Source organism: Oncorhynchus masou, chromosome 24, assembly GCF_036934945.1.
Source record: "Oncorhynchus masou masou isolate Uvic2021 chromosome 24, UVic_Omas_1.1, whole genome shotgun sequence".
NCBI lineage: Eukaryota > Metazoa > Chordata > Actinopteri > Salmoniformes > Salmonidae > Oncorhynchus > Oncorhynchus masou.
In genome coordinates, this window is record NC_088235.1 from 43,116,594 (window position 1) to 43,177,541 (window position 60,948).

At 42.8% G+C, this 60,948-nt stretch overlaps 3 protein-coding genes across 4 annotated transcripts; 2 read left to right on the top strand and 1 right to left on the bottom strand.

Moving 5' to 3' along the window:
* Positions 1-8,905: 8,905 nt before the first annotated feature.
* LOC135511611 (solute carrier family 22 member 7-like) lies at positions 8,906-20,432 on the top strand. Its single transcript, XM_064933096.1, has 10 exons — positions 8,906-9,306; positions 9,429-9,532; positions 11,844-11,998; positions 12,604-12,772; positions 13,025-13,148; positions 17,368-17,477; positions 18,192-18,406; positions 18,622-18,730; positions 19,062-19,268; positions 20,348-20,432. The coding sequence occupies exons 1-10, from the start codon at positions 8,929-8,931 to the stop codon at positions 20,430-20,432; spliced, it is 1,656 nt and encodes a 551-aa protein (XP_064789168.1). The 5' UTR covers positions 8,906-8,928.
* Positions 20,433-21,451: 1,019 nt separating this feature from the next.
* On the top strand, positions 21,452-30,860 carry LOC135512216 (solute carrier family 22 member 7-like). Its single transcript, XM_064933993.1, has 10 exons — positions 21,452-21,829; positions 22,128-22,231; positions 27,086-27,240; positions 27,401-27,569; positions 27,667-27,790; positions 28,968-29,077; positions 29,362-29,576; positions 29,966-30,074; positions 30,167-30,379; positions 30,686-30,860. Exons 1-10 carry the CDS (start codon positions 21,452-21,454, stop codon positions 30,765-30,767), a joined length of 1,659 nt encoding a protein of 552 aa, XP_064790065.1. The 3' UTR covers positions 30,768-30,860.
* Positions 30,861-30,920: 60 nt separating this feature from the next.
* Positions 30,921-60,281, bottom strand: LOC135512215 (cysteine-rich protein 2-like). Of its 2 annotated transcripts, none has more exons than XM_064933992.1 (7): positions 60,156-60,281; positions 58,531-58,625; positions 43,570-43,627; positions 40,206-40,331; positions 33,110-33,181; positions 32,683-32,777; positions 30,921-31,531 (listed from the first exon to the last, which is right to left on the bottom strand). In XM_064933992.1, exons 1-7 carry the CDS (start codon positions 60,196-60,198, stop codon positions 31,394-31,396), a joined length of 627 nt encoding a protein of 208 aa, XP_064790064.1. In that variant the 5' UTR covers positions 60,199-60,281; the 3' UTR covers positions 30,921-31,393. The 2 variants fall into 2 exon arrangements, with proteins under 2 accessions (XP_064790064.1, XP_064790063.1); XM_064933991.1 differs by having other exon boundaries at positions 33,110-33,184.
* Between the last annotated feature and the right edge of the window lie 667 nt (positions 60,282-60,948).

The following is a 60,948-nucleotide window of genomic DNA, read 5'->3' on the forward strand; positions in this document are numbered from 1 at the left end:
TCATTACAGTACAACGGTTTGATTTGTTTGATCGTAGCTAGCTAGCTACATAGCCGTCTTTGTATCTAAGACAATTGTGTAGTCTAGAGCGATTTTCTAGGTTAGCTAGCCAGCTATTGTCGTTCCTTTAACGTAACGTTACGTAATCAACACTGCTAGCTAGCCAGCTAGCCCCCGAATAGCAGCACTGTAGAAACTATTACACTCGACGGAACGACTTGATTAGTGTACTATCAACAACGCAGCCACTGCCAGCTAGCCTACTCCAGCAGTACTGTATCATTTCAATCATTTTAGTCAATAAGATTCTTGCTACGTAACCTTAACTTTCTGAACATTCGAGACGTGTAGTTCACTTGTCATTCCAATCTCCTTTGCATTAGCGTAGCCTCTTCTGTAGCCTGTCAACTATGTGTCTATCTATCCCTGTTCTCTCCTCTCTGCACAGACCATACAAACGCTCCACACCGTGTGGCCGCGGCCACCCTAATCTGGTGGTCCCAGCGCGCACGACCCACGTGGAGTTCCAGGTCTCCGGTAGCCTCTGGAACTGCCGATCTGCGGCCAACAAGGCAGAGTTCATCTCAGCCTATGCCTCCCTCCAGTCCCTCGACTTCTTGGCACTGACGGAAACATGGATCACCACAGATAACACTGCTACTCCTACTGCTCTCTCTTCGTCCGCCCACGTGTTCTCGCACACCCCGAGAGCTTCTGGTCAGCGGGGTGGTGGCACCGGGATCCTCATCTCTCCCAAGTGGTCATTCTCTCTTTCTCCCCTTACCCATCTGTCTATCGCCTCCTTTTAATTCCATGCTGTCACAGTTACCAGCCCTTTCAAGCTTAACATCCTTATCATTTATCGCCCTCCAGGTTCCCTCGGAGAGTTCATCAATGAGCTTGATGCCTTGATAAGCTCCTTTCCTGAGGACGGCTCACCTCTCACAGTCCTGGGCGACTTTAACCTCCCCACGTCTACCTTTGACTCATTCCTGTCTGCCTCCTTCTTTCCACTCCTCTCCTCTTTTGACCTCACCCTCTCACCTTCCCCCCCTACTCACAAGGCAGGCAATACGCTCAACCTCATCTTTACTAGATGCTGTTCTTCCACTAACCTCATTGCAACTCCCCTCCAAGTCTCCGACCACTACCTTGTATCCTTTTCCCTCTCGCTCTCATCCAACACTTCCCACACTGCCCCTACTCGGATGGTATCGAGCCGTCCCAACCTTCGCTCTCTCTCCCCCGCTACTCTCTCCTCTTCCATCCTATCATCTCTTCCCTCTGCTCATACCTTCTCCAACCTATCTCCTTATTCTGCCTCCTCAACCCTCCTCTCTTCCCTTTCTGCATCCTTTGACTCTCTATGTCCCCTATCCTCCAGGCCGGCTCGGTCCTCCCCTCCCGCTCCGTGGCTCGACGACTCACTGCGAGCTCACAGAACAGTGCTCCGGGCAGCCGAGCGGAAATGGAGGAAAACTCGCCTCCCTGCGGACCTGGCATCCTTTCACTCCCTCCTCTCTACATTTTCCTCCTCTGTCTCTGCTGCTAAAGCCACTTTCTACCACTCTAAATTCCAAGCATCTGCCTCTAACCCTAGGAAGCTCTTTGCCACCTTCTCCTCCCTCCTGAATCCTCCTCCCCCTCCCCCCTCCTCCCTCTCTGCAGATGACTTCGTCAACCATTTTGAAAAGAAGGTCGACGACATCCGATCCTCGTTTGCTAAGTCAAACGACACCGCTGGTTCTGCTCACACTGCCCTACCCTGTGCTCTGACCTCTTTCTCCCCTCTCTCTCCAGATGAAATCTCGCTTCTTGTGACGGCTGGCCGCCCAACAACCTGCCCGCTTGACCCTATCCCCTCCTCTCTTCTCCAGACCATTTCCGGAGACCTTCTCCCTTACCTCACCTCGCTCATCAACTCATCCCTGACTGCTGGCTACGTCCCTTCCGTCTTCAAGCGAGCGAGAGTTGCACCCCTTCTGAAAAAACCTACACTCGATCCCTCCGATGTCAACAACTACAGACCAGTATCCCTTCTTTCTTTTCTCTCCAAAACTCTTGAACGTGCCGTCCTTGGCCAGCTCTCCCGCTATCTCTCTCAGAATGACCTTCTTGATCCTAATCAGTCAGGTTTCAAGACTAGTCATTCAACTGAGACTGCTCTTCTCTGTATCACGGAGGCGCTCCGCACTGCTAAAGCTAACTCTCTCTCCTCTGCTCTCATCCTTCTAGACCTATCGGCTGCCTTCGATACTGTGAACCATCAGATCCTCCTCTCCACCCTCTCCGAGTTGGGCATCTCCGGCGCGGCCCACGCTTGGATTGCGTCCTACCTGACAGGTCGCTCCTACCAGGTGGCGTGGCGAGAATCTGTCTCCTCGCCACGCGCTCTCACCACTGGTGTCCCCCAGGGCTCTGTTCTAGGCCCTCTCCTATTCTCGCTATACACCAAGTCACTTGGCTCTGTCATAACCTCACATGGTCTCTCCTATCATTGCTATGCAGACGACACACAATTAATCTTCTCCTTTCCCCTTCTGATGACCAGGTGGCGAATCGCATCTCTGCATGTCTGGCAGACATATCAGTGTGGATGACGGATCACCACCTCAAGCTGAACCTCGGCAAGACGGAGCTGCTCTTCCTCCCGGGGAAGGACTGCCCGTTCCATGATCTCGCCATCACGGTTGACAACTCCATTGTGTCCTCCTCCCAGAGCGCTAAGAACCTTGGCGTGATCCTGGACAACACCCTGTCGTTCTCAACTAACATCAAGGCGGTGGCCCGTTCCTATAGGTTCATGCTCTACAACATCCGCAGAGTACGACCCTGCCTCACACAGGAAGCGGCGCAGGTCCTAATCCAGGCACTTGTCATCTCCCGTCTGGATTACTGCAACTCGCTGTTGGCTGGGCTCCCTGCCTGTGCCATTAAACCCCTACAACTCATCCAGAACGCCGCAGCCCGTCTGGTGTTCAACCTTCCCAAGTTCTCTCACGTCACCCCGCTCCTCCGCTCTCTCCACTGGCTTCCAGTTGAAGCTCGCATCCGCTACAAGACCATGGTGCTTGCCTACGGAGCTGTGAGGGGAACGGCACCGCAGTACCTCCAGGCTCTGATCAGGCCCTACACCCAAACAAGGGCACTGCGTTCATCCACCTCTGGCCTGCTCGCCTCCCTACCACTGAGGAAGTACAGTTCCCGCTCAGCCCAGTCAAAACTGTTCGCTGCTCTGGCCCCCAATGGTGGAACAAACTCCCTCACGACGCCAGGACAGCGGAGTCAATCACCACCTTCCGGAGACACCTGAAACCCCACCTCTTCAAGGAATACCTAGGATAGGATAAAGTAATCCTTCTCACCCCCCCCCTTAAATGATTTAGATGCACTATTGTAAAGTGGCTGTTCCACTGATGTCAGAAGGTGAATTCACCAATTTGTAAGTCGCTCTGGATAAGATAAGAGCGTCTGCTAAATGACTTAAATGTAAATGTAAATGTAATGTCCTTATTTAATTGAAAATAAAATAAGTGAAACTGACTATGTGCTTCAAACTCCTGATAGACAACGCCAATCTCGTGTGTGTCACATTAACATGTTGAAAGCATACCACACCCGACCCATCACACAGTTAGATAGTTCAAAAACAGAGGAAGGTACTGCTGTCTCCTCTGCTACTACTGCGATGATAGTGGACTGTCATATTGATGATGTTGATGGATTGGAGTTGCGCAATACCCAGCAGCAGTGTGTTAGATTGCCCAACTCAGAAATGCTGCTGTCTATCCAGTCAGGTCTGGTTCATTTAACGGATGGACAGGCCAAAGATATTGTGAACCTACTACACAGTTTTCCATGTCTCTTTAATGACGTTCCTACTCGCACAAACGTGTTGGAACATGACAATGTTGGAAATGCTACACCTATCAAGCAACACCCATATCGTATCAACGCTTCCAAGAGGAAGATAATGAGGGATGAGGTGAAATATTTGTTGAAGAATGACCTGGCTACGCCAAGTTCCAGCCCTTGGAGTTCTCCTTGCATTCTGGTTCCTAAACCTGATGGTACGTCCAGGTTATGTACGGATTATCGAAAGGTAAATTCTGTCACAATGCCAGATTCGTACCCGTTACCCAGACTGGATGACTGTATCGACACTATTGGTGCTGCTAAGTATGTAACTAAGTTGGACCTCTTAAAAGGTTACTGGCAGGTTCCGTTAACTTCACGTGCTTCTGAGATTTCTGCCTTTGTGACCCCAGACAACTTCCTACAGTACTCATTCATGGCTTTTGGGATGCGAAATGCACCAGCCACTTTCCAACGACTGGTTAACTCCGTATTAGCTGCCATTCCTAATTGTAGTGCAACCCTTGATGACCTAGTGATTTATTCGTCTGAGTGGTCAGATCATGTTGACTCTCTAAGGGTAGTATGTGAACGGTTGGCAGCTGCTTCTCTAACCCTGAACTTGGCAAAGTGCGAGTTTGGGAAGGCTACTGTTACCTATCTCGGTAAAGAGGTTGGCCATGGACAGGTGCGCTCTGTTGATGCCAAGGTCTTGGCAATAACTGCATTCCTTTCACCTACCACCAGACGAGAGCTACGCCGCTTTTTAGGGATGGTTGGCTACTACCTTTGCTTCTGTAAAAATTTCTCTGCAGTAGTTGCTCCATTGACCGATTTGCTCAGTCCGGCTAAATCATTTGTATGGTCCCCTGATTGTAAGAGAGCTTTTGAATCTGCGAAAGCACTCATGTAGTACCCCTGTACTTGCTGCTCCGGATTGTGAACAACCATTCAAACTTGAGGTAGATGCTAGTGCCAGAGGTGCTGGTGCTGTTCTACTGCAGCAGGACAAGAGTGGAGTTGATCATCCTGTTTGTTATTCTTCCTGTAAATTTAATAAATGTCAAACAAACTATGCAACAATAGAACAAGAAGCTCTTGCTTTGTTGTTGGCTCTGCAATACTTTGAAGTATATATTGGTTCCAGTGCCCTACCAGTGATTGTATATACTGACCATAACCCCTTAGTTTTTCTCCACCGGATGTACAACCAGAACCAGTGCCTTATGCGTTGGGCGCTGATTGTACAAAATTATAATTTGGAGATCCACCACAAAAAGGGGTCTGATAATGTATTGGCAGATGCTTTGTCTCGTGTGTAAAAAAAAGATTTTTGTATGTTTTGTAAGGTTGACTTTGTTGTTGATCTTGTGGGTTATTCATTGAAATCCTGTGTTCTTTTCTCTCCTTCTCCCCTCACAGGTGAAAATCATCACTCCCCAATCAGTCACCAATCCAATCATCAATCAGAAGACACACCTCCTCCTGTTTCCTACCCTATCACAGTTCCTTTCCCTTGGTTTAAAAACCCTGTCAGTTATTTGCTCTAGAGCTCAACTCTCTGTAAATGCCATGCATGTAGGTCTCTGTGTGTCACGCTCTCTTTGTGTATTAACCTCTCTTTTGTTTGAGCACCTCCATAGCATTTTGTCCTCACCTGTGAGTATTGTTTTTGGTTATGGTGTTTGTTTGCTGGTGGGAAAAGGGGAAACCAAGACAAGTCGCCCATGGGCATACACTACCCGTAGGTAGACTTTGTTAAATACACTAGTTAGAACTGGGAGGACCACCCACTGTATTTTTGGTTAGTTAGCTGTTGTTAAAGTAGCTAGTCTAGCTTAGGGGTGTTTTTGAATACTTATTGTTTCCCCCCCCCCCCCCATTACTGTGTGTTTTACAATAAACCCTGAGTTTGACGGTAGATTTCAGTTGTCCTGGTTATTTCGTTCACACTTTTACTTTGTCACTATTATAATTTGCCTGAGTTATGTTATGGGTCTCATTACCATCCCCCCTAGACTGTCGGGCCAAAAGGGATTCGTAACAGCTAGAATGTGGGGATTGACCTCGGGCCAACTCCGGTGTGAGTTATCTGGCCCAAGTGTATTACTTGGGGCTCAGGTCAATTGGGTTTACTCTCTGGCAGATGATTACACAGGCTGCTTTTTATAATTACCAATGTGTATTTTTTTCCATATTTTCCTCATTGTTTCTGTGATCAAAAAACACAGTTAACATTGAATTAAATTAAGTGTCCTGTGTAGGATTTTAGTATTTTGATACATTGTACAAGGCAATTGATAAGCATGAAAAACTGTGGCTGGAACCTCCTGAGTGGCCCGGTGGTCTGACACTGCATCACATCGCAAACTGCATTTCCACAGATGCTGGTTTGAGACCCATGTCGGCTGCAACTGGGAGACCCATGAGGCAACGCCCGAGTTAGGGAAAGGTTTGGCCAGCCGGGATGTCCTTGTTCTATCGCGCTGTAACGACTCTTGTGGTGGGCTAGGTACATGCACACTGACACAGTCACCAGGTGTATGGTTTTTCCTCTGACACAGACTGTTTTTTTGTGGATGGGTATAATTTGTATGTATAATAGTCATATTATAAATGACTAAATCGGGTAATTTTGTATACATCTATTTAAATTTGCATCGGGCCGCTTCTGGGGTGATTCTAGTAAGATGCCGGCTAAATTCCGGTAGACGGAAACGGCCGATGTACTTGGGCCGATTCTGGGCAGTCATTCAGTTTGAATCCATGCCGTCTGACACCCGTTTCAGGGCCGATTCAATATGTTCCGGCCTCCCGGAAGAAGGCCGCTTCTGGGCTGATTCCTCATTGCTAGCTGGGGTCTCTCTTTATGTAGTGTTTTGTCACTCTTGTTGTGATGTGTGTTTTGTCTATTTATATTGATTTAAAAAAATAATAATTTAATCTCTTCCCCCGTCTCCGCAAGAGGCCTTTCGCCTTTTGGTAGGCCGTCATTGATCGTAACTGACTTGCCTAGTTAAATAAAAAATATATTTAAAAACAAAAGGGGAAAAAAACTAACATTTTATTTTCGTCCTAATTCTCCCCTATATTAGATATGCGGTGAGAGCTTATGTGAACAGACTGTCTTAAAAGGTTTGACCACGTGGCAAGTGTGTGCATACGGAATAATATGTTGTGGAAGAGTCAGTGGATACCACAGGATGCTGCTTAGGGGAGGGCTCATACTAATGTCTGTTACTAATGGAATGGCATCTGGAGCGGAATAGTATGAAATAGATCCACCTACTCCGCTCCAGTCATTACCACGAGCCTGTTCTCATCAACTAAGGTGCCACCGGTGGTGGATAAACGGTGCTGCAATTGTGGTGGGAACCACATTCCATGAATGTACTGTAAGGGTGAAAGAGGTTGAATTAGCATGAATCCAGGCTGTCCATAAGGTCCCCTATGCAGTGGCAATTTTGTATGTAAATCCTGGTGGAGCAAGGCAAAGCCACTACACGCCGGCAAAGCCACTACACGCCGGCAAAGCCACTACACAGCACAACACTAAACAATACATTAGATGCACATCTTACCACTGCTACACCTGGCTATCAGCGGAGTCTTGTCTGGCAGTGAAACGGTTCATTCAGCCTTACTGCCTTTAAAAAATACATAGCTGATATGGCTGACTTGCATAAACACATGTGTTGGGGGTTAAACCACTGACTATAGCTAAATGTGGTTCATAACAAGCTAACTGTTTCTTAACAAAGCAATTTGTTTTCTCAGCTGTGGTCTTGGTTGTTCTTAGTTCTCAGAAATCCTGTCTGAAATCTGGCTACCTTGTCTTATCGTAGTTTGGTCTAGCTACCTGGCTAATCAAAACTAAAGCATATTTATTGTCTAGCTTCCTTTATTTGCCTGTTCGTTAGCTAGCTAGCTTCCAGATGACTGGTGTTTGATTTAACTATCTAGAGAGGCTAGCTGCTAGACTTTGTACACTGCTGCTACTCTCTGTTTACTATCCATGCATAGTCACTTTACCTATACCTACATTCATGTATTACCTCAATTACCTGGACTAACCGGTGCCCCCGCACATTGACTCTGTAATGGTACCCCCTGTATATAGCCTCCCTACTGTTATTTTATTGTTGCTCCTTACACTTTTCTTTACTTCAGTTTATTATAGTAAATACTTTCTTAAAACACTTTTTATTCTTTTTTTAACTGCATTGTTGATTAAGGACTTGTAAGTTAGCATTTCACTGTAAGGTCTACTGCACCTGTTGTATTCGGTGCATGTGACAAATAACATTTGATTTGATTTATTGATTAACCTCAGCTTGAATACCACCATATAGCTAGCTATATACAGGAGCCTAGGTTTGTTTCCATACACTTATGACTGGCAGCATGGTGCAAGCATCAGTGTTATTCGTATGTAAACACTTTTTACTTTTTTAAATATTCTAGAATAACACATTTTTGGAGAATACACACCAATACAGCACTATGTGAAGATTCAGAGCATGTCTGTATTGCAGTTCTATCAATTATTTATACAATTGGTAGATTTTTTACATGCAAAAAATGCAGTTATTTTGGTGTAATGTTATGTGTAATGTTCGAATAACATTTACAAACAATTTGATATAAATTGTACATTTTAAATCATCACTTGAGAGTATAAAAATCACTATGATGTACAGTGCTTTGCAACCAACAACTTACCGCTGGTTTGGTGCTTGTTCACTGGGACGATTCTAATGGAACATCCTGCCTCGTAAGCAAGCTACGCAAACCAGCCAATAAGATGCCATGTTGAGTAGGTGAAGGCAAGACAAAACTCAAACCAAAAACCCATTGGCTTAACAATAAAGTGGCAAGGGGAATCACCAATATAACCGTGTTACACTGGTAAATATGTCCTTATCCTACTTTCCAACCTTTATATAACACACAGAATGAATTACCAACTGTGAGAAGAGCAGAGGACTAGAGGATTGTCTCTGCAGACAGCATTAGAGGTGGTTGCTGCTACTTTATTGAGAGGAGTTCTGGCGACTCCAAAGTGCTTTCAAAATGAAATTTGACAATGTCCTCTCAGAAATCAATGGATTCGGAAAATTCCAAACAATGATCGTCCTGATTCAGAGCCTCTCTCGCATGACCCTGCCATGTCACTTCTTACTGAATAACTTCATAGCTGCTGTGCCCTCTCACCACTGTGACCTCAGCGCTCTGGATGATGAGGGTGTCTTTGGGAATCTGACCCAGGAGCAGAGACTGACTGTCAGTATTCCAGTACAGGAAGATGGGACTCCAAGCTCCTGCAAGATGTTCCCAGAACCCCAGTTCCACCTCCTGTCCAACTCCAATGACAGTGACCTAGCTACAGTCCCCTGTCAGAATGGATGGGTATATGACAACAGCACCTTCAAATCCACTCTGGCTACAGAGGTAAGTCTCTTCCTTTTCCAGCTATTTTGCTTTCTAGATGGAAAGCATTGAACATGTTGATCACTTTGTAACTGTTCTGTTGTACTCATGACACCAGGGTTATTGTTATGATCTCTTTTAAGTGGGACCTTGTATGCGATAGAAAAGGGATGAACAAAGCGACAGCCACCATTTTCTTCATTGGAGTAATGTGTGGGGCTCCTTTATTTGGTTTCCTCAGTGACAGGTATGTATGCACCATACAGAAAGGACCCTTACTACTTCACACAAACTTGCGTATACACACCAAGGTTATTATAGTAAATGAAAACTGAAAATAAATAAAAAAATTGAAAAATAATTTAGTAAACTGAAAAAAAATGTACAACGAAAAAAAACATTTGAAAAACGTAACTATACTGAAACTATCTATGATGCAGAAAATAACTCAAATAAAAAACATAAGTTATGTTTAGTTTTAGTTGTTTTCATCTAAACTTTGAGCAGAAATCAAATGTTGACGTTTCAAATAGGCCTAGCTTGTACGAGCTATCAGTAGCTAACAGGGAAGAAATTTGAGGGTGTGCATGGAGCATGAATGGGGCAAGCTAGAACAGCTTGTGAAGTTGCTGGAGCCGTTTTCAATCCACATCAACCAACTCCAAACTGACAGCCAGTGTAGTGTCTTCTTAACCTTGAGGCAGACTTGCAGTCAACTACGGTTTCAAAACAGTTGGCACAGGTCCTCCTGAAGTCACTGCGTGAGCGTTTTGCATGCATACTGAATCCTCTGGCACTTCGATCCAACCTCTGCAGCAGCTTGTCTGATGGGCCCAAGTGTGTCTGTGGCACTTCGCTCAATAGAGACAGAGACACTGAGGGAAGCAGTCTTTTTTTCCTTCATCAAATCAGAGAGTACAGCTGTGGAGCAGCAGGTCTGCAGGAAGATGCCAGCACAATGAGTCCAGCAAGCATGTCGACCTCAGTGCTTCATGTTTAATATTACATGAACACATGTTTAATATTACATACAAAATAACATGTCAAATGTGCCATGTCTTCATTCATCTGTTTTTTTCCTTTCTCTATCTGACAGATGAATGTAAAGGTACTTGATTATCCTTGCATCTACTACTAAAGTTAGAAAAGCATTGGATTGGTGGACACATGGGCAAGAAAGTTTCCTTCCACCTTATTTCTTGCACCAGTCTAGGCGCTTATCCTTTCGATCCAAGTCACATTCAGATTGATTTATAATTTAAACCTTACCTTACCAAACCTATCCAGGTCTATGGACCAGGCCCCTCACCTCATGTATTACTGCCCCCCAGTGGCAAGAAGTGACATGCCAAAGAAAACAAACTATAGGCCTACAACACATAAATGAAAATGCTCTGGATAAGAGTGTCTGCTAAATGACTAAACTGTAAATATTAAATCACAAAACTATAATAACCTTGATGCATACAAACAGACAATAACATATGCACTATACCTGCACATGGATTTTGTGTCGAAGATATGCGGTAGTAGAGTAGGGGCCTTGGCAGCAGCTAATGGGGATCCATAATAAATACAAATACAGAAACATTCTAAAACTACTGATGATACTTAAAAAAATGCTGCATAGTTAAAACTATTTGTATTTATTAAGGATCCCAATTCTCTACACCTCTGCTCTTCTTCATAATTAATTCTGTGTGTTATATAAAAGTTGGAAAGTAGGATAAGGACATATTTATCAGCATTGTGTTAACCATTCATTGATCCTAAGCAGAGATAGAGTACCAGCTGATAAAGCGAAAGCTTGATCCCAATAAATGGGATGTTTTCTTCACTTATTCTTAGGCAAGTACCATAAACTTTCACATTAGAGGTGCTGAAGTGATAAATCGGCAACACTTTATTTGGAAAATCCTAAATCGATGTTTGGTTTGTGATGTTCATTAACTCTCAACACCATTTTAACCAACTATCCACTAACACTAACCCTTACTTCAAGCCTATAAACCTTAAAATAATCAGGGGTCCAGCAGCATTAAGCATTAGTTTCTTCTTTTTATTCAGTTTAGTCAGATGATTTCTCAATTTGCATTACGTTTTCCAATCGGTTATGCAGCCAGACATATTTGCCATTCCTTTTGCCTCATCCCTCTCAACCATACAATTTTTCAATTCCTCATCAATCCACAGGGATTTAACTGTTTTCACAGTAAAAAAAATGTAACCGGGTCATGCTTATTAGTAACTAGATTAAGCAATTTCATAAATGTCAAGTGCAGTGTCTGGATCCTCATCACACCATAGACCAACAAATCTTTATTTCATACAACATAGGAATCATTACAAAACTTCTTGCATGACCTCTTATACACTATATTAGGTCCAGACTTTGGTGTTCAATTGAATCCTTTACAGAAATGAAATACTCTGATAGTGTTTAATACCATATTGTTGTGTTTCACTTAGCTGCATTGTGTATAGAAATATGGCAACACTACATTATGATATACTATACTGATAATTGCCTTTATAATATTTTATTTTTCTCTGAACAGATTCGGCCGGAGGGCAATGCTGATGGTGGCTTACCTCGCAACTATGGTGCTTGCTTTTACCAGTGCCTTCTCCACCTCCTATGTCATGTTTTGTATCCTGAGATTTTTCACCGGAGTGACACTATCTGGAATAAGCATAATCTCCATTGTACTCAGTGAGTTAGTCCCTGATTGCGCTTTGTATTGTATCGTGTTATACATATTAAAGTGTTATACAGGTAGCCTAGCAATTAAGAGCGTTGTGCCAGTAACTGAAAGGTCACTGGTTAAAATCCCAGAGCCGACTAAGTGAAAAATCTTGAGCAAGGCACTTAATCTTAATAGCTCCTGTAAATGCTCTTGACAAGAGTGTCTGGTAAAATGTATAATGCTATTATAATCTCCCTCTATAAAAGGTTTTAGACCTCAAGGGAATTGATCTTGGTTCAATTTTGGGTTAAATTCAATACACCGGGAATTCATAAATTATTCATATTAAAAGGTTGATGGTTGATTTAGTGATATATTGCATGACTGAATGATATTTTCTGTTCCTGCTGTAGCTTCTATGAATATTCAACTTGTTCAACATGAACTTTGACTGTAGAGGCACTCTGCAAATTATGTTGAGACAAATCTGAAAGTAAACACTAAAAAATGGTTGCTTGGTATCAACATCAGTTGCTTTACATTAGATGTAAGTATTAGCATAAAAATCGGTGTTTACTTTAACATTCAAATATAATTAATTCCCAACTCTCTTTATTTGACATATCTACAGGTGTGGAATGGTTTGACATTCAACACAGGACATTTGCTGGAGTGATAGTAAGCCTGGATTGGACAGGTGGAAACATGCTGCTAGCTAGCATTGCATACTTTGCGAACGACTGGAGGTGGCTGACCATAGCAGTTACCTCACCTCTTGTCTTGGCTGTCATTACCTGGTGGTACACAACCCATTTTACTTTGATGTTATGTGTTATACCTGGTTTGAGTTCAATGTTAGAACTTGTCCGGTGGTAAAACATGTAAAGGTAAAACTTGTTGAAATGTTTGTGGATGTAATGGTGAAGTCAGACCTTACTATTACTAAGGGTATATATATCTACTAAAGGGAAAGGTTTCTAACAACATAACATTATTATTAGAAACCATCTGGTGGCCTTGCCTGGTGTCAACAGGGATCTGTGCCATTGCAGGTGGCTTCCAGAGTCTGCTAGGTGGCTCTTAGCGAATGGAGAAAAAGAAAAAGCCCATTTCTACCTGGAGAAATGTGCCAAGATGAACAACAGATCCAAGTGTATGGCTGAGATCACACCACAGGTACATTTAATGCTCACATGTGGTATCATGTTAGGATAGCCTTAGTCTCAACAGGGTATCTTTCAATCACAAGTCCTGCTGAGACTGAGACTGTCTGTCACGACTTCCACCGAAGTCTGTTCCTCTCCTTGTTCAGGCAGCGTTCGGCGGTCGACGTCGCCGGTCTTCCAGCCATCGTCAATCCACTTTTCATTTTACATTTGTTTTGTCTTGTTTTCCTACACACCTGGTTTTCATTTCCCTCATTAATTGTTGTATATTTAACCCTCTGTTCCCCCCATGTCTTTGTGGGGAATTGTTTGTTGTAAGTGCTTGTGCACATGTTTACTGGTGAGCGATGGGTGTTGTGCCCATGTTTGTTATTCTTTATGCCGTTTGTTTTGCAGTTAAACTGCTCCTGCTATTACCTAGTTCTGCTCTCCTGCGTGTAACTTCCCTGCCACCAGTTACGCACGCCTTACAGAATTCCCCACCTTGAAAATGGAGTCAGCAGGAGCAGGTGCCCCTGGTATAGGCGTTGAGAAGTGCATCTAGGAGCAAGCAGCAATGATCCACCATCTCGGCACCGCCATGGACCAAGTCGTCCAAACCATGGATTGCTGGGAGAGACAGGGAGTTCATCCAGCGCCTCCACCAGCACAGCCAGGGCATCCACCACTCGTCTCCCCATCACCCGGTCCCAGTGGGATTCGTCTCGCCTGGTCCCAGTGGGATTCGTCTCGACCAGGGTTTCCTATTGCAGCTAGATCTCTACCTGGCAACCGCTCACCCGGCTCCTTCGGGCCGTGAGAGAGTATCCACACTCGTCTTGTGCCTCTCAGGGAAAGCCCTGGAGTGGGCCAATGCCGTGTGGGGAGAAGGAGATGTGGCGATGGACCATTTCGAGGATTTCACCCGCTGTTTCCAGGCAGTCTTCGACCACCCGCCCGAGGGTAGAGCGGCGGGGGAACATCTCTACCATCTGAGGCAGGGGACGAGGAGCGCTCAGGAATTCGCCATGGACCTTCGGACCCTGGCCACCGGCGCATGATGGAACGACAGGGCCCTGATCGACCACTATTGCTGTAATTTGCGCGAGGACGTTCGTCGGGAGATGGCCTGCAGGGACATCACCCTCACCTTCGACCAGCTGGTGGACCTGTCCATTCGGTTGGATAACCTGCTGGCTACCCACGGACGTCCAGAGCAGGGTCTGTCGGGTCCATGTAACTTTTTCTGAGTTTTCCCCGCATTTCCAGCATAAGGCGCTCTTCGATTCAGGCGCGGCTGGGAGTTTTATAGACAGATCGTTCGCCCATAGTTTAGGGAGCCCCATTGTTCCCGTGAATGTGCCCTTCCCCGTTCACACCATAGACAGTTGACCATTGGGGTCAGGGTTGATTAGGGAGGCCACCGCTCCCCTGGGCATGGTGACGCAGGGGGTTCACAAGGAGAGAATCAGTCTCTTCCTCATTGACTCTCCTGCGTTTCCCATGGTGCTAGGCCTACCCTGGTTAGCCTGTCATGACCCCACTGTTTCATGGAAACGGATGGCTCCTTCCTAGGTACTGCTTTTCCACCTCAGGGGTGGAGATGGGGAGTGACCACATTTCAGCCGTGCGTAATTGGCCAACTCCCACCAAGGTAAAGGAGGTGCAGCAGTTTCTAGGGTTTGCCAATTACTTGACTACCGGAGGTTTATCCGGGGGTTTGGTCAGGTAGCGGCTCCCATTACCTCACTACTGAAGGGGGGACTGGTACGTTTGCAGTGGTCGGCTGAGGCGGACAGGGCTTTTGGTCACCTGGGGGCTCCGTTTACCTCGGCTCCTGTGCTGGCTCATCCGGATCCCTCTTTGGCATTAATAGTGGAGGTGGACGCGTCCAAGGCTGGGATAGGAGCCGTGCTCTCTCCGCACTCGGGTACACCACCAAAACTCCGCCTTTGTGCCTTCTTCTCAGTCCGGCGGAGTGAAACTGACGTGGGGGACCGGGAGCTGTTGTCAAGGCTTTGAAGGCGTGGAGACATTGGCTTGAGGGGGCTAAACACCCTTTTCTCATCTGGACTGACCACCGCAATCTGGAGTACATCTGGGCGGTGAGGAGACTGAACCCTCGCCAGGCAAGGTGGGCCATGTTTTTCACCCGTTTTGTTTTCACCCTTTCTTACAGACCATGTTCCCAGAACATGAAGGCAGACACACTGTCCCAGTTATATGACACAGGAGGAGCTGCCCATGGATCCCACCCCATACTCCCGGCCACCTGCCTGGTGGCGCCGGTAGTGTGGGAGCTGGACCCAGACATTGAGCAGGCGCTACATGTAGAGCCCACTCCCCTCCAGTGTCCCGCTGGGTGTCTGTACGTTCCATCTGCTGTCTGTGACCGGCTGATCTATTGGGCCCACACGTCACCCTCCTCTGGTCATCCAGGCATTGGTCGGACGGTGCAATGTCTGAGTGGGAAGTACTGGTGGCTCACTTTGGCTAAGGACATGAGGGTTTATGTTTCCTCCTGCTCGGTGTGCGCCCAGTGTAAGGCTCCTAGGCACCTGTCCAGAGGTAAGCTACACCCCTTACCCGTTCCACAAGGGCCTTGGTCGCACCTGTCGGTGTATTTCCTTACTGATCTTCCTCCTTCACAGGGTAACACCATGATCCTGGTCATTGTGGACCATTTTTCTAAGTCATGCCGTCTCCTCCCTCTGCCCGGCCCTACAGACTGCGGAGGCCTTGTTTACACACGTCTTCCAACACTATGGGGTGCCTGAGGACATAGTGTCTGATCGGGGTCCCCAGTTCACTTTGAGGGTCTGGAGGGCGTTTATAGCATGTCGGGGGTCTCGATCAGCCTTACCTCGGGTTTTCACCCCGAGAGTAACGGGCAGGTGGAGAGAGTTAACCAGGATGTGGGTAGGTTTCTGAGGTCTTATTGCCAGGACCGGCCGGGGGAGTGGGCGGCGTTCGTGCCCTGGGCAGAGATGGCCCAGAACTCGCTCCGCCATTCCTCCACTTATCTCTCCCCCTTCCAGTGTGTTCTGGCTCCTTGGCCTCAGTCAGACCGAGGCTCCTGCGGTAGACAACTGGTTCCGGCGCGCGGAGGGGACATGAGACACCACTCATGTTCACCTTCAGCGCGCCATGCTGCGCTAGAAAGCCAGCGCAGACCGTCACCACAGTGCGGCCCCAGTGTTCGCACCGGGCGACCAGTTCATGCTCTCGACCCGAAAACTGCCTTGCCGGAAGCTTGGTCTACGGTTTGTGGGGGCATTTAAAGTCCTGAGGAGACTGAATGAAGTGAGTTACAGGTTACAGCTTCCCCCCGATTACCGTATTAACCCCTCGTTCAATGTGTCTCTCCTCAGGCCGGTGGTGGCTGGTCTGCTACAGGAGTCTGAGGTGCGGGAGTTTCCTCTGCCCTCTCTGGACATCGAGGGGGCCACGGCGTACTCTGTTCGATCCATACTGGATTCGAGGCGTCGAGTGAGGGGCCTTCAGTACCTCGTGGACTGGGAGGGGTACGGTCCGGAGGAGATGCTGGGTTCCGGGGAGGACGTGTTGGACCCTTCAATGCTGCGGGAGTTCCACCGTCTCCGTCCGGATCGCCCTGCACCTCGCCCTCCGGGTCGTCCCCGAGGCCGGTGTCGGCACGCTGCTGGAGCCGCGCGTCAAGGGGGGGGGGGGTACTGTCACGACTTCCACCGAAGTCGGTTTCTCTCCTTGTCCGGGCGGTGGTCGGCATCGCCGGTCTTCTAGCCATCGTCGATACACTTTTCATTTTCCATTTGTTTTGTCTTGTTTTCATACACACCTGGTTTTCATTTCCCTCATTCATTGTTGTGTATTCAACCCTCTGTTCCCCCCCATGTCTTTGTGGGGAATTGTTTGTAAGTGCACATGTTTACTGGTGTGCGATGGGTGTTGTACCCATGTTTGTTATTCTTTATGCTGTTGGTTTTGCAATTAACTGCTCCGGCTATTACCTAGTTCTGCTCTCGTGTGTGACTTCCCTGCCACCAGTTACGCACCCCTTACACTGTCCTAATATCGACATCATACTCAGAAAATGCTGCTCATTTTAGCATTGCGTGGCTTCATGACAATGGTGACACTAATACCTTATACCAACTAATACCAGGTGAAAACCTATTCTGAGCCATCTTGGTAAGCAAATAAGGTAAACCTAGAAATGCATTGTTGGACAAAGTTTTGCATACAAGCATGCCTTTTTTGGTTGCCCACAGACCCTTACGAATGCAGTAAGAGTTAAAGATGAGGAGAAGAAGTACGGTTTTGTGGACCTTGTGAGAACTCCAAATATAAGGAAACTTGCCATTTGCACAGGAATACTATGGTAAGTAGGGGAAAACACTTTTGGATCTCATCAAGGTCTGATGCCATATAACTAATCTTAAATGCCCTTAAAAGGGAAACTCCACTTAAAAACAATCTTTTAGTATTTTTTTCATTAGTCCACATCATTGGCCACATGCAAAACACATCATCACGGTAATGTGGCCAGTGACACTTTGCTTCTTGAAAGTCCAATATCTTGAAAACTTGACTGCTGACATACAAAACATTTTGGGACTGTGTCAACACTGGACTAATGAAAAATATATATTTTTTGAGTAGAGTTTCCCTTTAATGTTTTCTCTCCAACTTGTCTGGCTATCAAATTTAAAGGAGCAACATGTACTATTTTAGTCATTTCCATTTCTTCAAGGTTCTTAAAGGACACAGAAATAGAAATGCCTAAAATGGCTTAGTACTGCTTCTTACCTTATCATAATCCATTTGACCATCCATTGGGCCATCCACAGGAGGTTGGTGGCACCTTAATTGGGGTGAACGGGCTCGTGGTAATGACTGGAGCGGAATTAGTGGAATGGTATCAAATACATCTAACAAATGGGTTCAAGGTGTTTGATATCATAGGCTATTATTATGAGCCTTTCTCCTATCACCAGCCGCCACTGATTTGGCTCTCGTTGAAGGTGGAAATGTTACATGTATATCCTTTAGAAGTATGTTTGATCTTAAGTTTCTTATTTTCTTCAACCTGTAGGTATGGAGTTGCGTTTACATATTACGGCATCAGCTTGAACATCACTGGGTTTGGCATGAATGTCTACTTCACACAGTTTATATATGCTGCCATCGAGTTGCCTGGAAAGATTATGGTCTATTATTTCTTGAACAAGTTCGGCCGAAAACCTGGACAGGTTGGGACACTGCTTTTGACTGGAATCTGTGTCTTCATCAACATATTTGTTCCTCAAGGTATTTGTTGGTTCCTGAAAGATATTGTTAGCAAATAATAGGTTTTCACTTTACTTACGTTTTACTTACTTACCTCCTTACAATTTGAGTTGCTTGTGGAACGTATGCCATCGGCGCAGTTTGTTTTCTTTGTGCACTTGCGTTTTGAGCCGTGGGGGTATTTTTGAGATGTTAGCCTTAGATTCAGTCATCCATGTTTTCATATTTTCACCTAGGTTTGTGGGTGTTTCGTACCATCGTGGGTCTTTTTGGGAAAGGCCTGTCCGAAGCATCCTTCACAATAATGTTCCTTTATACCACTGAGCTCTACCCAACAGTAGTTCGGTGAGTGACCAATAAACTACTATATCACATAGTGTTCACTTAATGTAATCACCTGTAGTCTTGGTGTGCATTCAGTGAGCTGAAATGTCTTTCACAATGTTGCAGATAGCTCTATTTGTTACATTTCTAACACAACTCCTACTTGACAGACAATCAACTCTGTTCTACACAAAAAATGATATCTAAACGTTCTGTAGTGTTGTTGCCTCCTTATAACACACATTGTTGAAGTGAAGTTTCCCATTTAATTATACTGCCAGATTATCATAATTTTTTTGCAGAGATCTGTCCTCTTTTGAACTCTAAATTACTTTTTTGCTTGGTCCCTCAGGCAGAACGGCGTTGGCTACACCTCTTTTGTGGGTCGGCTCGGCGTGTCCATCGCTCCCCTCATCGCCCTATTGGACGTTGTGTGGGAGCTCCTCCCTGCTGTGATATATGCCTTGGTGGCTGTTGGTACCGGACTAGTGGCTTTGCTCCTCCCAGAAACACTCAATGTTCGCCTGCCAGAGTTCATTGAGGACATAGAAAAACCAAGGTAGAGCAGGAATTGTATTTGGTAATACTGTGTCTAAAGCATCTGTATATGATTGATTGATTATTTATTTAATTTCAGTTTCAGACACCATTTAGTGCCCAGCCCATATGGGCCTATAATATACAATCAAGTGCTTGTGAAGAAAAGGGGAAACAAATACAGTTTATAAAAATAATGCAGTTATATAATGCATTGTAAGACTGGCCATGGGCCTGATTATAAGACATTATAAAGGCTCACACATGCTCATAACAAGTTATAAAGCATTATAAACTGGGTGGTTCGAGCCCTGAATGCTGATTGGCTGAAAAGCCGTGGTATATCAGACCGTCTACCACGGGTATAACAAAAATGTATTTTTACTGCTCTAATTATGTTGGTAACCAGTTTATAATAGCAATAAGGCACCTCGGGGGTTTGTGGTATATTGCCAATATACCATGGTTAAGGGCTGTATCCAGGCACTCCGCATTGCGTCATGCTTAAGAACAGCCCTTTAGCCATGGTATATTGGCAATATACCACACCCCCGTGGGGCCTTATTGCATAACTCTAAACCAGTTAGTTTGAGTCCTGGATGCTGATTGGCTGAACAGCATTTCAGCTATGTGTATATCAGACAATATACCACGGGTATGACAAAGAAATACTTGTTTACTGTTTTATTTACGTTGGTAACCAGTTTATAATAGCAATAAGGCATCTTGTGGGTTTGTGGTATATGCCCAATATACCACGGCTAAGGGTTGTATCCAGGCACTCCACTTCGCGTTGTGCATAAGAACAGCCCTTTGCCATGGTGTTACTGGCCAATATACAACACCCCTTGAACTTTTTTGCTTAATTATACCCATGCCAATGCATAAACTGAATTTTTATGAAGGCTCATGCATGCTTATAACAAGTTATAATGCATTATACCTATGCCAAAGCTTAAACCGATTCTTTACAATGGCTCATAACAAGTCATACTGCATTATACGTATACGCTTTAAGTAAAGGTTACCCATTATTTAATCAGTATTCAGAATTGGACAAATGGCCATGTAATATCTAATTGCACCTTTCACGCTTTGCAGAGCGGAACTGGATGGAGAGAGTGGCAATCCACTGAAGCAAGCTGATGAAAACAAGAATGGAGATGGAACAGTTGAGGTTACATGAATCCACGCAGAGATCCTATTAGATTATAAAAGGATTAGTTATATGTGAATCCATGTCACTCAGAGACAGTAGTTTTCAAGCAAGTGCATGATAGATGGACAGAGCAGAATATCTACCTAGAAGAAATATAATGGATGGACCAAAATGGAAGGATGGACTATTACTTACCTGTTTATTACTTGGTGAAAGATAGATGAATTGTAGCCCATTTTTTTCTTACATGGTCATTATTGAATCTACTGTTTTGTTCTTCATAAATACTGGTGTTTGTGTGTCTTACTATGTGGCTTTGCAATAAATCTGTGTTCTATACATACGTTTCCTGTACTGAGTTATCCTAACTGGGTTAGAACTGGGTTCCTTAAACTCCTGTCACGAGCTGTAACTTGTATTTTGGATAATTCTGACTGTATTGATTTTATTTCCATGCAGTTAAATACCTTTATTGTGGTGGCACGTTCAATAGAACAAAACATTTAAAAAATGGTGATGTGTTTCAGCATATCTAGCCTTCGTCTCATTTCCCGTTGGTCTAAAAACTTGGGTGGGAACAAGCCTGAGTCCCAGCCTGTTGGTGCCATCATGCTGTCAAGTACTTGTCACTCATTGCTATTGGTATGTTTGGCTTGACAATGAGCAATGGAGTTTGAAAAGCACAGACCTCATGTTCCATTCTCTTTTTGAACTGTTCACATATTATTGAATTCCTGAAACTTTGAAATGGTGAAATATTCTTTAGTTGCTCAAGCAACTACTTGCTGTTAATGCATCACCAATTCATGTATATGAAGGCATTCTTTAACAAGCAGAAGTGGTTTATTTAATTTATTTTGCACAGTAAAAGATTGATCTGTTTCGCAAGGTTTAACTAACAATGAGACAGTTGGACCAACAGACAGACAACCTTTAGACTTGGTAAAAGATTATGAAATATTTTCTTGGTTCCAAAGTACGAATATGAATGAGTTTGATTGCTGTGCTTTCAGTATTACAATAAGTCTGTCTGGACCAAGTGGAAGATGAAGTTTGAGCACCTACTCTCGGATATCAATGGATTTGGACAGTTCCAGATTATGATCATTATTATCAGCTTCGTTGCTCGATTCACCCTGCCTTGTCACTTTATGCTGGGTAACTTTATAGCGGTCGTGCCCTCTCACCGCTGTGACCTCAGCACTCTGGATGATGAGGGTGTCTTTGGGAATCTGACCCAGGAGCAGAGACTGACTGTCAGTATTCCAGTACAGGAAGATGGGACTCCAAGCTCCTGCAAGATGTTCCCAGAACCCCAGTTCCACCTCCTGTCCAACTCCAATGACAGTGACCTAGCTACAGTCCCCTGTCAGAATGGATGGGTATATGACAACAGCACCTTCAAATCCACTCTGGCTACAGAGGTAAGCTTTTCTGTCTTTTTGTCACTAGACTATAGGTAATAATGTAGTCAATGAATGTCTCATTGAATAAAAGGCCATGTTGTACTCATTGAATGTCATTCTTCGACCACTACACATGGTTGCATAGAAATGAAGTATTATTTGTTAGTACAAATCTCTACAAATCTCATTGAATATTGTTGCAGTGCTAGCTACTCAATTAAATTATTTCACAAAATGGAAGTAGAGAGGCTGTTCTCTTTTATACGGTACCTTGAATGTGTTGTCTGTTTATTCTTATTTCTACCTCTTACATCAGTGGGACTTGGTGTGTGACCAGAAAGGGCAAAATAAGGCGATAGCCACCATCTTCTTCTTGGGAGTGATGTTCGGAGCAATGACCTTTGGTAGTCTGAGTGACAGGTAAGTTAACAATCATTTATAAATTCATAGACAGTGGATTTTAGAGTCACCTTAAAACAAATCTCTTGTGTACAGACGCACGTAACATATCTGGTATGGTAGTGTCTGTTAACAGAATGTGCGGATGCAATGACTAATGAGGAACCGTCAATGCATCACTGTCAGCATCTTTTGGCTAATAGACCCGCCGGTAACTTGGAAAGAGAGGAGAGTGGAGCTGCCGCGCTGCTTCCCCTCCTCATTCTAGTACATTTCCTAACATGTCTTTCCCCAGATCATATTGGAGCATCTGATGCAATTACTTGAGATTTTAGTTCTGGATTTCCAAGATGACCTAAAACCATGAAGTAGACTGTCTCTGAATGGAAACAAAAAAGTTGTTAAAGGCCCAGTGCAGTCAAAATTAATTTTTTCCTGTTCTTTGCCGCTGATTAAACTAACACCGTAAAAGTGTTAAAAAAAAGGTATTTGTGTTTTTTCCCGGATATACTACATGACCAAAAGTATTTGGGCACCTGCTTGTCTAACATTTTATTCGAAAATCATGGGCATTAATATAGAGTTGGTCCACTCTTTGCTACCATAACAGCCTCCACTCTTCTGGGAAGCCTTTCCACTAGATGTTGGAACATTGCTGCTGGGACTTGCTTCCTTTCAGCCACAAGAGTATTAGTGAGGTTGGGCACTGATGTTTGGTGATTAGGTCTGGCTCGCAATCAGCGTTTCAATTAATCCCAAAGCTGTTCAATGGGGTTGAGCTCAGAACTTTGTCCAGGCCAGTCAAGTTCTTCCACACCAATCTCGACAAACCATTTCTGTATGGACCTCGCTTTGTGCACGGGGGCATTGTCATACTGAAACAGAAAAGGGTCTTCTCCAAACTGTTGCCACAAAGTTGGGAGCACAGAATCATCTAGAATGTCATTGTATGCTGGAGCGTTAAGATTTCCCTTCACTGGAACTAAGGGGTCTAGCGCAAACATTTACATTTACATTTAAGTCATTTAGCAGACGCTCTTATCCAGAGCGACTTACAAATTGGTGAATTCACCTTCTGCAAACCATGTAAAACAGCCCCGTACCATTATTCCTCATCCACCAAACTTTGCAGTTGGCACTATGCATTGGGGCAGGTAACCTACCACTTTGTGGCTGAGCCGCTCGTGCTCCTAGACAGCTGAACGGGGCAGCTCTAGCAGGGCAGAAATTTTACCAATAATTTGTTGGAAAGGTGTCATCCTATGACGGTGCCATGATGAAAGTTAATGAGCTCTTCAGTAAGGCCATTCTACTGCCAATGTTTGTCTGTGGCGACAGCATGGCTGTGTGCTTGATTTTAGACTCCTGTCAGCAACAATTGTGGCTGAAATAGCCGAATCCACTAATTTGAATGGGTGTCCACATACTTTTTTATATATAGTGTAGTTGCTGGTTGAAAATACAACATACACAGGACCTTCTAATCAGCAGGTTTTGCATGGGTGGAGTTGTGGCTTGCGTGGTGACATCACCAGGTGGCAAATTTGTTAATTTACCAATAACAAATATAATTCCAAACCTATAAAAGTTTTCCCCTCAAAATTATTGTTTGAGAAATAATTATATTTCTAAAAAGCATTATTTTCTATATATTTTTTTACTTTAATAGAAAACTGTTTTATGGTACCTAATTGTATTAGGTTTAGTATTTAGAATTTATTTTTTTAGGATCCCCATTCATAGCCATGGGAGTTCTGAGGGTGCTGCAGCACCTTGAAAAATGAGAATATTTATTTATTATTTGTAAAAAAAAGAATACTTGGCCTTTACAAATCTTCCGTCATTTTTTTTTTACAAAAGTAGTGCACTGGACCTTTATTACACCTGTATTCAGGGCTGGTCCTGGCAATTCTGCCACCCTAGGTGAGACAAACATATTGCCCCCTGCAAAACTAGAATACTCAGAGTAAGCAAAATTATGTTGAAAAGACGTCTAAAATCCGTATTTTCCAGACGTTGAAGTTAGGTTCAATTTAGGTTCTGAATGAAAAGTGAAAAGACGATATATATTTTCCAGAAATCAAGGCCGGTTGTGACCACACCAAATCCGAACCAAACATGGGCGTCTATAGTTGAACAAAATCAAGGCTGGTCTAGACTGGACCAAAAACTAACGTCTGTGGGTGTGGAAATCAAGACCGGTCTAGACTGCACCAAACAAAAAGATTGCTGGTCCAGACAGGACCAAAAAAAGACACCCAAAAGTCATTGGTGTCGGTCTGTGCTTACTGGGGTATATCCTAAAGTATATGCCTGCAATGTAATTTTATGAATGCTCATCCATGTCTTAGTCCCACTGTTTCTAAAACAAGATTTTCCATTGGCCTTATTAGTCCTGAGTCCTGTGACTAATCCATATTACATTTCCACCACACTAAACAATTTGGCTGTTTAAGCAATGAATATCATCTACCCAACTTTATCAGGAGTTATCCTGAGCCTATTTGCAATGTGTTTACACAGTGGGAAATGCATAATTATTTTATTTTTCGCTATGGATACAAACTTGAAACCAATGATCATGACAATTTAACCCAAGGGGTGAAACTTCTGGACAGCAGTTTTGAGTAGCCTGATTATCCATTCCATATTGTCCATTTTACTCTACTGTTTTTAGTATATGTGGTTTGTTAACATGTCAGCACATTTTATTTATATGATTAGGCGCCTTATAGGTTATTGTATTTTATCAGAGAAACCTGCATGATGTAAAAAGTGTCTGTCCCATTACTAATACATTTTATCTCCAGCCTGTAAGCTACAGAAAAAGCCACATACTCTTTCTAGTGGGCACTACTTATTACAGGCATCAGCGCTCACCTAAAAAGTCCACATGCCACTGTTGAGAGAAATTGTAATTGTTTTTGGGCAGAATTATGTGAGGTTTTATGTGTTGCTGGAGGTGTGTCTTTGTCAGTTTAGTTCAGAAAATGCCGGCCTCTTCAATCTGCCGGCATAGACGGCAGCGGTCTGGCCTTTCCCGTATTAGCGGACGGATATAGGAAAGGGGGATACTTAGTCAGTTGTACAACTGAATGCCTTTAAGTGAAATGTGTCTTCTGCATTTAGCCCTCTGCAGCTCGGGAGACATTTTTTCTCTCACAAAAGTATTGTATTGAGCCTTTACTACTCCTGTATTATCAGACCGATACAGCCGTATGCAAAAAGAATTGCAGAACCCCCACCAGCAAACATCTTCTCTTGGCTATGTCCCCATTTTTTTATATATTTTTTATTTCACCTTTATTTAACCAGGTAGGCTAGTTAAGATCAAGTTCTCATTTGCAACTGCGACCTGGCCAAGATAAAGTATAGCAATTCGACACATACAACAGCACAGAGTTACACATGGAATAAACAAAACATACAGTCAATAATACAGTAGAAAAAAAGAAAACAAAAAGCCTATATACAGTGTGTGCAAATGAGGTAAGATAAGGGAGTTAAGGCAATAAATAGGCCATGATGGCGAAGTAATTACAATATAGCAATTAAACACTGGAATGGTAGATGTGCAGAAGATGACTGTGCAAGTAGAGATACTGGGGTGCAAAGGAGCAATATAAATAAATAAATACAGTATGGGGATGAGGTAGATAGATGGGCTGTTTACAGATGGGCTTTGTACAGGTGCAGTGATCTGTGAGCTGCTCTGACAGCTGGTGCTTAAAGCTAGTGAGGGAGATATGAGTCTCCAGTTTCAGTGATTTTTGCAGTTCGTTCCAGTCATTGGCAGCAGAGAACTGGAAGGAAAGGCGACCAAAGGAGGAATTGGCTTTAGGGGTGACCAGTGAGATATACCTGCTGGAGCGCGTGCTACGAGTGGGTGCTGCTATGGTGACCAGTGAGGCGGGGCTTCACCGAGCAGAGACTTGTAGATAACCTGTAGCCAGTGGGTTTGGCGACATTAGCTATTGCTGAACCAGCAGCTACACTTCCTGGGGTCCACATGAAACATAAAACATGACATATTACAGAACATCAATAAACACGAACAGCTCAAGGACTGAACTACACACATTTCAAATAATAACAATAGGACCTAGAAAGGTCCTACTAACACAACACTGAGAGAAACAGAGAGACCCATTACTCTATGCCTACATCCTAATACATTCATATATTACATTTTCTTGTTCATATAGTACATTTACATTCAGTAACATCTAGCAGTTACACGCATACATACATCAGTACACATATGCCTATGAGTTATTAGGGTAAGATGGGGGGATTGGAAATTATGAAGACAATTACATTGAGGGAAGCTACAATCTATCTGCAATATTAAAGCTGATCTACCTCCTAAAAAAAGAAAAGAAAGAGCAGAGGCATTGTGCTGTTTTTATTTATTTATTAAAGTACATTTTGCTGTTTGCTTGAGTAATTTGAAATGGGAGTTCCTTGAATTCATTCTGGATTTGGGGCTGTGTAGAGACCCAAACCCCATGTCTGGTGGGGTAAGTTTGTCTGTCAGAGCTATTTCAACACATTAATATTTCTCACATTAACATTTATCTTTCCTCTACTTTGATCCAAGAGAGACTGACAATTTGACATTGATATAAAAACAGCTACATTTGGTCTTTAATATTTTTTAAATCGATCAAATTAAGGGGACATTTGTATTTGTATTCTCTTTACATAAGCTTATCTTATTATATTTCTAATTGAAAGAGGGGAGTTGCCTCACATTACAGAGACAGGAAATAGGCCCCTGCCCTATGGGCCATTCTAGCTCGGAGAAAGTTACTTCATGTAATTAGATATTTTTCTGTTCACTTTATCTTCACATGTTGTCTTTTTTTTCTCTAGGTTTGGTAGGAAGACCATGCTCCTGGTGTCCTATATCTCTGGCATGCTGTTTGGTGTTGCCAGTGCTTTCTCCACCTCCTTCATAATGTTTGCTGTGCTCAGGTTCTTCACTGGGTTCGGCATCACTGGCATCGTCATCATCTCATCAGTACTCAGTGATTATACCCACACACACGCACACAACCACACACACACACACACACACACACACACACACACACGAAGCCCACCCACCACTAGATGAATACAGACAACCCACGTGGTGTCTCAGAGACTATCCTTGACTCATCTGGTGTTGCGTTGTGCCATCCTCAGGTGTGGAATGGGTGGACATTGAGCACAGAAAATTAGTGGGAGTGATTGACAGCCTGTCCTGGACGTTTGGTAACTCCATGATTCCAGCCATAGCCTATTGTGTGAACGACTGGAGACAGCTGACCATAGTGGTCACCTCACCTCTCGTCCTGGCCATACTCACATGGAGGTCAGAGGGAGGGAGGGACTAACGAACAAATTAATGGACAGTTAACAGTTAACAGTTGCTGTGTTATTGTGAATAACATCTTTACCTCCTCCAATAGGTGGATTCCTGAGTCAGCCAGGTGGCTCATAGCCAATGGGAAGTTTGAGAAAGCAAACTTTTATTTGCAACAATGTGCCCAGATTAACCAGAAGCAGGAGTTTGCATCCAAAATTACACCAGAGGTAAGCAATTGCCAGGATAGGATAAGTTTAAGCAATATGGTTATTTAAATTCCTTCACTCTTCCTTCTAGCCTGGTTCCAGATCTGTTTGTGCACAAATCTAATCAAATTGTATTTGCCACATGCGTTAAGTACACCAGGTGTAGATTGTGAAATACTTACTTAACGGAAATGACCAAATAAAAAGGAAATATTAACACAAAATAGTAACACAATAAAATAATAGCAAGGCTACAGTATATACAAGGATGCCGAGTCAATGTGCTTGGGGTACGAGGTAATTGAGGTAACATTTACATGTAGGCAGGGGTAAAAGTGACTAGGCAATCAGGATAGATAATAAACAGAGTAGCAGCAGCATGTGAAGAGTATAAAAGAGTGTGAAAGTGTACGTGTGTGTGGAGTCAATATGGATGTTTGTGTTTTGTATGTGTGAGCATATGTAGTATGTGTTTGTGTATATGTTAGTGTTGGAGTGTCAGTGTAGTATGAGTGGGTAGAGTCCAGTGATTGTGCATAGAGCCAGTGCAAGAGTGTCAGTGGGCCCTGTGTTGAGGGACAGCTTGACGGATGTGTTGTTGCCTACCCTCGCCACCAGGGGGCAGCCCGTCAGGAAGTTGAGGATCCAGTTGCAGAGGGAGATGTTTAGTCCCAGGGTCCTTAGCTTAGTAATGAGCTTGGAGGGTACTATGGTGTTGAACACTGAGCTGTAGTCAACGAACAGAATTCTAACGTTGGTGTTCCTTTTGTCCAGGTGGGAAAGGGCAGTGTGGAGCGCAATAGAGATTGTGTCATATGTGGATCTGTTTGGGTGTTATGCGAATTGGAGTGGGTCTAGGGTGTCTGGGATGATGGTGTTGATGTGAGCCATAACCTTCCTTTCAAAGCATTTCATGGCTGCAGATGTGAGTGCTATGGAGCGATAGTTATTTAGACAGGTTACTTTGGCCTTCTTGTGCACAGGGACTGTCTTGCTAACTCCTATGGTCAGAGTTGGCAAGACAGCACAAATAGATCTAGGACCTGTTTACTTTCCCTCTTAAAGCCTGGGTGGGATTTTTTCCATATTGCTTATGTATATCCAATCTTTTCATATCTATAGGAGCGTCGAGGAGATAAAGTCTAGGGGTTGATTTGAGATTCAGCAACTGATCCGCCTCTGTTCTTCTCGCCACCAGACTCTGTCCAGTATCATTGTGACAGAAAGAAAAGACAGAACCTACTCCTACCTGGACTTGGTCAGGACCCCAAAGATGAGGAGACTGGCTCTACTCACAGGCATAGTGTGGTGAATATCCCCGGTCTCATGATATCTGATACAAGTTGCTTTAGTAAACGCATGTTCATCATGTCTGGCTACACACAATAATGTAGGAATGTATTGATGCTATCAAGTTGGGTAAGATTTCATTTGACCGTTTTGATCTAATATCCACATAAGAGAATATCCTGAAATGTAAATTCAACTTTAAATTAGACTTTTAGCTCACCTCAAACTGTGTCAAAACACATGACATAGCTCTACAATGTTTGACAACACCAACAATGCCAACCTGATTTCTCATCCCAAAGGTACGGTGTGGCTTCAACATATTATGGCATTAGCTTCAACATCACTGGATTTGGGCTCAACATATATCTAACCCAGTTTGTGTATGGTGCCATAGAACTCCCAGTCACACTATCAGTGTACTACCTTCTGGATAAGGTGGGCAGGAGAAACACAGAAGTAGGATCTCTGCTAGGAGCTGGAATCTGTCTCGCTATTAATATTTTCCTACCCAGAGGTGAGTGCTTTTTTTGTGGGGGATCAGGGAGGCGGTCAATTCAAGTCCAGGAGACATCTTATAATGTATTGGAGCTGTCAACTAATACTGCCCTTCCTCTAGTGCAGCACTGACATACTACCTGATTCAACTATAGTTTTCTAAATTGAAGACCATGCTTAGATGAATCAGGTGTGTTAGAGCTGGATTAGAACAGACCCTGGCAGTATCACATCTCTACACGAGTTATCACATCTCTAAAGGAGTTATCACAACTCTACACAAGTTATCATCGAGTTCTGCTGGGGTGTGTTCCAGTCTTTTTCCGTTATTCATGAACTCATCCTAAATATTTAAATATGGTGGGAAACTTAAAGGAAAGGTCATGTCATTCCTCTCCTCCACTTCAGACATGTTTGTTTTAAGGACGGTGGTGGCGATGCTGGGGAAGGGTTGCTCGGCAGCATCCTTCACAACTGTCGTGTTATACAGTTCTGAGCTGTTCCCTACTGTGGTCAGGTAAATCACACGTGTCTCTGATTTAAAGTGTAACTAAAGACAGACAGGTCAAAAATGTGTGTTCTGTATATTTCTCTCTCTCTGTCCTTCAGGCAGAATGGCATGGGCTACAACTCGTCCATGGGTCGCCTGGGGGTTTCTCTGGCCCCTCTCATCCTGCTGCTTGACGAGGTGTGGAGGGACCTTCCGCAGGTCCTCCTCTGCTCCATAGCCCTGCTGACTAGCCTGGTGGCCAGGATGCTGCCTGAGACACGTGACCGCTGTCTACCAGAGACCATTCAGGACATTGAGGACGGGCAGACAGGGTATGATATAGGCTCTGAGATATAGACACTTAGGTTGAGATTCAATCCAAGGTGCGTTAAAGAGCAGCGCACTAGACAGATCACAATGCATCTATTAAAGGCTAAATATGCAGAAATCGCTCCGCCATTGCCTAGTTGCTACAATTCTAAAATACTAGCCTAAACCTAGCAAACCACAATTTCTCAAGCAAGCATTTTGCCAGGGTACAATCTGTAAATTCTTTGCAAATATGGTTATTGATGATTATGAATATCATAGTGTTTTATCAATGACTATGTGTTTATTGTTTTTATGTACAATTCTAGGAAAAGTTTGGCTGGATCCCAAGTTGTGGAAACAACAGAAATCCCTCTAAAATCAAAGGCCAATGATGAGGGGGAAAATTGACACTAAGATATTATTTTTGTAAATATTTTTTATATGCCCAAATGTGCACCAACAACAATTTTCAAACACCTTTTCAAGTAATCACATTGTGTTTGTTCCACATCAAAAACAACATTCAAACCTAGCACTGATTTAATAAAACAAGACACAAGAGAAGCATAATTCATTTTATTCCTCCTATACAAATTCTAATTTTCCACTCAATTGCAATACTGCATTGTCTTATTTAGTAAAGACTCCTTTCTGTTTCATATGAATGAGGAACAAAATATTATCTTTGATAACGTATCATAACTCTTTATGCATTCTTCCTCACCATAACCATTGGCAAATGTATGCAATCAATCTTTACTATAGGATATGAACCTGTTGTTAAATACGTATTTTATAAATCTGTGTGCTTAGCAGGTTGCAAAAGTGATTTAAATATTCGGAAACATTATTACGTTATACAAACAATATGTAAAAATACACACAAAAATACCTCATGTTTATCAGCAAGCGTGTGGTCGGTTCCATTGCAATACCTGTCAATTCAGTCAGTGAATCACTTCAGTCACTCAATTCAGTCACTGAAATTACCCTAATCAAACAGAAACCCCATTCATCTCACTTTTAGTGTGTGGTTAGGACTGGCTGGGTATTTCAGTTTGCTCCATGTCTTCCTTCTCATAGATGTAACAGCCCACCTTGCCGATGTTCACACCTTTTGGTCCATACAGGATGCCGTAGCAAGGGACGTGGCAATAAGGTATCCCTTCATGCTGTAACAAGGGAAACACTTTTTTTTTTTCATTTACATTTTTTAAACTTATTTTGTACATAATGTTTCTGCAACGGTATCTTACGGCAAAAAAGTTATTCTGGATATCAGTTATACTTTTCGTGGCTGTTTATTTACCACAACAGAGAGATGCTGGCACTATGACCGCACTCGGTCAGCTGTATAAGGAAATAAGCAAACAGGAAACCACTCACCCAGAGGCAGTGCTCCTAGTGGCCAGAGATGTTAATGCAGGAAAACTTAAATCAGTTCTACAAAATTTCTATCAACATGTGTGCAACCAGAGGTAAAACAATTGGCGATCACCTGTACTCCACACACACACACGTGTACAAAGCTCTCCCTCGCCCTCCATTTGGTAAATCCAACGACAACTCTATCCTCCTGATTCCTGCTTAAAAGCTCAAATTAAAGCAGGAAGCACCAGTGACTCGGTCTATAAAAAAAGTAGTCAGATGAAGCAGATGCTAAACTACAGGACTGTTTTGTTATCACAGACTGGAATATGTTCCAGGATTCTTCCGATGGCATTGAGGAGTATACCACCTCAGTCACTGGCTTTATCAATAAGTGCATCGAGGACATCGTCCCCACAGTGACTGTACGTACATACCCTAACCAGAAGTCATGGATTACAAGCAACATTCGCACTAAGCTAAAGGATAGAGCTGCCGCTTTCAAGGTCCGGGACTCTAATCCGGAAGTTTACAAGAAATCCTGCTATGCCCTGCAACGAACCATCAAACAGGCAAAGTGTCAATACAGGGCTAAGATTGAATCATACTACTGTACCTTGGCTCCGACGCTCGTCAGATGTGGCAGGGCTTGCAAACGATTACAGACTACAAAGGGAAGCACAGCCGCAAGCTGCCCAGTGACACAAGCCTACCAGACGAGCTAAATCACTTCTATGTATGATTTAATTGACCAACATCAATGCATCTTCAGATTGTCTTATAAGTCCATGTGGGCTAGGCATCCTGAAAATGCAAGACACTTTAATAATAAAATCAATCAAATCAACCTTTACTTGTGAATTTCAACACAGAAACACTGATGCTGATCTTAAAAGCAGCCCTCGCTTCAGGTCATCAGTAACTGTATTAGACAGTAATAATGTAGATGTAATACCTCAGCATGTCCACCAGAGGTCAGTGTCTTCTTACACCTCTCACAGCGCAGGCAGGGTCGGTGCCAGTTCCTACCCAGGGACATCACCTTCTCTGCTGCAGAGACAGACAAACACCTCACTATGATTACCTCATTCAACTGGCATGTCAGGATCATTAAGAAAATGTGCACAAGGTACTGTGTGGGTCAGTTGGTAAAAACGTGGTGATTGCCACACTGAGGTCTTGGGTTCAATTCCCACAGTGATCACATACCAAAAATGTATGCACTCACTGTAGTTCACTTTGAAAATTTAAGAGTCTGCTAAGTGACCACTTGAACTATCAGTCCAACATAGAAAAATAAATATAAGAAAGCACATAATGCATAGTTGAGTGGTCAATGTTTATATCATAAATCAATCATGAACAGTCTGACCAAAACTTACCAAAATAGACCACCTTTTCACAGCCAGGACAGAGTGACGTCTCTCCAGCAAACATCCTGGTCTGAGGGGGAACTACTGGCAAAACAACAATAGCTAGAGGTTATTCACCCGACAGAAACAAATAAATCAGCCTCAATTAAACTCATAAATTAACCCTACATAAACTCACATTTGATTTTCTGAAAATTACCAGACAGCAAACATAAGGACAAACCAGTGCAAAAGACACAAACTCAACATACCAGTGATCAAGTCCAGCTGATTAAATAAATGTCATCTCCTACTTGACATAATTAATCAAAATATAAAAAAATTCTATTCAGGTTAACACATAAACTCTGTTTTCAGATTAAACAGTGGCATGATACATAACAGAAAGTTTGGGTTTACAACGTTTTACAAAAGGCAAAATTCAACAGATTATAAATCATTATAAATTTAACATCTTGCGATCAGCAACTACCCCACCCATTCCTTCAAAATAATTTTAATCTCGAAAGGAAACGTTAAACCCAACAAGTTTGTTTGTTAAAAAGATCTGTTGAAAGTTCTAACATGAGTCAATCTTGAATCTTGTAATCAGAGATAGTTGTTTGAAGACGCATGGCTCTATTTTTGGCTGGTTTAAGGCGGCGCTAGAGTCAAACGCACGTTCGTTTTGGAATTGCGTCAAGTAAAAACTGGCGTAGTAGCATTTTCTAGTGCTAAAACCAGGTTCGGCAATTTACATGTTTTATAACAGCTCACTTGCGCTCAGATGAGCGGGTGTATTTTAGTCATGTCCTTAAAAACTTGACCCAAATTGCTCATTTCAGGCAGCGCTGATAGGGACATTTAACACCAACCAAAAGCTGGTTATATAACACCAACCAAAAGCTGATTATAGAGGTAACGCAGTTGGTAATGGCTTGAATTTTGACTTCGGAAACGCAGCCTATCCAGCTGTGATAAACACTGCTCATATGTGCATGGAACAAGAGTAGAGTAATGTGCTTTTGGTGCCATTATACTCCCTATTTAGAGACATAAACTAATTTCTTGCCCATTTCGTTTTATTTGATTAAAAACCAAGCATAGCCTACCCCCCTCCATGATGTATACTGCATGGTCATGCCCATCATGAAACGAGAGATGAGAACCTCGGTGAATACTGCAGTGATGCCAATTTAGCAATTTTGTTGCTAGATATAGCAACTTTGTAGACTACCCTGGCAACTGTTTTTCAAACAGCACCTAACAACAAATTTAGCTACTTTAAAACATTTAACTTTTAGCAACTTTTGAAAAGTGACTCAAATGTTAAAATGCACACGCAGTCACAAAACATGTGCCTTTAAAAAATGTTTTCTATAAACAACAAATCAATACAGAGAGTACATGAGGGAACACAAGTATTTATAAATTATATATAATGGACAATTGAGGTTGGGGGTACAATATCACCTTACACAAGGACCTTAAGGGACATACAAACACTTATAATTCTAACAGCTTTTTTTGTAAGTAGAGTATTTAATTGTCTTAAAACGTAGTTCAATTTCTTTTTGTAGGGTAAGAGCGCGTTTTTTTGTTTGTAAATTTACATTTGTGAATATCAAATTTGGCCAAAAGAATAATGAAATTAATTACATACCACCTTTTCAGCTTATTCCAATCGTAGGTAAAGAATCCAAGCAGTACATCCCTCCACAATAGTGTAAGATCTTCATAAACGTGTTCAATTATAAATCTACTGATATCTTGCCACAGTTTTCTTACATGAATAGAATGCTAAAAAATATGCAACACTGTTTCTGCGTGGTCATTACAAAAGGAGCAATTTGAGTTGATGTTTTCCTTAAACTTCTGCATAAATTGTTTGGCAGGATATTATTTATGAATAATTTTAAAGGAAACTTCCTTAATTTTGTTAACAAGTAGGTATGTGTGTGGCAGCATCCAAACTTCTTTCCAACAGATATGATCAACAAATTCATTCCAATAAGGCATGACATAAGGTATAGATACAACATCCTGCTGAAACAAGGATCGTATCGCTCTGTTGTTGAATGGACCAAAAGAGAAACAAATCTTTCCTACTGATGAGTCAACAGGGTCAAGAGAAGCTAGGCTCTGAGGGTCAGGTCTTGACATGTTCCTGAATAATAAAGCAATACCTGAGGGAATGGCATCTAAAACAATTGCAAAATCTTTAGGTGTTACAGGGACCTTGTAAAGTGATAAGAATTCTTTATAACTGAGTAAAAGACCCTCTGCATTTATCAGTTGGCTCACCAATAGGATATTATTTCAGAACCAATATTCTAAAAACAAAGAAGTAGTTTTATACAATATATCCCGATTATTTCATATATAATATCTGTGTGGAGAAAAATTGTTTTTATAAATTAAGGACCATGACAAGAAAACCTGCTGATGAAAAGCAGAAAGTTTCACTGGAACTTTGTCAATATTATAATTGCAAAACAACATTAAGTTAAGGCCACCAAAAGTAGAGAAGACATGATGAGGAATAAAATTCCAGATAGAAGTGTGTCTTCTTCGGAATTGTTTTATCCAATTGATCTTAAAAGTATTATTTAAGGTAGTAAAGTCCAGAAAATTCAGCCCACCATACTCATAAGTGTTCATTACAACAGTTTTCCTAATGTAATGGGTAAGTTTCTCCACAGAAAGTTGAAAAGCATCTGGTCTATCTCCTTGCTTATTTTACGGTCAAGATATAAAGATAGAGTGCCATATGTTAGTCTAGAGATACCTTCAGCCTTGGTTATTAGGACTCTACCTTTTAAAGATAAGTCCTTCTGTAGCTATTGATTTAGCTTCTTCTGTGGTTTTTTAACAAGAGGGTTCAAATTTAGTAAGCCTCTAGACTTCTGATCCTTTGTAATGGTTATGCCTAAATATGTAAGTTCTTCTTTTACTGGAATACCATAATATGAAGGTGTCACGCAATCTTTGACAGCCATGAGTTCACATTTATTAATGTTAAGATATAGACCAGACACTTTGGAAAAGTATTGTATCACATTGATCGAAATGGGATTTGGTTAGTGTCTTTCAGAAAAAGTGTAGTATCTTTCTTCCATTTGCAAATAATCGCACCAACTGTTGTCACCTTCTCACCAAGCTGCTTGGCGATGGTCTTGTAGCCCATTCCAGCCTTGTGTAGCTCTTCAATCTTGTCCTTGACATCCTTGCAGAGCTCTTTGGTCTTGGCCATGGTGGAGAGTTTGGAATCTGATTGATTGATTGCTTCTGTGGACAGGTGTCTTTTATACAGGTAACAAACTGAGATTAGGAGCACGCCCTTTAAGAGTGTGCTCCTAATCTCAGCTCATTACCTGTATAAAAGACACTTCGGAGCCAGAAATCTTTCTGATTGAGAGGGGGTCAAATACTTATTTCCCTCATTAAAATGCAAATCAATTTATAACATTTTTGACATGCGTTTTTCTTTTTTTTCTTTTTATTCTGTCTCTCACTGTTCAAATAAACCTACCATTAAAATTATAGACTGATCATTTCTTTGTCAGTGGGCAAACGTACAAAATCAGCAGGGGATTAAATACTTTTTTCCCTCACTGTATACCCATGTGGAAAAATTATGCGGCCTGTAAGTGTGACATAGCCAATTTAAAACAAGTTGATATTTTGTTTCGAATTTGATTGCAATTATCTGTTCTCTTTTTAGGCCTGATCAATAGTGAATTTAATCTTGCTTATTGACAATGTTTGGCATGTCCATACTCGGCCATAATGCAATTTACAGTATGCCTAAACCCATATATCAGTGTGAATGCTATTGAAGCCATGCAATCACTTAGAGCAATGTGGACTGGAAATGGGTTCACGTTAACATATTTAGCAAAGATCGGCCTACATTTTGTTATTTCATTTCTGTAAGCCACTTCACAAACTTTATACAATGGGTGGTTCTAATCCTGAATGCTGATTGGTTAAAACCGCATTCCAGCCAGTGTCTATTCCACAAGTTACCACCTTAAAATACATAATTACTCTGTTCCATCTGACTGTCAAACCACTGTCAGCCCAGCCAAGCAATTTATAAACTTGATCGGCACTATAAAAACCTTTTAGATATTATCTCACATTTCTTTTAGACTAACATTTTGTTTTCAACAGCAGAGATTTGTATAAACCTTGCTGTCTGTCTCTCCGACATTTGCAACATTGTTTCAATATTCAAATTAGATCTCCAGCTCTCCCATAGTAATGAATGTGTTAGGAGGAGACAGACAGGTAGGCAGCATTTCTCAGCCAGTCAAAATCATGAATCAGCTGGCATCATTTTTATGGATATATACAAAGAAATGTAAATTGAAAAAAGGTACAATGAAATGAACTGCAGCTAGTTAGCAGTCTTTCCAGCTTCAGTTTGAAGTGGTTTTGTTAGCTGTTGGCTAGCTCCTCTGAACAACAGTGTCCTGATGAGTGAGCACATTTTCTATACAAGGTGAAATCGTGCCTCATTAGCTCATTGTTATGGATGTATCCAAATAAATGTCACTAGAAAACAACTTAAACAAATGCAGCTGCTGTTGTTATTCTGTCTGTACTGTTTGACGTGACTGTAAGTTAGCCGTAGTTGGCTAGCTAGCAAGCAAGGGATAAGAACGTTGCCAGCCAGTATGGCAATGCAACATTTAGAACGAACGACTTGGTCACATCCATAGATACAGAACAAAAAGACTGAACGACTGAGTCGCGTCTCTAGCAACCGAACCGATAGAACAAACGACTAGCTGGCTTGGGTAGCAACCCTAGATTTGTGTCAAGACTATATCTTGTGGAAGGATGAAATAGTATAAATACATGAATTAAAATACAGTTTTTAATGAAAATATGTCAAAGATTATTTGAATATGTTGGTAACTTCATTTTGGGCCTCACAACACCCGTGCTCCAAACACCGGCTTCTCGGGCATTATCTCTTAAATGACAGACTAACATTGGATTTGGAGTTGATTCCAAGGAAATACATAAAAAACTGTAAATACACAACTTGAAGCAACCACATATTTGGCCATGGAGTACGTTCTGATTGGCCAGTGAGGGGGCAAGCCTCGACTCACCCATAACTTGTTTATTCATCAAAACCCAACGCCAGCAAGTGCACCAATTTGTGACAGTGAAATTAGCAAAAATATTTCTGACACGTGTGAATCTATTGCGCTACCACCTGCACTTAGATTTACCATTGCGTTAGGTTAGTTAAAATAGAGTCCATTGTCAAAGTTAGACATACACTGAGTATACAAACATTAGGAACACCTTCTTAATATTGAGTTGCACCCCCATTTGCCCTCAGAACAGGCTCGATTTGTCTGGGCATGGACTACCATAACCTGTTCAAAGGCACTTAAATATTTTGTCTTGCCCATTTACCCTCTGAATGGCACACATACACAATCCATGTTTCAATTGTCTAAAGGCTTAAAAATCCTTCTTTAACCTGTCTCTTCGCTTTCATCGACACTGATTGAAGTGGTATCAATAAGGAATCATAGCTTTCACCTGGATTCACCTGGTCAGTCTATGTTATGAAAAGAGCATGTTTTGTACACTCAGTGAATGTTGTACTGCAAATTACTTGAAAGTTCATCGTTGGTCATGTTTTAGGGGGTTATATGTATCTTAAAAGATCAGATACATGTCAACCTTTTTATATAACTCAAAGTATTGTGTCCATGTTAGAACACTAAGTCCCTTGTCAAATGTGAAGTGTCACTATACAAAAATTCCTCATTCCTCCCCAGTGATGAACAGAGATAGGATCATTACAAGTGTGTCTGTGTGTGTGTGTAACCCTCTCTCTACTGCTTTATGTTGCTATAATTAACCCTTCAAGGTCATACTTGGAGCACTTGGTAAGGCCAGTTAATCTGAGCAGCCCTGATAAAAAGGACTCGTTCCTGTGTGTGTATGTGTCTATACACTACATAGCCAAAAGCATGTGGTCAACTGTTCGTCAAACATCTCATTCCAAAATCATGAGCATTAATATGGAGTTGGTCCCCTTTGCTGCTATAATTGCCTCCACTCTTATGGCAAGGGTTTCCACTAGATGTTGGAACATTGCTGCGGGGACTTCCATTCAGCCGCAAAAACATTGGTGAGGTCGGAGCACTGATTTTGAGCGATTTAAGGCCTGGCTCACAGTTGGCTTTTCAATTCATCCCAAAGGTGTTCAATGGGGTTGAGCTCGGGGCTCTGTGCAGGCCAGTCAAGTTCTTCCACACCGATCTCGACAAACCATTTCTGAATGGACCTCGCTTTGTGCACTGGGGATTGTCATGCTGAAACAGGAAAGGGCTTTCCCAGAACTGTTGCCACAAAGTTGAAAGCACAGAATCGTCTAGAATGTCATTGTATGCTGTAGTGTTAAGATGTCCCTTCACTGGAACTAAGGGGCCTAGCCCGAACCATGAAAAACAGCCCCAGACCATTATTCCTCATCCACCAAACTTTACAGTTAGCACTACACATTGTGGCAGGTAGCATTCTCCTGTCGTCCGCTAAAACCCATATTCATCCGTCGGACTACCATGTGGTGAAGTGTGATTCATCACTCCAGAGAACGTGTTTCCACTGCTCCAGAGTCCACTGGCGGCAGGCTTTACACCACTTCAGCTGACGCTTGGCATTGTGCATGGTGATCTTGTTGGAAAGGTGGCATCCTATGACAATGCCAAGTTGAAAGTCAGTACGAGCCATTCTACTGCCGGTGTTTGTCTATGGAGATCGCATGGCGGTTGGCTCGATTTTACACACCTGTCAGCAACGGGTATGGCTGATATAGCCGAATAGACTAATAGCTGTCCACATCGTTTTGGCCATGTAGTGTATGTACTGTATGTGTGTGGGAGGTGGCGAGAGCTAAGGAGGAATTTTGTTTTTAAATAAGACTATGTTAACTCTAAACTCCCTTAATAATACTATTACTACCACTATTACTACCCCTGGCCCCAGATCTGTTTGCGTGGTCTTCCTATGGTATTGATTGCAATGACAATGACCCTATGAGATAGCAAAACAGCGCAAACAGATCTGGGATCAGGCTACCGTCCCTTACCTTTGGGTTGGTTCCGGGTGACCTGCATGGTGGTCCATGGTGTGGTGGGAGATCCTTCTGATGGGCTGTCAAAGGCAGGTTGAGGAGTGTCGTAGATGTAGGAGCCTGCCCCTCCAATGTTCACACCTGGAGGAGAGGTTATTAGGCAGCCATTGTATTATGTGGTATTATGAGGCGCTAGAGTTTGAACTTAGCCAAAGTACCAGTGTCTTACAACTAGTGCCATGGAACCATTGGTTACTCTTCTGCTGTACCGAAATTTGGTTGTCAGTGTGTTATATTAAAAAAGGAAATGCTTTAAGCCCCAGTAGAGGTCCTACTGCATAACTCCCACCTTAGACGATAGGCAGAATTGCAGAGGAGGGAGAAGCCAAGGGGAAATGCCTGCTGTTTTTCAGTTGGGTTTGAGGTTCCTTTATCCAAACAACCAGAATCAAACCCCACCCACATCCTACCCAAACCACCAGAGACACACACATTCCAGACAAATTCCTTGTTTCTGTATGTATGTACTGGGTCAACTCATCTGAAATGCACATGATTAGAGGGTAATCTCATTCTTTCTAGATCATCTATAAAGATAGTAAAAATCATTTTCATAGATATGAGCTGAAGTTTGTCAGATGAGTAACCGTCATTACTTTACATTAAGCTTCCCCAGTCTAATGACTCTCACCTATGTATTGGCCCCCAAACTGATAGAACCCAGGTGCCATCTAGGAAATTAGATGTTGCCACCTATATTTACCATCCATGTTTTGTGACACCCCCACAGCAATCATATGATAAGCAGGCATAATACTATAAGGTGATAATTCTTGCCATTTTTTCGAAAGTGACTTAGACCTTTGGTTCGAAACATTACACTCAATAAACTGCGGGAGCTTTCAACAGTTAGCAGATACGGTGCGTAGTGAAAGTCTACACACCCTTTGCACAGTCTATACATTTTGCTGCCTTAGAAAAAATTCTGAAAAGCGATTCAATTTGATATTTTTCCTAGCAATTTTACACAACCTACTCCCCATTTTTAAAGTGAAAATATTAGTTTTAAATGAAGATGCCTTGATTGCATATGTCTTCACACCCCAGAGTAAATACTTGGTGGAAGCAGCTTTGGCAGCCATTACATCTGTGAATAATTGAAAATAACTTTATACCAAATTAGGTTAGGAAACATACACTGTATATCTATTGTTTTTGTCAAAATTGCTCAAGCTCAGTACATTTGGTTGGGAATCATTGATGGACAGCAATATTCAAACTTTGTCCCAAGCAAATTGAAGTCAGGACTGAGACTGGGCGTCTCAGGAACACGCACCTCTTTAAAACCATTCTGGTGGGTCTTTTGCATTAACATATATGTAATTGTCCTTCTGGAAAGTAAGACTTTATCCCAGGGTTAGGTTTTCAGAAGACTGAAGTGGGTTTTCCTCAAACGTTTTACCTGGGGTTTGCTTCTTTCATGTGTATTTTGATCTTGACAAACTCCCCAGTCCATACTGGTGACAAGCACACTCATAAATGATGCTGCCATCACAATACTGGAAAATACAGAGGGTTGATCCTGTATTGTGTTGGATTTGATGCAAACCTGTCATTTTCTATGTTGTCTTGCAGGATTACTTAACAGGCCTATTGCAAACATAATTGATTATTTGCAGATTATTTTTTTAACACGAGCTTCCTTCTTTGAATATTGCTGCCATTAATGATTCCCAACAACTTGACTGAGCTCGAGCAATTTTGACAAAAACAATGACCATAAATTGCCCCTAGAATCTTATTTAAAAAATTTCACAGCTCTAATTGCTGCCAAAGGTGCTTCCATTGAGTACTAACTTGGGTGTGAAAGCATACCTAATGAAGACATGTTCATTTATTTTTTAGGAAAATGTTCTATAATCTTTCTTTCACTTTGACAATGTGAAGTAGGTTGTGTAGATTGGTAGGAACAAAATCAAATACAATTATTTTTTAGATTGAATGTTAAGGCAGTAAAACGGGAAGACTGTGCAAAGGGTGTGTAGACTTTCACTGGCGACTATATCTATCTTTCCTCCAGTTATTAAATCTGTCCCTGGGTTCATACACTACTAAACCACCATTCCAGTCATCTTGGGAACGATTAAAGCATCACATTTGGGTAATAATCCAAGTCTTAGTAGTGAAAGGACCCATAGGGCTTTGGGCAAAAGTTGTGCACTATATTTATTTGATTTATTTTACTAGGCAAGTCAGTTAACAACAAATTCTTATTTTCAATGACGGCCTAGGAACAGTGGGTCAACTGCCTGTTCAGGGGCAGAACGACAGATTTGTACCTTGTCAGCTCGGGGATTTCCAACGCTCTAACCACTAGGCTACCCTGCCACCCCAAATATAAGGAATAGGGTGCCATTTGGGATACAGAGCATGTCATAATTACCCAGAATAATACCCAAATGTCTGAATGCACCCCCGTCAGACAAAAATGTTATAAGCTTATATGACCTTTTTTTAATTTTATTTTCACTTTTAAAAGGGAAGCACCTCAGATTATATCAGAGTTTATTCATGCACTCACAAACCCAAATGTGTATGTATTTCTTCCAGGTGAAACTCGTGAATACTCAAAATCCATAATTACTAAGTGTGTAAGCCTATGTGACGTGTACACCAAAATTCTGAATCTACTTTTTTAATGGCACACACAAATCATAGGATTTTGGTGTGCTTCAAAATGTTGTCACAGATTTAAGCAACTTTGAGACGAGGCCTACTTTTTATGCAACTTTCAAACTTTTCTATTGAAGCAACTTTAGGAAATGAGAATCCACTGGCCAGGCTGTATAACACCAGGGCAGGAGGTCATTATAGATATATAAATATCCATCTGGTCCCCACACAGCACACTGAGGATGTCTTGCACTTTGATTCATGGGAAAGGAAATGCCTTGTGTGACCGTATAGCATCCGGTATAGTATAGGGGTGATGAAATGTTATAATGTTTTTAACATTGTTGTCTTTATCAATCAAGTACTTTTATGGCTGTTTGTGTGAGTGAGGAAATTAGTACATTTGTGCTACTGAATATGTGTGTGTGTGTGTGTGTGTGTGTGTGTGTGTGTGTGTGTGTGTGGAGTGTGTAAAGTATAGATGTAGGATCTAAATTTGAACAAGTTTGCTACAGCAGGAAAATAAAAATGTGAATTATATATTAGGTGGATTATAATTAATGGACATTTTCGTATGGGTTGATACATTTTCCGTAAGTGAAAAAAAGCCAATTAAGTTTATCCTATCTATTATTGGTCTTATTGAATTCAAGCTATAGCGATTATTCCGCACACCTGAGATGTTTTTTTAACAGTGACCTCTTACCTTTGGGTCCGAAGAGAGTTCCGTAGCATGGTTTGTGACAGTAGGGCAACCCATCATGCTGGAAGACAGACCATGTCTAATATTAATAAATAATCTATTATCATAATAAATAGCTGAATATTGGTAATTAAGAAAAACTAAAAACAGAGGAAGTCTCCTCCAAACAATCTGCAGGTTTAGTGCAACTTCCGTTAAAACTATTTACTGAAACAGTTCTACTTATTACTGAAATAAACTGTTTACTGAAACTGAAACTACTGAAACATTTCACAATTCACTGAAATGGAACATTACAGTCAGTCAGTGTCAGTATAAAGCATTAGGGTTTAAACCAATCAGACAGAGGTTATATTTCAGGAGTGTGACTGCTGACTGGTCACTGGCTTCATCACAAATGGCACCATTTACCCTCTAAATGGCACACATACACAATCCATGTCTCATGGAGTAAAAATCATTATTTAAACCGTCTCCTCCCCTTCACCTACGCTGATTGAAGTGGATGTAACAAGTGACATCAATAAGGGATCATAGCTTTCCCTGGATTCAGATGATCAGTCTACAGTGCATTCGGAAAGTATTCAGACAGCTTCCTTTTTCCACATTTTGTTACGTTACAGCTTTATACTAAAACGGATGCAATTATTTTTTTGTATTTTTTGTATGTATAAATGTATAATGTATAAAAAAATATATATGTGCATAACTATTCAGACCTTTTACTATGAGGCTCGAAATTAAGCCCAGGTGCATCCTGTTTCCATTGATCTTCCTTGAGATGTTTCTACAACTTGATTGGAGTCCACCTGTGATACATTCAATTGATTGGACATGCTTTGGAAAGGCAAACACCTGTCTATATAATGTCCCACAGTTGACAGCACATGTCAGAGCAAAAACCAAGCCATGATGTCGAAGGAATTGCCGTAAAGCTCAGAGACAGGATTGTGTCGAGGCACAGATCTGGGGAAGGGTAACAAAACATTTCTGCAGCATTGAAGGTCCCCAAGAACACAGTGGCCTCCATCATTCTTAAATGGAAGAAGTTTGGAACCACCAAGACTCTTCTTAGACCTGGATGCCCAGCCAAACTGGGCAATCGGGGGAGAATGGCCTTGGTCAAGGAGGTGACCAAGAACTCCACCAATTTTTTATATTTTTATTTAACCTTTATTTAACCAGGTAGGCTAGTTGAGAACAAGTTCTCATTTACAACTGCAACCTGTCCAAGATAAAGCATAGCAGTGTGAACAGACAGCAACACAGAGTTATACATGGAGTAAACAGTAAACAAGTCAATAACACAGTAGAAAGAAAAAAAAAGAAAAGTGTATCTATATACATTGTGTGCCAAAGGCATGAGGAGGGAGGCGAATAATTACAATTTAGCAGATTAACACTGGAGTGATAAATTATCAGATGGTCATGTGCAGGTAGAGATACTGGTGTGCAAAAGAGCAGAAAAGTAAATAAATAAAAACAGTATGGGGATGAGGTAGGTAAATTGGATGGGCTATTTACCAATGGACTATGTACAGCTGTAGTGATCGGTTAGCTGCTCAGATAGCAGATGTTTGAAGTTGGTGAGGGAGATAAAAGTCTCCAACTTCAATCAGGCCTTATGGTAGAGTGGCCAGACGGAAGCCACTCCTCAGTAAAAGGCACATGACAGCCTGCTTGGAGTTTGCCAAAAGGCACCTAAAGGACTCTCAGGCCGTGAAAAACAAGATTCTCTGGTCTGATGAAATCAAAATCAAACTCTTTAGAATGAATGGCAAGTGTGACTTCTGGAGGAAACTTGGCACCATCCCTACGGTGAAACATGGTGAAGGCAGCATCATGCTGTAGGGATAGTTTTTAACTGCATGGACTGGGAGACTAGTCAGGATCGAGGGAAAGATGAACGGAGCAATGTAAAGAGAGATCCTTGATGAAAACCTGCTCCAGAGGGCTCAGGACCTCAGACTGTGTTAATGCCACATTTCAGATTTGTATTTTTAATACATTTGCAAAAATGTTTAAAAAAAATCTGTTTTACCTTTGTCATTATGGGTTATTCTGTGTAGATTGATGAGGAAAATAAACAATTTAATCAATATTAAAATATGGTTGTAAGTTAACAAAACGTGGACAAAGTCAAGGGTCTGAATTCACTGTATGTCATGGAAAGAGATCTTAATATTTTGTATACTCAGTTTGTGTGTGTGTGCGTGTGTGTGTTCACGTCTGTGTGTGTGAGTGTGCGCATGCATGTTTGCGAGAGCCAAGGATGGTATTTGTTTTTTAATCAGGATAATATGCTACCTCAAGCTCCCCTAATAATAATCCTGTTACTACCCTTCCATTGCTTAAGGCATAGGTAGAAACTTTATAATCATTTTTTGGGGACTGCAATTTGCACCACTTCGTTGAATCACCCATATAGGAATCAGGGTGCCATTTGGGAGCCATTATCTTTCAAATTTAAATGAATGCCTTATCCTCCTGACCGCTTCAAGTTAATTATGGAGGAGCTCTATCTGTCAGTCTTAAAATGGACCGAGCAGAACAGACAGAGAGAGCAGAGAGATCCTTTCGACCCAAATTCCTATCAAACATCTCCCCAATTCAGACTTTATTTTTAGCAAACTGCTTCCATATGCTCTAGCTAGCTCCTTCACATTCCAGTGCATAAACTGGGAATAAAACAATATTTAGACAACTAACACCCGTCTGAGAGGAGGATAGAAGAGATTTAGGATGCTGTGACCTCAGCAAGCTCTTAAAGCTCTTAAAGCTATTCATTCTAAATGGTTGCATTTGTAACCGACCTCAGAGAGTTGGGCTGCATCCCAAGGGCCAGGCCCATAGGGCTCTGGTCAAAAGTAGTGCACTATGTAGTGAATAGGGTGCCTTTTAGGAATCACCTTTAGAGACATGCAACGTATATGTGACACACCTCTTTTCGGACCAACACTGGGTTATTATATGTGGGACACAGCGAAACCAGTTCCTAAATGAATGAATGCACACACACACTCTGTTGCACAAAGCTCACTCTGACCAAACAGGAGTGTTCTGTGTCTCCTCAAGCACAAGAGTATTTTATATATCTACAAACTGCCCTCCTCACTCACACTACAAGAACAACAATGTAGGACATACCTAAGCTCCGGAGAAGATTCTCCAAAAACACTAAAGTCACTCTAATAAAATACTATTTGGGACCAAAGTTCTTCACAGCAAAATAAAAAGTACAACATTAGATCAGAAACATTGCTATTACAGTATAGGCACATACAGTACTTGGCATTTACAGTGCAACTGTTTGCGGGTCAATTGCATTGAAATGAACAGTGACTTGTGAAAGTTTTGAACCTCACATCTTACCCTATCAACCTCACATTTTACCCTATCAACCTCACATTATACCCTATCAACCTCACATTTGTAGGGTGACATTTAGAAATCTAATAAAAAATATATTTTGCCAAAACAGCGTAGTTACAAAATACACACTTTCAGGATTTTGATGGTGACTCTGCATGCGTCGCATATATACACTGTTAACTTTAAAGTTCAATCATCACTTCCTTCATACCTATTTCAGACCTTTGAATCTATATATGGACACTGAGGTCAGGGACATAATGTCTACGACAGCCTGTGACTCAGCTAGTCCAGCAAATCTGAGCTCATGTATTTTCTGGACAGTAAAGTCTGTCCCAATTGGTACCCTACTACCTATGTAGTGCACTTCTTAAGTAGTGCACTGTGTTAGGAATCGGGGGCTATTTGGAACGCAACCTCTATCACAGGCATCCATTACAGACCTGACAGTCTGGTGTAATGTCAAACTTTGGCTGTTCATTGTCACGTTGTCACTGAGGGTGTGTGGGTGTGATGTCATGAAATCATGGAGCAGCCGTTAATCAGTGTGATGAATGAGTTGGCGTTAAATGCAAAGGAAACATTGCATCAGCTATGGGCTGGCATTGTAGGCTACAATCCAGGAACTAAGGACATGCCTTTCTGACAAGGTCATTATAAATCTTGTAATTTAACCACAGGAGGCTGGTGAGGGTAGGACGGCTCATAATAATTGGAACTTGGAAACTGTGTTTGATACCATTCCATTAACACTGTTTCAGCCATTACTATGAGCCGTTCTTCCCAGTTAAGGGTGCCACCAGCTGCCTATGCATTTAATGTCTACTTAACCTCATGGAAATTTAATTTAACCTGATACTGCAGTGGGCTAAATCAGGGTCACACAGTGTTTCTTGGTAGTTTCAAAAAAATCTACTTTGAAACAAAAGTATACACCTCACACACTTTATGGGTTTAAAAAAAGAAGACACCTGTACCATGTCAGATATAGAGTTCACATGTATTCTAATTTGAGTTTGCATCCCAATATTACATCACAGAAGACTGAAATAACAAAATTGTTTGACATAGAAACACCAGATTTTAGGCAACGTTTTAAAAGTAATTTGTATTAATGTATGTTTTAACATTCCACCCATGAGGCCACTTGTTCATTTTACTGCAGGAAAGGGCTACTGTCTTTTTTTGGCATGTCTGTAATTTCAATGATCCCAACAGACAGAGTTATTGAGAGTTCCCTGAGGTGTGATACCCTTTCAGGAATGCAGATGCCATTCTCCCCGCTCTGTCCCTCCCTGATGAAAAAGTATTGAGAGAGAGAGACTTCACCGTTAAAAGGTTTTAGAAAATGTTCTGAACAATGAAGATACGTCACTGCCGTGTATAAGGCCACACAGAGAGAGAGAGACACACAGACAGAGAGAGAGAGAGAGAGACACACACAGACAGAGAGAGAGAGAGAGAGAGAGAAATCCTTCACCTGACAGCCTGTCAAAAACACTCCCGTCCAGAAATAACAGAGGCCTATTCGTTCTCTCATGCCACAGCATTTCAGAGATAAAGAAGTGGATGGACTGTATATGGGCTTGTGAAAGTGAACTAGCAATGTTCGTCCATTAGTCCATGTATACTGTTGGGTTGTGTATTTCATAAAGAAGGATAAGTCCTCTGTGTCTCCATTCAGACCTGTGTAAGAACAACTACCTCTCAAAAGTCAAACATGTAAACTCTACCATCCACAAGTAAACCTTAAAATCAACTAGTCATCTTTATCTTCAGATGAAAAGACAAAGACAGCACGGAGGGTTAGACTATTAGACTCTAGAGAATACAGCCATGGCTTGTGAACTCAAAAACAGGACAACGTTTCAAACAACAGCCTGTTTCTGAGAAAGACAGACTGTGTGTGTTCCCTGGCCCACTGAATCACCTCCTAACACTGAAACAATGCTGGACTTTGTCTCCTACTGGTCTGAGATGACCGGAATAATTAGCCTCAGTAGCCCTAGTATCACTCAACTCAAAGACTCCAGTGTTTGGGTCAGAACAATGACTTACCCCCAGGTTAGGTTATCAAACAGGCTTCCAAATCAATGATAGCCCTTTGACATTTATTCAACCCTTTGAGATTTGTAAAGACTAGTCATGTGACCAACCATACCTGGCCTGACTATGGGGCCTATAACTATAATTCTATCAAACTAAGTTAACAGGAGTTTGTGATAAGTGAAAAATATTATTTTAGACCGCACGTTTGGATTGTGTTATAAAGCATTTTCAGACACTGGCTAGAATAGCGTCGATCCCCTTCTGTATTTCTAACAGATTTTTTGACAGCCACAGGCACTTAAACCCCTTTGCCAGCGGGTATTTGTGGTCCCCCATTGGCTCGACACTGCCTAGATTACATCCATTGTTGATAGATTGTTTTATGTAATGTATTTTACTAGTTACTAGACAAGTTGGGTCTTAATACCTGTGCTACCTTCCATTTTTAGCTTCTTTTCCAACTCTAATATCTGTCTTTCGACCTATTTCTGCCACACACTGATAATCCCCCCCCCCGGTCTTGCCCATCTTCCCCATTATCCCCTGTGCATTTATACCTGTGTTCTTTGTTTGTCTGTTCCCAGTTCATTTTGTTTCGTCAAGCCTACCAGCGTTTTCACCTCTGCTCCTGTCTCTGGGTTGTTCCTGTTTCCATTTGGTTGTTTCCATTTCTATCTCAGTGTGCCCTCATCTTCAAGCTTCAGCCCTCCTCCTTCCCCTCAGACTGCTCTAAAATAGCGTACCTAATCACGCTGATGTCCGGGAGGGCGCTCGCCTGGGCTACAGCTGTATGGGAGCAACAGCTGGCCACATGCGTCAGTCTGTGTGAGTTCATGGATGTCACGACTTCTGCCGAAGTCGTTGTCTCTCCTTGTTCGGGCGGTGCTCTGCGTTCGACGTCACCGGTCTTCTAGCCATCATTGATCCATTTTTCATTTTCCATGGGTTTTGTCTTGTCTTCCCACACACCTGTTTTCAATCCGATTCATTACCTGTTGTGTATTTAACCCTCTGTTTCCCCTCATGTCTTTGTCAGAGATTGTTTTATTGTCACTGTTGTTATTTTGTTGTGTTGGTGCGCGATGTGTCCTCGTACCCATGGTATTTCATGTCTGTACCTTTTAAGTGTTATGGAGCATGTTCTGTTGACATTTATTAAAAGACTCCATTTACACTTCATTTTGACTCTCCTGCGCCTGACTTCCCTGCCACCTATACACATGACGCTGACAATGGGAGAATTAAAGAAGGTGTTTGATGCCCCATTCTCCATGAGAGAGGCTGCCTGGAAGCTACTCCGGATTCGGCAGGACTTCCACAGTGTGGCAGACTATGCGGTGGATCTCCGCACGTTGGCAGCTGAGTGCCTGGAACCAGGAAGTGCTGTTGGACATGTTGCTACACTGAGTCTTGGAGGAGGTCAAGGATGAGCTTGCAGCCCGGGAATTACCGATAGGTCTTGATTCTCTCATCGCCTTGACCATCAGGATCGATGGGCAACTAGTGGAACGACGGAGGGAGGAGATTTGATTTCGCTCGCCCGTCCAAGGATTCCACCTCGCCTCCGAGGCATCCCGGAAGTCCCCGATGGCACCGTTGCCGAGAGAACCTGAGGCTACCCGATGTCCACCGAGAGTCGCCAAAGACGTCTGAGTCACCGTTTCCCGAGCCTATGCAAATAGGCAGAGCTAGGTCTGTCTCCAGCGGAATGGCTATACAGGCTCAACACGAAGAGCTGCCTGTATTGCAGGACTCGTAGTCCTTTTGTGTCCTCTTGTCCGCTAAAAAACCAGGCTCACCGGTAGGAGCGAATACTCTGGTGGGCTTTTCTGCTTCCCTTATTTGCACTCCATTTCATGCCATTCTGCTGTGGGGAAACAAGTTGAAATCTCTCCCGGTCCTCATTGACTCTGGACACTACCCTGGCTTTTTGGATGCTACCCTGGCTTCCGAGCTGGATATACCCACTCAGCCCCTCTCCATTCCCATTGACGTTAGAGCGCTGGACTCTATAGGCCGGGTCACACACAATACCACTCCCATCAACCTACGGGTGTCAGGGAACCACAGCGAGACTATTACATTTCTGCTCATTAAGTCTCCTCAGATTCTTGTGGTATTGGGATTCTCCTGGATCCAGTGACATAATCCTCTCATTAACTGGTCTACTGGTGCCATCATGGGCTGGAGCCCGTTCTGCCATGTCCAATGCCGGAAGTCAGCGCAACCTGCCCCGGGATGTCTTCCTGTGGGCTCGGACGTTACCCTGGATCTTTCCTTAGCACCACTCTGCCCCGGGGATGACTGTACTCGCTGTTGGGACCGGAGACCAAGGCTATGGAGACCTAGATTGGGGACTCCCTAGCTGCTGGATTGATCCGTCCTTCTTCCTTTCTCGCTGGCGCAGGGTTCTTCTTTGTGGAGAAGGACAAGACCCTCTGCCCGTGCATCGACTACCAGGGACTGAATGACATAAGGGTGAAGAACCGCTACCCACTACCACTCATCATCTCGGCCTTAGAGCAGCTCCAGGGGGCCACCGTGTTTTCCTAGCTGGACCTACAGAACACCTATCATCTGGTGCGGATACGGGAGGGGGATGAGTGGAAGACCGCCTTCAACACATCCAGTGGCCACTACAAGTATTTGGTCATTCCATTTGGCCTTACCAACACCCCTGCTGTGTTCCAGGCTCTGGTAAATTATGTTCTTCTCTACATGTTGAACCGGTTCGTCTTTGCCTACATTGATGACATCGTCCTCTTCTCCCACTCCCCCAAGAACATGTGCTCCATGTCCGACAGGTTCTTCAATGCTTCCTGGAGAATCAGCTGTTTGTAAAGGCAGAGAAGTGCGAGTTCCATCGCTCCACCATTCCCTTTTTGGGTTACATCATCTCTGCTGGGAGAGTCCAGATGGATCCTGGGAAGGTGAGAGCAGTGGTGGATTGGCCCCAGCCTACGTCCAGGGTGCAGCTGCAACGTATCCTGGGGTTCTCCGACTTTTATCACCGCTTGATCCAGGGTAACACCACCCTAGCTTCCCCGCTGTCAGTACTCACCTCTCCCAAGGTTCTGTTCATGTGGTCCCCTGCTGCTGACCAGGCATTCCGGGACCTCAAACACTGCTTCACCACTGCTCCCATCTTAGTTCATCCTGACCCTTCCCGTCAGTTCGTGGTGGAGGCCGATGTTTCTGATGTAGGAGTGGGGGCGGTCCTGTTCCAGTGTTCTGACCTGGATCATAAGCTACATCCCTGTGCCTTCTTCTCCCACCGCCTCAATGCCATGGAGAAGAACTATGCTGTGGGGAATCGGGAGCTTCTCGATGGTGTTGGAGGAATGGAGTCACTGGCTAGAGGGGGCGGAACATCCGCTCATTGTATGGACCGACCACACCGCCAAGCACCTCAACTCCAGGCAAGCTAGATGGACCCTGCTGTTCACACTGTTCGACTTCTCCCTCTCATACCGGCCGAGATCCAAGAATGTCAAGCCAGATGCAGTGTCTTGCCGCCCTAATCCCACGGCTATTACCCTGGAGCCCGAGGCCATCCTTCCCACCTCATGCCTGACGACGGCACTCAGCTGGGGTGTAGGGAAGCAGGTCCGGGAGGCTCAGCATTTCCAGCCGAACCCCGGGGGGTTCTACTCCTCCAGACTTGCCTGCCACCGGGGCCCCCGTCGGACCCTGGCTTTTGTGTGACAATGCTTTTGGTGGCCTACCATGGTCCCTGACATCTCTGCATTTGTCGCTGCTTGCACAGTTTGTGCACAAAACAAGACTCCACGGCAAGCTCCGGCTGGTCTCCAACCTCTGCCTGTCCCTCACCGTCCCTGGTCTCACATCTCCCTGGACTTTGTCATGGGTCTTCCCCCATCTGATGGAACACCGCCATCCTGACTGTGGTGGATTGGTTTTCCTAAGCCGCCAACTTCATTCCTCTCCACAAATTACCCTCTGCAAAATTTGACGGCCCCTCTCATGGAGCAGCACGTCTTCCAGATCCATGGACTACCAGTTGACATGGTTTTTGACCGGGGTCCTCAGTTCTTGTCCCGGTTCTGGAAGGCGTTCTGCACCCTCATTTGGTCATCGGCCAGCCTGTCCTCCAGGTTCCACCCCCAGTCCAACAGCCAGTCGGAGCGAGCCAACTAAGACCTAGAGACTACTCTGCACTGCCTGATCTCTGCCAACCCCACCACCTGGAACCAGCAGATTGTGTGGGTCAAATACACCCGCAACACCCTTCCCTGCTCTGCCACGGGCCTATCACCTTTTGAGTGTTCACTGGGGTATCAGCCCCCACTGATAGAAGAAGAGGTCGGCATACCTTCTGCCCAGATGTTTGTTTGCCGCTGTCGTCGTACCTGGAGGAGAGCCCAAGACCACCTCCAGGTGTCAACGACAATCGGATCGCCACCGGACCCCGGCTCCCCGGTATCATCTCGGGCAGAAGGTATGGCTGTCCACCCGGGATCTGCCCCTCCAGGTGGTATCCCGCGAACTTTCCCCCCAGTTTATCAGCCCGTTTCCCATCTCCAAAGTCATTAGCCCCTCTGCTGTTTGTCTTTTATTGCCCCATACCTTTCATATATATCCTACCTTTCATGTACCCAGAGTTAAACCCATGTCTCACAGCCCTTTGTCTCCTGTTTCCAGTGCTGGGTCCCCACCAGGGACATCCTGGACCTAGGCCTCATCGCGGATTTCCAAAGCCAACACCCCGGTTAACCAGGTATGCGCCCAGGTAGGACACCAGGTGGCACCCCTAGAGACTGGGGCGGGGGGCAGGGGGGGGGGGGTACTGTCACACCCTGATCTGTTTCACCTGTCTTTGTGATTGTCTCCACCCCCCTCCAGGTGTCGCCCATCTTCCCCATTATCCCCAGTGTATTTATTCCTTTGTTCTCTGTTTGACTGTTGCCAGTTTGTTTTGTTTCGTCAAGCCTACCAGCGTTTTTCCCTCTGCTCCTGTCTCTCGATTGTTCCGGTTTCCTAGTTTCCCTGGTGTTGACCATTCTGCCTGCCCTGACCCTGACCCTGAGCCTGCCTGCCATCCTGTACCTTTGCCCCACCTATCTGGATTACTGACCTCTGCGTGCCCTTGGCCCATCTTTTGCCTGCCCCTGTTCGATTAATAAACTGTTGTTTCTTCGATATTGTCTGCATCTGGCTCTCACCTGAAACGTGATAATTTCTGGGATTTGTTTTTTATTATTTTGACTGTGAGACATGAGACATCCTTTAACAGGTGCTGTTAGTATGACTGTATGCCTGCTTTCTTTGATTTACAGGATATACTGTGCACGACTAGGCAGAAATGTGGGGCCCTGGGGATCATACAATAGGATTATGCTGATAATACTATAATAGCAAGAACATAACCCTACACTTTCTATGTACCGATGGAATTCCTTTACGTTTCGAACATCTGGTCATATAGTCACAAAGAGTCTCATATTAGAAGTGCTGATGTAGGATCAGTTTAGCCTTTTAGATCATAATGAATAAAGATTACATGGACAGGGGGAATCTGATCCTAGATCAGCATTGCTTAGACGCTTTATGAACGCTGGCCCTGACCCTTAGTGATGTCTTAATACTTGCATTCCCAAACCCTTTGTTATTTCCATCCATCATTATCAGTGTCATCTTTGCCTTGAGGAAGAAACGCCCTGGTAAAATGAGAGCCAAATCCTCCTGACCGAGTTTCATTAAAGATTCACTTGAATTTGCATTGTCCCCTGAGCTAACATTCCATTCCATTGCTTTGCTGGCTAGACTCCCCTGGGCTAGACTGACATACCCAGTACTATTTAATGAAGTTGCTCAGTTGTGCACTGGGGCCTCCCACTCCTCCTTCTTTTCTGGTTAGAGACAGTTTGCGCTGTCCTGCGAAGGGAGTAGTACACAGCGTTGCATGAGATCAGTCTCTTGGCAATTTCTCGCATGGAATAGCCTTCATTTCTCAGAAGAATAGACTGACGAGTTTCAGAAGAAAGTGCTTTGTTTCTGGCCATTTTGAGCCTGTAATCGAACCCACAAATTCTGATGCTCCAGATACTCAACTAGTCTAAATAAGGCCAGATTTATTGCTTCTTTAATTAGCACAACAGTTTTCAGCTCTGCTAACATAATTGAAAAAGGATTTTCTGGGGGCCTCCCGGGTGGCGCAGTGGTTAAGGGCGCTGTACTGTTGTAACCGGCCGCGACCGGGAGGTCCGTGGGGCGACGCACAATTGGCCTAGCATCGTCCGGGTTAGGGAGGGCTTGGTCGGTAGGGGTGTCCTTGTCTCATCGCGCACCAGCGACTCCTGTGGCAGGCCAGGCGCAGTGCGCGCTAACCAAGGTTGCCAGGTGCACGGTGTTTCCTCTGACACATGGTTGCGGCTGGCTTCCGGGTTGGATGCGCGCTGTGTTAAGAAGCAGTGCGGCTTGGTTGGGTTGTGTATCGCATGACTTTCAACCTTCGTCTCTCCAGAGCCCGTACGGGAGTTGTAGCGATGAGACAAGATACTAGCTACTACAACAATTGGATACCATGAATTGGGGAGAAAAAGGGGTAAAAAAAAATTAAAAAGAGGTTTTTCTAATGATCAATTAGCCTTTTAAAATTATAAACTTGGATTAGCTAACACAACGTGCTATTGGAACACAGATATTCCAGCTACAATAGTCATTTACAACATTAACACTGTCTACAATGTATTTCTGATCATTTTGATGTTATTTTAATGGACAAAAAAATGTTGCTTTTCTTTCAAAACCAAGGACATTTCTAAGTGACCCTTTGAACAGTAATGTATATGGGGGATTGGAAGTGATGCAGACAATAATATTGATGGAAGATCCAATCTAAGTGCAATATTTAAAAAATAATAATAATAACAATAAAAAAAGTCATCTTTAGCCATTGTATATTTTTTCAATTTATCAGGGGGTGCTGCATCACCCTTAGCACCCCTTCTCCCACGGCAATGTCTGCAACATGGGTGTGCAGTCAGATATACAAGCCCTAGATTCTGAACTTGAACGATTCAGCTCAGGGAGCTTGAAAATTCCCTAAGTTATCTGAGCAGGACAATGAAAGGTGAAATGACATTGCGTTCCAAATGTCACCCTATTCCCTATGTAGTGCACTTCTTTTTTTTGTAGTGCCCTATATAGTGAATAGGGTGCCATTTGGGACATTGCCACAGTGAAAGGAGCAGGGTCACGATGCCTGGTGAGGGGTTGGAGTGGACAAAGGATGAGTGTCAGGTTATTGTGAAGCCACGATTTGGTTCACGGACCAGCTATAATCAAAGGGACCCACAAAGACATAGCTGCTCAACAGTTTCATTATTGAGATGATTGGAATTTCTGGGCCACTGCTATAGTACTAGTGATCTGGCTTCTACTGCAGTAGCACTACAGCAATTTAATTTTGAGTTGATACAGTACATGGGTCTATAAACAATGACCCAGTAGTGCAACTCACTTAACTGACAACACCCCTTATGTAGGATCTTAATTTGAGCCACTTTGACTACAACAGGAAAATAATCTTGCAGCAACAGGAAATGTGAATTATTATGTGGATTATAATTCATGAACATTTTTGTAGGGGTTGATACATTCTTCGTAAGGGAAAATCAAGTCTGAAATTTCTAAGGGGAAATTACACACCCCAGACGCCTTTGAAAACCTCAAATACACTACAAGTTTTACATTTCCTGCATTGCATGAACGTTCTTCTGCAACAGGGTGATCCAATTAAGATCCTACATCTGTAGTTTTAATACAGTTCATGCTCAAATAGCTCGGAAGATTTAGGGAATTTTCTAGCTGTATGAGGTAAATCGTTTAAGTTCAGAATCTTGAGTTTGTATACAGTGCCTTGCGAAAGTATTCGGCCCCCTTGAACTTTGCGACCTTTTGCCACATTTCAGGCTTCAAACATAAAGATATAAAACTGTATTTTTTTGTGAAGAATCAACAAGTGGGACACAATCATGAAGTGGAACGACATTTATTGGATATTTCAAACTTTTTTAACAAATCAAAAACTGAAAAATTGGGCGTGCAAAATTATTCAGCCCCCTTAAGTTAATACTTTGTAGCACCACCTTTTGCTGCGATTACAGCTGTAAGTCGCTTGGGTTATGTCTCTATCAGTTTTGCACATCGAGAGACTGAAATTTTTTCCCATTCCTCCTTGCACAACAGCTCGAGCTCAGTGAGGTTGGATGGAGAGCATTTGTGAACAGCAGTTTTCAGTTCTTTCCACAGATTCTCGATTGGATTCAGGTCTGGACTTTGACTTGGCCATTCTAACACCTGGATATGTTTATTTTTGAACCATTCCATTGTAGATTTTGCTTTATGTTTTGGGTCATTGTCTTGTTGGAAGACAAATCTCCGTCCCAGTCTCAGGTCTTTTGCAGACTCCATCAGGTTTTCTTCCAGAATGGTCCTGTATTTGGCTCCATCCATCTTCCCATCAATTTTAACCATCTTCCCTGTCCCTGCTGAAGAAAAGCAGGCCCCAAACATGATGCTTCCACCACCATGTTTGACAGTGGGGATGGTGTGGTCAGGGTGATGAGCTGTGTTGCTTTTACGCCAAACATAACGTTTTGCATTGTTGCCAAAAAGTTCAATTTTGGTTTCATCTGACCAGAGCACCTTCTTCCACATGTTTGGTGTGTCTCCCAGGTGGCTTGTGGAAAACTTTAAATGACACTTTTTATGGATATCTTTAAGAAATGGCTTTCTTCTTGTCACTCTTCCATAAAGGCCAGATTTGTGCAATATACGACTGATTGTTGTCCTATGGCCGGTTTCTCCCATCTCACGCCCATTTTTTCAGTTTCTGATTTGTTAAAAAAGTTTGAAATATCCAATAAATGTCGTTCCACTTCATGATTGTGTCCCACTTGTTGTTGATTCTTCACAAAAAAATACAGTTTTATATATTTATGTTTGAAGCCTGAAATGTGGCAAAAGGTCGCAAAGTTCAAGGGGGCCGAATACTTTCGCATGGCACTGTATATGACTCCACCCTCATCTCACAGTAAGGGTGCTGAGGGTGCTGCAGCAGCCCCTGATAAACACAAATGAAAAATAGAGTACCATTCAGAAGTTTGTGCACAAAATGACCAGTTCAAAAGTTGAGCAAAATTTCGAGATAAATACTTTTTTGTGTGTATGGACAATTTTGGGAAATATGGGACCAACACTTTACATGTTGTGTATATATTTTTATTCTGTGTATATATTACTTTATACAGTATATATATATTTTTCTTTATGAAATTATATTACTCCTTATGGGGGTCAGTGGCCTGCCATACTCCCTCTGTCCCCATGCAACTCCTTCCCTCTCTCCCATCCTCTTGGGTAGGATAGCACAACCTTTCGATGTCTCTCTCCCTCCCTTTGTTCTGGGGTAAGATAGCACACTTCTTCCCTCACTCTTTCTCTTTTTCATTATCTTTCTCTCCCTCCTTCTTTCTCTCTCTGTAGACAGGATATTACGGCCACAGGGCCTCCCTTTACCTCAGCATGGTTGCCAGCTGACAGGGTCTTGTTACAGCGTTCGCATTTCAGGCAGAACCGGTGCCAGTTTTTCCCCAGCGAGCTCACCTTCTCAGCTGCAGGACAGAGAGAGAGAGTTTGTTTACAAAGACTCAAATGACTACAAAACATAAACAATGGCATAGGCATAATACAGTCTTAGAATGTGGGTTATCAGTTGGGTTATGAATACCTTATAATTTGGGTAGGACAGTTGAACTAAGCTCATTAAGCATTTATAGGTTTTATTCTTCAAAAACATTGTTTGCAAATTATTTGTCTATTGCTGTTAGCTGTAATTATATCTCATTTTTGGGACATTATACAGAGGATCTCCTCTATGCTGTTTCACAAGGTAGGCTATTACCAACACAGACATTGTACTCTCCCCTCCCTGAAATGTTATTGAACATTTCGTCCTCTCTCCCTCTGTCTATTATGGGTCGCCACACTCCAGGACAAGGGTTCAATGTGCAGCCAATAAACCTATAGTAAAAGGTGCATTTCAGCTCAGTTTGACTTCAAGTTCAAAACCGTATCTTACAATATTCTCCATATTTTGCAATCAAAAAAATGTCTGGAAGAGACAAGAGCGATAACAACCAAGAGCTGAAGCCTCCTTCCTAATTATCAAGTTCCACCAAGTGGTTTTACTGGTGTAACCAAAGTAACCTTGCCCATTTGCTATGTTAAAGTAAATGAACATGTCAAGTATTAATTAATCCTAGTTAAATGTTTAGGAATAATCAGCCAACATTCCAGAGATGCTGGGAAAGAAGGTATATGCAACCACCAAACTTCATATTTCCCATGTGAAAATAGTCCCAGCAGTGAAGATGCTGAAAGACCCATAGCCTGCATTTAAAAAGGTAACATATATATAATTATAATTATGATAATTTTTTTTCTTCATAATAATAAATGATCTTCTAATGATAATAAAGACTTCCCGGTTCTGTGCGAGAAGCTACTTGTCAGTAGGCTAAGCGAATACGATGTCACCAGCAGGGACAACTTGGCGTTCATGCAGCGGCAGTCCCCCATCAATCCACAGGTCTCCTCTTAAAAAGGCATTTGCAAGACCTACAGAGTTTGGATTCTACCCTGGCCGTGAACCCACTCTCCGAGGGGTGTCTCGGGAGAGTTGGGATATGCAAGAAATACATTTCCATTTCACAAATGCGTATTAATACACACGTGTACATGTGTGAAATAGGGCAAATATAAGCATCCACCAACTTATTGTTATATTGTATTATATTCTATTGTATTGCATTAATTAGTATTATTTTCTGTTCTATTCATATGAGCACACAATTGTCACTACAATAAACATTTTAATTTTCAGCGTCCACCAAATTATTATTTTAATTATTATATTGTATTCTATTTTATTGTATTTTATTATATTATGTTATATCTGCACACAATTGTCACTACAATAACCATTTAAATTTTCAGTGTCAGTTAATTTTCCTTTAGTTAGGCCTATGCTAAATCATTATAATTATTAATCAAAATAAACAATCCAAGTTCTTTGATCATCTTCAATATTTACATTCCTTGGCATTTGCTGTGGCTAGAGGTTTACAAAAATGATTCCTTACCAAAAAACACATCATTTGTGCATCTGGGGCACCTCGAGGTCATTCTTCAGCAATTCTTTGTCCAGCTGACGATCAACCCGAACTTCAAATTGCCTTCAAATTCTATCTGCGGCGCTGGCAGAACGATGCAGTGCCGATCGCGCATTCAACTGTGACGTCGGCGCTCCGCCTCCAAAAGGGAGGTATGGAGTTGAGTGACGTTGCTCCTAGATGCTGATCTTGGGTCAGTTTTGAATTTTCCCAAATGATTGTTAATGTTCAGATTGCGGGGGGAGCTGATCTAAGTTCTGTACATAGGGGAAACTTCACCCCCGAGCAATGGGAGCTATAGCCTATCGTGCCATCTCATTGAACACACCCACTCGTTATTTAGGAAAGCTATGGTACCCTACAATATGAAAGGGATAGTTCACCCAAATTACAAAATTAAACATTGACTGCTTACAAGGTAAGGAAACCAATGTATGACAGCAATCCATGCTTTGGTTTAGTTTCCCTGGCAGTGTTACCACATGCAAACATTTGAGCATTTCTGGTTCAAATTCCATTCAAGTCACGGGATCAATATTAGCACATCATGTTCAAACATCTATTTTTGTTTTTATATTGAACTTTTATTTAACTAGGCAAGTCAGTTAAGGACAAATTCTTATTTACAATGACGTCCTACCCAGGCCAAACCTGGATGACTCTGGGCCAATTGTGCGCCGCCCTATGGGACTCCCAATCACGGCCGGATGTGATACAACCTGGACTCAAACCAGGGGCTGCAGTGACGCCTCCTGCACTGAGA

Excerpts from the sequence above, each read along its gene's own strand:
- LOC135512216 (XM_064933993.1), top strand. The coding sequence starts at position 21,452 with ATGAAGTTTGAGCACCTACTCTCGGATATCAATGGATTTGGACAGTTC. Across the intron at positions 27,570-27,666 it reads CTGGCCATACTCACATGGAG|GTGGATTCCTGAGTCAGCCA; the intron begins GTCAGAGGGAGG and ends CTCCTCCAATAG. Across the intron at positions 30,380-30,685 it reads ATTGAGGACGGGCAGACAGG|GAAAAGTTTGGCTGGATCCC; the intron begins GTATGATATAGG and ends GTACAATTCTAG.
- LOC135512215 (XM_064933991.1), bottom strand. The coding sequence starts at position 60,198 with ATGACCTCGAGGTGCCCCAGATGCACAAATGATGTGTTTTTTG. Across the intron at positions 43,628-58,530 it reads CAGCTGGCAACCATGCTGAG|CATGATGGGTTGCCCTACTG; the intron begins GTAAAGGGAGGC and ends TCTGTCTTCCAG. Across the intron at positions 40,332-43,569 it reads AACTCTCTTCGGACCCAAAG|GTGTGAACATTGGAGGGGCA; the intron begins GTAAGAGGTCAC and ends CCTCTCCTCCAG.
- LOC135511611 (XM_064933096.1), top strand. The coding sequence starts at position 8,929 with ATGAAATTTGACAATGTCCTCTCAGAAATCAATGGATTCGGAAAATTC. Across the intron at positions 17,478-18,191 it reads ATTTGCACAGGAATACTATG|GTATGGAGTTGCGTTTACAT; the intron begins GTAAGTAGGGGA and ends TTCAACCTGTAG. Across the intron at positions 19,269-20,347 it reads GAGGACATAGAAAAACCAAG|AGCGGAACTGGATGGAGAGA; the intron begins GTAGAGCAGGAA and ends CACGCTTTGCAG.